Genomic DNA, 70277 nt, shown 5'->3' with positions numbered 1-70277 from the left:
ACATGGAATACAAGCGTAAAGCAAAAAACCATGTTCACGCCGTATAATCTGTTTCCCCGCGCCTCCATGCCCCGTATTTTGCCCTCTTCTGTCTTTTGTACAGAAGAAGGAACGAAACATTATCATGTAGGATGCATTAAGTAGGAGAGAAAAAAGGCAATTCCATTCCCGTGAACCCCACCCGAAAAGTCTTGCAAAAATATCCGTTCCTCGCTCGCTATGCAGAAAAATCTTTAATGGTCTGTGACAAAGAACGCCGTTTGTGCTTGATAGGATATGTAACAATTAGAAACTGGGCTCTCAAGACGTTGAGGTGGTGATGTTTGTGATTTGGGTGTAATCGGAAGTAATTCGTATTTGGTGCTTATGCTGGTCACCTCTGGCTATGAGTGTCAGACTGGCCCTGTCTACACAATAGGTGGAAGAGGACGTGATGCGAGGGCAGCAAAACGCTCAGCGATCTGATAGTATTGTTAGAATCCTAATATCAAGTAGATGCAAAGGGAACTTACATCCGGAATCGACTTAACGAATGGTAATTCATAAAACATATACTTCTCGTTCTTGACGAGCTCCTGAATAATGAGAATCACTCCCCACGGTTGTGGCCATTGCCCCATCAACCTCTCCAAGAGAATGCGAATGATCTGCTCCCGGATATCAGATTCTTCTTGGTCGTTGAGATCGGTTCCAAATATTTCCAACAAGGCTTGAGTGAAGTAGTGGGTGTGGTTGTTGGGATATCGGAGCTGGTCGACGATACTGCTGAGGAAGTAGTACCGCGCCTCAGGATTAAGCTCATGAACTAGCATAGAAAGTAACGCTGCATCAGGGGATGCTTGGATGTACGCTGGGCCGTTCGTCTGTTCTGCCCTGGTAATGGCATGCATGCCTGTGTACACTACAAGTGAGTCTAAGAGTTTAGGGTCCACATTGATAGGCACAAAACCAGGTCCAGTCTGTCGGCCATTCCTGCGTTGCGCTGCATGTGCAATATGTGCAACAGCATCCTCCGAAGGACCGGTCTGCAATGCCTGTTCAAGAATCTCGAACAACTCGCTCTGCCGCAGAGGAGCCTCGACATCGTTCTCATTGTCTGGAAACTCGCGGATCTCGTTGATACGGTCGATCTTCAACCCCGGCTGCAATGGATCTGGAGCCTTGAGATAAGGGCTGGGCTTCGCATCTAGAATCAGATTGTGGAGCTGGACACAGTGACTGGGAATGTTGGCACAGAGCTTGGAGTGATTGGCGGCCACAAATTCGGGAAAGTCGTGTTGCAAGACAACAATAAACTTCAGAACCCCTTGGTATATTTCTTTCGTCACTGTACTTAGGTGCAATGGCTTGAGGAGCTCGCCAACAAAGAGCATCAGGTTTTCCACAATTTTGGCGAAACGATTCCATCCAGCATGATCTGGGAGTCTCAATAGTTGAGGCATAAAGTTTCGGTGGGATACCAAGGGAAGCCAACCGAAAATAAAGCCAGGGAAGTGTGACGGACGCACTTTCAGAAAGACTTCAGCGAAGACGAAAAGTATATCTCGCTGCTCCACGTCTGTCAATCCACCGTCGAAATTGTTCATCTCGCAAAGAAGAGTAGAGAACAGCCGCAGAAACACCTTCTGATTGAAGTTATCTCCACGCACGACATGATGGTGGTTCAGGACCAAAACCGTGAGAGACAAGACAAATTTGAGATATTCAGCCTTGGTCGGTTGAACTGCACCTTGGCCTTCAATCTCTCGCTCACGTCCATTGACGATCAGAGAGATCAGCTTCGCTAGCGAGTCAATTGTGCTGTAAGCCTCGTCGAGACTACCACTTGTCTGTATGTGTTGTTCGAAAGATTTTACGGATGCATCGATACTGATCCGCAAGAACAAACACATTCCATCACGCTCGTTAATTAGTTGCCCCTTGTACATCTGCAGGATGAATTGTGGTGCCGCCTTCTCACTTGCATTGGGGTTCCGGCACAGATGAACCCACTCATCGAAGACATAGTCCATTTGATCTTGGCGATGGACAAGCTTTTCATCGGCTCGGTAGTCTTCGATACTGCGGCCAATTGATCGGGGTAGATTGTGGTCTAACAACTTTTGCTTCAGCTGTTGCCCAACCTCAATAGACGGATCTTCTTCGATCCATTGCCATGCAACCTCTAAACTCTTGGCAAAATCGGCATACAGGGCAGGGGGGCGATCGACAAGAAGTACGTAATCAAGTAAGGAGGACAGGAAGTCAAGTGAGCCTTCTTTCCTGCCCAATATCGCCTTGGAGGCAGCTGAGTCAATGCGTCGTAATTGGACCAGGTTGTGTTCGATCAAGATTGTGACCAGGGGAATATTAAGCAGGGTTTCATCTTCGACGTCGCCGATAAATAGAGCGAGTTGGCCTGCAACCCGACCGCTAATTCTACGAATGTTTTGCAACGCAGACACCAAGGTTTCTATAAGAAGTTGGTCCTGGGTTCCACTGAAAAGTAAACGGCAGATCTGATCAACAATGAAAAGATCAAGCGGTTCAGTGCTTGGCCCATGCTGGCTTTTGATTACAAAATCACAAAGCTCATCATGAGATTTCAGGACTGGCTGAGACTCTTCGTGAACTCTCTTGGTTAGATCCTCGAAATGCTGCTCAGGAGCTTCTGCTGTCGCGCGTTGTAGTTCAAGAAGGGTTTTTTGTACTCTTTCCATCATGCTTCTCGTATCCATCGGAATAGGAAGTCTTCCGTTAGCCATGCTGGTATTTGGCTGAGCATAGGCAAGTTGCTGATTGCTGAGGTGAGGCATCACAGGAGGCTCCGCTGCCGGCGTTGCAAGATTTGGGATTGCGTATTGATCCTGTAGAACCTCATTCGCCACTGACCGTGTTGTATCTGAGGAAGTGGCGACGTGGGTAGTACCCGAAAGAGAAAGAGCCAGCGGGGCACGTGGTTGTCGAGCAAATTCCTCATATATGGCCATTTGCTGCATATTTAAGCCGTCTACATTGGGCTGCAGTTTGTACGGATTTGGGATTGTCCAGGACCAGCGGCTCAGATCCCGATCAATGAAAGGGTCGGTTGGATTTGTCAGCTTATGTTGACGGCGTAGTTCCAGCTCTGGTTCGATCAACTCTTTGATTTCAGGAACAGCGCGATCCTCAGCTTTCTTCTCCACTTGGTTGCAGGCAACCTCCAGGTTTTGGTTGACACACATGATGATGGTCCCCTCTGGAAGTCCTTGACCATGGTCTGCAGATAGGGTCCTCATGTGGTTGGTTATGCTTGCTCGTAAAGGTTCTTTTGAGGTGACTAGAGCAAGACTACCGGCCGTCTTCCTGACCATATTGATGGCTGCTGCCTCCAATCTATCTGCGTCCGGTTCGGTCGCAAAGTCCTTGTGGATCATCTGGGCAGTCGATATGGCCGCAATTGTGACTGAGCGTTCAACGACAGGGGCGATGATTTCCTGTACCGAGCGGTTCATGGCAGTCTTCAGGATTTCACGTAAACGAGTTTGGTTGACCATGTCGTTCACAGGAGGGTATGTAAGTAGTGGACCGAGGTCAGGGATTGAAGATGCAATCTCTTGAGGAGAGAACCTGCCACTTCCAACGCCAGCAACGAGGCCATTCATGGACATGTTATCGAATCTGTCCAGGATCTCTGGGGCCATGACTTCTGTCGCTTCTTCGACTAGAGGCATACGATTCATGATGTCTGAAGAAGGTTCGATACTTCTGTGGTCCAGTTCTAGTTCCGTACAAAGAACCTCAATCTCAAAACGTTGATTAAGCTTCAGCTCTGCGTGATGATAAAGCTCAATCAGAAGGTGGATGATGTCCATGACCCAAGGATTCGGCGGCTTAAAGATTGTAGAGAATTTACCCTGAGCAAGTACCTTGCAGACGAATGGGATCACGACTATTAGTCGTTGCGTGTCATATGCTTCTATCAAAAGTTGCTTGAAGGCGATATTCTTGTGCTTGATAGCTTTATCTCGAGCGAGAGTCAAGGAGCCTAACCAAACACCCAGGTTCTTCAGGTGTGCTCGTTCAGTTTGAGACTGCATGGTGGCCTCAGAATTAAGCATGCGAATGGTGCTGACGTAGGTTTCCCGCAGAACTTCTGCCCAGAGAGACTTTCTGCCGAACAGCTTGACAAGATCGAGGTATAATTGGTGGTAGTTTGGCTGCATCTTTGCGCGTTCTTCAACCAAATGGCCTGCAAACCATGTTTGAGTGTAATCATCCATCGAATCCTTAAGCTCACTGAACTTTGACTCTAAATTGTCCGCCGTGACGTTGTTTAAGACGAACTGTATCTTCTCTTGAATGTCCGAGGATGGGTCATCGTATTCGGGTAAAGAACTTGGCTCTACATGCAGTGCACTAAATTCGGGTGCACTAGGCTCAGCTGCAAGTATTTCATCGATATTGCCGTTAGTGATGCCCCCGCCGTTCATCAACTGATGAGCATCGCCGTTACGAGAAGCTTCTTCCTGGTCAGCGTCGCGAACAATTTGTTCCGCCTTAATCCAAGCCTCGGTTCCCTGCAGACCCGGAACTTGAAGAAGTTGTCTGCAGAACCCTGGCCATTCGGATAACCGAGGGTAGAGCTGAATCAGGGCTTGCAATCCAAATTTGTACATCGATTGGTCGATGGGGTGATCTCGAACAGCCTCGAGAATCATGTAGAGGCCAATCTCAAGTGGAAGATCGGATATGAGCTTGTGCTGAATGATTCCGCCAAATAGAACAGCCGTGGTAGCTAATGCCTCTAATGGGTATGTGCCATAAAGTGCGTACTCGTCAAACAAGCCATGTATCATGCAAGCAAATACATCCTGATCGGTGGGGGAGCGCGAGTGCTTGTATATATTGAGAGCTTCCACAACTTGTTTGGGCTGTAGGTCTTGGTTGTACATGCGTTTGTAATGCTCCTCCATCTTCTCATTTGCTGCAATCGGCAAAGAATTCGACTCCAGACCATTGTTATCAATGATATCGTCGTAACCTTCTCCATAGTTGATGAGTCTGGGGTATGCGGTGATGCATTGCCGTTGCACGGTGATGAGGTCTGGCACCGGCGATTTTGGCAATATGTCTTCTAGAATATGGAGAAGAGCAGATATGGTCCTAACAGGAAGCATAACACTGACTAACACCCTCTGCCCATCTTCAGAGCGCTGGGCGTCTAACTCATGTTGAGACTTAATGTTCAAGAAGGTCATGAGAGCACGTGCAAGCTCCTCGGGGTGCGTCGAGTGAGATTCGGCCCACTTGTCGAGGGAATAAGCATCTTCTGCATGAGCAAACGCTGCAAGGTCCAGTCCAAAGCCACTGAGGATTGGTATCAAGTCGTCTAGCCATTTATGTCTCTTGGCATGCAAGAGGATTGTTGGCAGCTCCAAGGGAGCTCTCGCATGGAGATCTGATAGGCGGGACGCAACCCAGGCCTTGTCTTTGCGCCACAGCGCCATAAGAACGAAATCGTAGTTGGGGTCAGCTTTGTATAGAAATCGGTCGAACAAGGTGTTGATGGTATCGTGTGCAAGTTCCGACCATGGCTTTGGTACCCCAAAAGCAGAGACCAGGAATATATCTAAATTAGGGACAATAACGCTTTGGAAAAGTCGCCTAGCTTCATAAGTATCAGATGCTGGTTGTGTATCCAAAGCTACGTCCATTATAGCTGTCAAGGCAACCAGAGAAACAAGAGGGTGGCTGACGGCATAGGAGGCCCGCGATGCGAGCCCGGGCTCCAGAACCCCGAAGTCACTCTCATCGAAGGAAGTTTCAAGAGCCGGAATTGTTTTCGCGTCGAGTTGGTCTGGAGTAAGGGATAGAATAGCACAAAGGAAGGACAATTGGGTCTCGGAATTTACCCATTTTCCACCAAAAAGTAGCTGAATATCAAGATTTTCGTTCACTGCCAATGGCCGTAGAGCTTTGTAGAGGTTGAGAAACTGGTCCGATGTTATCCTTAACTGTGGCTGGTCAAAATACGAAAGCACTTTTCCCCAGTTGAAGTCTCTGGGAACCTCCTTTTGAAGACTGCTAACCAAGGTAGAGGTGGAGAAAGGCGGCGTCTGACTGATGGTGGTATATATCAGCGCAGCAGCAACCTGCTCTTCATCGCGCTGTATGTTTCCAGCGACGCGGAGATGATTTCTACAGGTTTCTTCGTCTGCTGTCATGGTGGAGCCTCTCTCTTTTATATATAACACTAGCGGGTTGCGGTCGCTCAGACTCGTCCACAAATAAAGGGCGGCAAGGAGATCTGTAGGTATATGACTATGATCCTCAGGATACCTGCGGTGGATAGCTGCCGCAAGCTCTCGGTGCGCGTTGTCGTCGAAGCTTGGCGGACGCTCCTGGATGTATTGGCCGATAGTTTTGGTCAGGAGATGAATAGGGAGCTGCGCATGGCCATAAGTAATTGGATCAGCCAATATTTCGACGAGGTTCGTGAAGTTAGTGGAGAGTATGGCATTTGCTAGAACTTGTCAGTCTTTGATCGCAATGCCAAAACGTGGCCAACGGACCTTTTGTTTTGAGATCTGGTCTCGGGCCAGTCTTGAATGCCAAAGCTAGAATTGTCTTTTCGAGCGCGTCTAGTTTGAAGTGCTCCATGAACGTTGAGAGGTCGAAATCACGGAATATATCCTCGTTCGCCGTTTCGATGGCATTCGCAATCTTCCCTGCCTGCTCGGCATTGGTGCATATCGCGTCCATTTGTTCGACAAGCAATTGGTAGTTCCCATTGTTCGCGCTCGATACTTGTCTATTTAGGCTTGGAAAGATCTGCGGAGCGCTGCCGGCCACGATACGACAGAAGAACTTTTGAAATACTTCCATGCCGCTCTCATCGATCAGCTATGAGGCTCGAGTCAGTGGCTATTCCAATCCTATCAAATGCAAAGGCGACAGAGCCTACCTTTCTGAGCTGCTCAGCTTGTTGTTCCCACTTCGGATTGCGATCCTTATCTTCTTTTAGGGAGCCAAGGAGGAGCGAGACCTGGGCAACGACGATTTTGGTGACTTGGTTTGCTCCAGTGGGGCTGTTGATGCCGGGACTTGCGCCAGCACTCAAGGGGCCGTGATGGGACCCGTGAGGCGAATGCGTGACGCCGGCGGTCACAATAGACTGCGGTTGCTGCTGGTGCTGCTGCTGTTGTGCTAGCGAAGGTGTAAAAGAGCCCCCTCTGGAGGTGACCATCGAAGTTGCTGTTATACTGGCGCAGACCCACTCCGGCAAGCTAGCTCTCGTTCTCTAGAGCCGAAAGAAAGGTCTACCGGCGAGATGTGGGCATTGATGAGGCAAGTAGGGTCGCTCGTCGATGGAGGAAGGAGGGGAGGAAGGTGTTTGCATGGGATTTGGTCGAGGGTGTTGAAATCGCAGTCGTTGACGAAGGTGAGAAGTCGCGACCGCACCGGCCAAGAGTGCGGCTGCGTCCAAATGGGGTTAGCGTTGCCAGCTCAAGCTAGGTAAACTGGAAGCCCAGGACCATGGATTGCATGGCCATAATGGATCTGAGAGTTTCTTCATGATAGAATGTACAGCAGGATTGATATTACGATATTCCCATCCTTTCTATGGCAATGAATATGCTATGATTCCTCGAGAAGAGTCTTTATATCTGGATTTACCGAGTACAAGTGTAATTGCGCATTCATTCCAATGCCAGCACTCACAGACGGAGTACTGCTGCAGAGTATAGTATAGTACAATACAGTACTGTAAGTACAAGGGGAAAGGGGAGCTTAATTTTCGTTTGCACATGCAGGGAGGGGAAGGGAGGTGAGGGAAACGCTTGAAACAATGTCCCTTTTGGTGTAAGTGGCTTTAAATGCTAAATGGGATGCTTGTTATAGCCAGTCCTCTGATTCAGCTTCATCGCCAGACACTACTAGCATGCCACCAGAATCTTATGAAGCGTCCTTGAACAACCCGATGGCCGATATAGCGATAGGTAACCAATCAACCCATTCTTGGCCATCAACAGCTTAAAGTTCTTATATGCAAGGCATTGTTATATGAGCTGAAGGTCGCTGCTGCTCTAAGAGGTTTAGTCAGAGATCGGATGAGATGTAAATTCAAAATACCGCTTTAAGATCCCATAGTAGTAGATTTGAATAGAAATGTCCCCTCCGAAGAGGCTTCGAGCCAACTTCTCCAAAATACCTCTCTTCTTCACTTCTCCCATAGATTATACCCAGGACATGCAATATAATATGGACGGTTAAGTTATGGAAGGTAGTGCGGAGTACATAAGCCTTGTCACGTATCGTCTGAAGATGACGAAGTATCACGTGCGAAATCCCGAAAATCTTGCCATCGTGGCAACACGCCCAGAGTAAACAGTTCAAAGCTCTTCACACCATTCCACTAAGCTTGTCCCCTGCGCTTAACACTCAGTCATTGCATTCCAATTCTTCATTGAACATCCCTCGTTATTCGAGTCCGAGTTACACATCCATAGATTGTTTCAGCCGAGGATTCTGAACGTGGGCTTTCGATTCCGTCTGCCCAGTGGAGCTTGATATCAACAAAACAGTTGGGCATCATGCCCGGCACAATATCAGATGGTCCCTCGGTGGCCTTGAGCTTTGCTAACAACTTTTGGGGAAAAGATGATTCTGGGGTTGATCCTCTTCTAACACGCATGCACAATGCAAAACAGACTTGCGATGAGTTGAAAGCTTTTTACACAGGTTTGTTTACTCGCCGTCCTCTGTTTGCTCTCGCTGACAACACTCTACAGCTCGCTCTTCAATCGAAGAAGATTATTCCCGCAAGCTTTTACAGCTGTCACGAAAGCCATTAGGATCCGTTGAGAGCGGCACCCTTCGATCTTCTTTAGATGTTCTGCGAGGAGAGGTCGAGCAGATGGGGAAGTCGCATCAAATAAATGCTGGTCAAATGAAGACGGAACTCGAGGAGCCGCTGGCGGCCTTTGCAGGTGCCATGAAGGAGAGACGAAAGATTGTGCAGGGTGGTATTGAGAAGCTATTGAAGGTCAAGGTGCAACAGACAAATCAAGTTAATAAGGTTAGCTCTTTGCCTTGAGTCAATCAATATTACTGCTCACACTCCACTAGACTCGAGACAGATACGAGCAAGAATGTCTAAAGATTAAAGGATACTTAGCACAAGGCCATATGGTTATGGGGCAAGAGGAGCGAAAGAACAAGGCGAAGTTAGAGAAGACCCAGGTTACTGTTGCGACATCAAACACCGACTACGAACACGCGGTTAAGGCTCTCGAGGAAACAACTGGCCGATGGAACAGAGATTGGAAGGCAGCGGCGGACAAGTTTCAGGATCTGGAAGAGGAGAGGTTGGATTTTATGAAGAGCAGCCTCTGGAACTTTGCGAACATTGCCTCTACTGTCTGTGTCAGTGACGATGCATCATGCGAAAAGGTCCGACTCTCGCTTGAAAACTGCGAAGTTGAGAAGGATATTGCTGCCTTCATCCGTGACCATGGGACTGGGCAGGAGATCCCTGATCCGCCAAAGTACATCAATTTCCGTCGTGGGGATGTTAGTGACAGTCAGTCAGAAGCTTCCGAGGATGAGAACTATTCTGTTGCCCAATTTCAGCGAACCATCAACCCAGCTTATAGAAGCTCATCTCCTCAACCATCAACCTACGAATCTCATCATGATCCACAGTCAGCTCTATCCCAAGACCTCAGACATGATCTTGGAACTCCTCCCAGCCGGGAGGCTACCTTGACACCCCAGAAGGCGATTCCAGACCGGTCCCGACAACCACAGCTTGATTATCAAACACAACCAAGTAAATTGCAGTTTGAACAGTCTCAGCATGGCCCGCTGGCCGCTGTCCCCCATGACCCCTATCCTATGGATGGGATGACCATGTTATGCCGAACGGGTCCTCCTTCTGAGAGAAGCTCGGCACATAGTCCCGCGAGGCCTTCAAGCCGCGACTCAAACAGCGAGTATTCCAACCCGACGTCATTTTCAAGCCAAGAACCCCCAAGTGGAAAGACGTCCCCAATCAAGCAAGCGGGACCCCCAGTAGAAAAGACGGTACTGAAAAAGAAAAGTGGTTTCTTCCAAAGCCCGTTCAGAAGAAAGAGCAACAGAGAGAAAGATGACGCTGCAATGACACCATCAAGCCGAAATACCTGGTCTGCAAGTCGAACAACAGCCGCCCAAAGCACACCATCTAGACGACCTCAGGTTTATGGCCAAGATTCTCAGAACATGATCAGTGACAGGCCGAGTGGAAGTCCGGAACCCATCGATCCTCGAGCCAATTTCCAACTGAACGTCGGGAACAACGTCTTTGATGTACAAACGCCAGACAGGAAGGGAAAGATCGCCCGAAACAATTCGTCACAAGAGGAAGATTTGGATCCGATTGCTCAAGCACTTGCAGAATTGAAGGGTGTTACGAAAGCTTCATCCAGTCGGGTATCGGCAGATAATTACCATGGTATTGCCACTCCTGCTCCAGGAGCAAGCCCAGCTTCTCGACCTGGCGGTGCTCAAATGGCAAACGGGGCCTTGATGGGAGGTATGCGAGGCACTCCACCCCCGTCCTACGATCAGCCTCCAATGCAACGACTGGGAGCTCCTCAACCAGCACATACCTCCAAAGCGATGCAGCAGACCCGGCAAAAGTATGAAGACCAGACTAGAAATATGTTCACTGCCCAAAAACAACCTGAGGCTCGTGGAGGATACCCATCGGGATCACAATCCCGACCAGGCACCCGAGGAAATGATATTCCGCGGGCTACCTCTCCAGCTCCTCCCCGCAGTGCATCTCCTCGTCCAGGTATGCATGTAGATACAAGGCAAGGCTATCGTTCTGCATCTCCAAACCCTTACGGCAGTCAACGTGCTGGTACTCAGTCTACTGGACCACAGAAACGTAGCTCAGATCAATACTACCGCCATGCTTCGCCGAATGAAGTCGCCCGCGCCGTGTCCCCAGCCCCTTTTAGGGAGCAAGAGAGGCCTGGCAGTAGCCACATGGGCGGCGAAATGTCAATACAACTCGCTCCAGGTCAAAATGAAGGATACGGATCTCAAGGACGGGGTGGTGGTCGATCGGGAGGTTCTGGATCCGCTAGGCCCCTGAGCTACTATGGGGGAGGTGGTTCACAGGTAGGATCAGCCTCTAGACAGAGAAGCAAGAGCGTTGCAGATGTCAGGCAGTTTAATAGAGAGGGTCGACCTATCCTTCATTTCGGTGAGTCTCTTTCATCCAATTTGTCTCAAATGCTAACTATTTTTGAAGCTCGAGCAATGTATATGTACCAAGCAGCGATTCCTGAGGAGCTGAGCTTTGCAAAAGGAGATATCCTGGCAGTCTTGAGACTTCAAGATGACGGATGGTGGGAGGCAGAGGTGGCTGGAAAGAATGGTAGACCTGGTCTGGTGCCGAGTAATTATCTTCAGAACTGCTAATTAATCTAACGATGATGTGGCGTGATGATTGATTGTTCATATTGGCGTAGTTTTTATCTTGCATATATGCGGATTTGCAAGCTGGGAGATTGATATTTGGGTTCTTGTGAGAGTTTTTAGCATTGGATTGTTCATGATGAATGGAGTTTGAGTTAAAACCAAAGAAATACTTTGCCCCATAAGTGAAACATACTTTAGAATATACAGACGGATGTCAAATATGTACAAAAGCTACCTAGAATTCTTCCTACTACATGAATCTCATCCCTTCAATATTGCATTGCAGAGCCAACATGAGCTATTACATGTGATTAGGTGGCTCGACGTCACCGCATAGCTTCCCCAGCCCAGCTTCCAAGCTCACGCAAACATCAATGTCAAGATTTGAAGCGTAGCAAAACAATTCTACTTGCCCGCGGCACAAAGAGCGGCTGCAATTATGGTAAGGTAATCAATATTTTATACGGTAACATCAAAGCTCAAGGACCTTAATTAACAAACAATCAGGATCTCGCCCTGAAGCCATATCGCGTCGCAACATCCAAGCCCGCGCAGAAGACATACCTGAACACCATCCTCTTCCTCATAAGCTCGGCCATCCTCCTCGGACTAGCGATAGTCGCATACGTGCTATTCTACTTCAACTATGTTCCGCAGGTTGGAATTGAGAGGGTCGTTCACCTTCAATATGGGTACTGCCCCTCTCTCCCCTCCAAGTACAAGTAGTCCCGTACAAACAAACTAACAATACCCAGCGACGGCCCACACCCCTACGGCATAACCTCTCTCGACTCCTCCCTGATCTCCCAACAAGCCTACGATATCTCTCTGACCCTCCATGTCCCGCGCTCCCCCTGCAACCTCGAAACGGGCAATTTCATGCTGGCCCTCACGCTCCTGTCCCCAAACCACAACCCCACAACTCAAGAAACCACCTCACCACTCCCACTCCAACCAGACACCATCCTCTATACCTCCCGTCGACCCACCTTGTTGCCATACACTTCTCCCCTTGTCTCCCTCGCAACTCGCCTCCTCTCCCTGCCCCTCTACATCCTGTCCCTAAAAACCGAATCAGAACATCTCTCCATTCCCATGGGCGAACTCATTACTTTTCCCAAAGGTTGGAAGAACCTCCCTGCTTACGCATTGCTGGAAGTACAAGCTGGGCAAGGGATACAGGTGTACGATGTGAGGGTTGTATTTACGGCACGGTTTGAGGGCATGAGGTGGCTTATGTATAAGCATTGGATTTTAGCTTTTATAGGCTTTACGGGGGCTTTTTGGGGTGTCGAGGTACTTTTGGCTGGGGCGGCTTGGCTTGTGCTTCAGAGCTGGTTTGGGAAGGAAGAGGAGAAAAGGGGTTCAGGGGGGAAAGCAGGGGAATGGGGATGAACGGATTAAAGAAGAGGAAGAGACGGATGAGGAACCCGATTTATCGGACACGCCTAGGACATTCCCTACGGTATCTAGACAGAAACCGCTGAGGTATGAGCCGAAGGTTAAGGATGAAGAGGAGTATGTATTAGATGACACCGAGATTCAGCCTGTTGGTGCGCAAGCGGATGATGAGGACGAGTATGAGGAGGAATACGAAGAGGAAGAGGACGATGGGGGTGCTAGAGGGCGGGATATAGATTCGGGGATTGGGACGAGCTTTAGTGAGGGCGTAGAAAGAGACGGCGTTACGAGGCGAAGGTCAGGGGGCAAGCCAGCCATTTGAACTGCAATTAATTCAGGGAATGTATGGATAAAGGCGAGGATTTTATGATAACAACGTGAGAACAGGCGTTTGGATTACCCACTACTATTTACTACCTACTATTGGTGAGGCTTTACCAAGCAGTGCAGAGAATATTAAGCCTAGGTAGTGTCCTGGAAAACCAAACCTACGATATATTACAAAGTCTTCATCTACCACCATATTATTAAGCGCATTTATACGCTCCTCTCACCCTCCCATCACATCACATCATGCCCTACTTCCTAACCTCATGCTTTCTAACAAACCCCCTCTCCACCCCCGACTACAAGCGGCGTATCCTTCAGCGCAGCACGCACGCGTCGCTCAGACGCAGCGTGTGAGTTTTGCCGAGCGCGATCATCATGGAGCGCATTGACACGGCGCGTTCGCGGGGGGAAATATCCTGCTAGATGTCGTCGAGGCGGATTCTCTCTCGAACAAATTCTTCGACTGCGTATTCAGATTCAGATTCATATTCCTTACGCGAATGTGAGTCCGAGCCGGGACCTCTAGCGGGAAGGGTGAAGGTGCCCACGGCCAACGTACGCGGGACGAGCTCTAGGATGACGGAGTGCACCAGGTCTTGGATAGCGCGTGCGACGGGCATGTGGTGGAAGTTCTTCTGTACTTCCACGACGAGGTTTACGGGTAGAGCGATGGCTGTCGAGGTGAAAATGGGAGGGAGGGTGAAGATAGAGGCCGGGGCGGGGAGGATGTGAACGTGGAAGATGCAGGACACGCATGTTTGGGAAATGATGGCTTCATTTCAATGTGTCGGCCACGGGGGTCGGGGGGAATATGTGGGAGATTATTAAGGGGGTTGGGTAGAGGGTCGAGTACGACATCATTGATATCAATCAAATAATCAAATAAACCGTTAAATAGAACGAGTAAAGAGTATGACAGGACGGCCAACGTCGGGAAACGAGAGATGTGTGAGAGTATAATAGGTAAACAAAGGAGTTAGTTTCTCTTGGTATTGCCTGAGCAAGAAAGAGTGGTATTTCTTTGCTCGTCATTCCAAGAGTATAGTTCTCAGAATTGCTGGTAGCAGTACACAACCGCTACAAATGAGAAAACCCTCGAAAAAAGCTTAGTGATGAAGCTGCGCTTGCAGAACATCCCAAGACGACTCTATACCACTAGGTAAAGCCTCACCTCATCGAGTAAATGATAGACCTACTATAAGTCTATCTATGTATGACCGGAATCTCTTCGTCAACTTGCACACCGCACAAGCGAATAGACACATCAAAGACTTCAAAGGGAAAATCGAATCTTTTCTTTCTCCTTTGTTGGTCCTAGCTAGGATGCGATCCAATATCAATACTGTCTTTGCATGCAAGCAAGTAGTAAGTAAGGTGGCCAATTAAGATCAGTTCCTCCATGCACATCCAAGGATCCTCCCAGAAAAGAATCCAAATCCTACATATTCGTTGCCCATCCCATACCATTTCATTCCGCCGAAAACAAAGGGAACTAACTTGTCGCGTTACTTGCACCAAATTACTTTGCTTGCTGTGATTGATGATAAAATATAATGCTCGCCCTCGCTCGCTCAACGCTGATATGCTTCGCGCCCAGGACATTCAAGGAAATTCGTGCCATTACTCCCCCGCCCCGCCCCGCCCATACCATCAGAGTTTGAGTTCTCTCAGGATCTGATCTGCCATATTTTTGTACTGCCATGTTCCTCCTTGCAAACGCTTAAATTGGATACCATGTAGCGAGAGAAGAGGGACCTTGACGATGAAGATCTCGAATTCTAATATCATGCTCCCGCCCAGTTCGCTTTGCACGTGGGTGCTTGTTTCCCCAACGGCACGCGCGGATGAGCCTCTGTTCTGTCGTGGGACACTTTCATCGGACGCATCCGAATTAGTGTAGCTCGTGTCTCCCCGAGGCCGACCCGGAGTCCGAGGAGTGTGAGGTGATCTTTCTGCATCTCTGAAGTCTTCGCGGTCTCTATCATTGTTGTTACCACCCATGAAGCCTCCAAAGCTGATTCGTCTTTTGTGACCCGGGGTTTGGTTGCCGTGACTGCTTGGTTGGAGGTCAATGACCTTTTTAAGATCGATCGATGGTGTGTGTCGACAGCTGAATCCACCTCTGATCTCACTGAAATCAATTCCTAGCTGTCTCAGTACTCTGATAATATCTGCTCGGATTGCCGGGACAGGCTTCGTAGATGTTGTAGAGACGCTGAATAAGCCCTTGAGGAAAACTGGCTTCACATGCTCCGCATTGTCAACACGGTCTGTGGACAAGCCACTTGCATCCCCGTCCATATCAGTTTCCTCTGGGACGTTCGCTTCTCGCGCCTCTTCTCTCCGTGCTCGTCGAGCTTGAATACTCTCTCTTCGTGCATGACCAAGAGACTTTGCTCTCATCGTAGCCGCTCTTGGGTTCAAGTGAGCCTTTTGCTCTGGGTCGCGTGATCCTTTCTCATTGAGAGTCGAATGCTCTGAACCATTCGTTGGGGATGGATCCTTATATGTGACCTTTGGAGGTACTGCGTCTGAACCACCTCTTCTACCATCCTTTCTTCTGAAGTCGGCCGAGTTGACACTCGTTGATCTTCCCAGCCCATTGACATTGCGGGAGTTATCAGCGGATCCTGGTGGGGTTAGGAGGTCACTGTGCTGAGGCTGGCTGCTCCCTGATCGAAGCATCGATGATGGACCTTCACTTTCTCGGTCACGAGTTCTTCGGACACTGAAGCTCTTCCTCATACTTCCGTGCTCATGTGGTGATTGAATAGTGACCTGGGGTGGGTGTGATTTATCAAAATTGTCTTTGCGTTTCCTGGTACTGAATCGTCTTAGAATACCAGCTGCGGTGCTTTCTTTTCGATGTGGTTGTTCAGATGAAGGCTCCATGACAGCCGGTGAAGTTGGACCACTCGCACTACCCACTTTCAAGTGTTTCATAGCCTCAGCAGCGTCATCTTCGCCATGCGTTCTAGCACGTGGTCTTGAGCGTCCTCCGGTAGCCTTCTCACCCGGCATCTCATAAGTGGCAGCGTTGGTATGTGCTGCCTTTGGTGCTAGGATCTCTGGGAGTTGAAGAGGAGCTTCTCCTGGAGAACGTGGCATAGTCGTAGCTCCAGGATTTGCCGCAAGCCTGTCTCGTTCTTGTTTTTCTCTAACAAGATAATAGACCGAAACCAAGGGGTGGAAAGCGTTGACAGGATCGTTTCCAAGAGCCAACCCTTCGACGCTAGGAGTTGTGAGGGTATCACGACTACTGGAGTTTCTCCTCTTGTAAAAGTCAAATCCGAACCCTCTTTTCTTTTCGGGATCTCTTGGAGGTCCCTGATTTTCACGCTCGTGCACCGCTAATCGAACAGCTCGTTGGTAGTCTTGAGAATCAATGACTTCTGTCAATTGGCTCTGAATCAGCTCTGATGGACCGAAGTCAAAGCCCGTCATAGCTTGAATAACTGCTGGGTCAAGGGGCAGTGTAAGTGGTTCGCGTATTGGTAGGTAGTTTTCGGGTGCAGATCCGAATCCTTTCACCATCCAAGGATGGTTCATAATTTCTTGAAGGCTAGCGCGTTGTCTGGGGTCAGTGACAAGCATTCGAGCAATGAGATTCTTGCATTCTGTGGCTAGTCAGTACTAATTCAGGTAGAGTTCATGATTAACTCACCAGGGGAAAGCCAACTAGGGTAGTCTACGATGCCCTTCTTGATTTTGGCATGTAATGCGGGCATGCTCTGGTCGTCAAAAGGCACCTTACCGCATACCAGGACGTAAAGAACAATCCCAAAACTCCAAATGTCGACTTCTGGTCCGGTATACGCCTTGGCTTGCAATAACTCTGGCGCGGCAAAGTATAGACTGCCGCAAAATGTCTTCAGATGACTCCGTGGAGCAAAGAGATTGCTCAGGCCAAAATCGATGATCTTGATGTCTCCCGTCTTGCTGATCAAGATGTTCTCAATCTTCAGATCACGGTGGACAATACTGTTTCTGTGGCAGTAGTCCAAAGCGCTTGCGATCTGTCTGCTGAATTTTCTCGCTTGCTTTTCCTTCAGCCTTCCGTGAGAAATAATGTAGTCTAGCATCTGTCCTCCATTGACGTATTCGAAAAGCATGTACCAGTGATAAGTCGTGCGCACAACATCTCGCATGCCACATATGTATGGGTGGTCTAACAGAGTGACGATAGCAGCTTCTCGCGCAGTCCGGACTTCCTTCGAATGCTCGGCGCGCTCCCTATCTGCGCGGCTTTGATTGTGTCCTTCGTCGGTGATACCGCGAGGTACGATCTTGACAGCGACCTGTAAATGTTAGTTACTGTTGAGAACGAAAGATCTAAGGCAAAACTTGGACTTACCTGTTCACCCCCTTCTGGTCTACGAGCTAACTTAACCTTCCCCATACTGCCTGCACCGATTGTCTTTCCCAACACCCAATTTCCCGTCTGCGCTGGTATGATAGTCCTCGACTTTCCGGACCTCCCACCATGCTTGGAATCCTGGGCGGTCACTACGGGAGCGGGCCCTCCGCTATTTGCGACGGCTGTGGACATGTCTGCTGAATATCGGCTGGATCGATGGTGATGGCCGGACGCACTTCTGCTTGATTCGTTCCGCGATGGACGGTCTTTGCTGGAGCTTCGAGTGTGTGTTTGTGCGACGTTGGAAGCCTCATGGTTTGCATGCGGCAATGTTTCCTCAACGGCGGCGTGGCGCGAAGATGTGCGGCGGTGGGTGGAATTGGTGCGGTGAGGGCTGGGGGGAACTGCAGTGCTCCTGGTTCTTGTAGACTGAGACCTGCTTGGGGTGGAGTGGGATTGACCTCGCCTGGAACCGTTGCGCTCAACGGTCGTCGGCGATACTGAGGTTGTTGTTGCCATCTCGATCCGACGTTCGCCAGGTCAGGTAGCAATCAGCCGAAGGAACAGTAGGGCAGCAGGGTAGGGTGCGAACTGCAGACCTAGTCCAGACTCACTCAAGCGACGTCAGTCCTCACTTCTGAAACGCTGAGATGAACAAGACAAGATCGATTTACTGTAGAGTGCGATTGTTGTGTAATCGAATCCGGAGAGCAGAACAAAAGAGAGAAGAGTGGTACGTAGGTCGTTCGTAAGCAGGTGGAGGAGGAGGAGGAGGAGGTGGTGGTGGTGGTGAAAGGGGCGGGTAGAGTACCTAGGTAGGTAGCAAGCAAAAAGTTAGGTGGGCAGTTGGGCAGGTACGAGTACAGTGCAGTGTCGCCAATACCGCCCAGTCTAGTATTACGAACTCCCCAAGCCTACTCGTAAGGTCACATTCGCAACGGGTAATAGGGGAAATTTAGTCTACAGTTGGGATTACTTTTTGTATAAGAGAATCATAAACATTGAGCGCATACAGTACAGGGACAGGGCAATTGATTATCGATACTCCGTAGGCCCATTATTGTTCTTTCCTCCGCAGTTGCTCGAACTACTAAAATACTGGTACAATATCAGTCCAGGTAATTTACGTGCTCTTGACTTCTAGATGGACGCAATATTAAATCCCATACAGTCTGACTTCTTTACTCCGGCTGATATGCGACGATAAATATCAATTGGGTGCACATACCTATCTATGGAGGTACACGGATGTGATGCATGGCTGACCGAATGGCTGGGCCCGACAGTAGCTACCTATCTAGGGAACCCAAGCAATCAATCAATAATTACCCGTAAATTCCCGTAAGCAAACAAATACTTTACTGGTAATATTGATATAACACCGTAAAGTGACTTCTCACATCTGCCACGATTTTCCGGAAAAGGAGCTCCCTCCTACCTCCGTAAAGCCTTACCTATACTGTATGTAGCATGGTCTCCGTCAAGAAGGCTGTCCCCGCAAATGGCAAGGGCAAAGCGGCACCATTTACAGGTTGTGCAACATGCAAATCAACCATATAAGTCATGCCGCTTTATTCTATATCCACACTGTCCCCGGAGTGAGTCCAGCCTTGATTCCTAAAATGGAAGGAAGGCGTTAAAGCTTGGCGCCTAGGTACTCGGTACTTTACTCGTTCGTAGTGGAAACCTTGATGTCGCGCTTAGGCCACCAATGACACGTCCTTCTCCCATTTCACCTACCTCTGCACAACAAGGCTGAACCTTCATCGCAGCCTTTCCACTCGACTTCCCCCTTGGTCGAAATCGCCTCATATGACACCATCATGTCAGTTAAACGGTCCCGTGCAACTTTCGAGGCCGACCTTCAAGCACAACAATCACCTTTCGTAGCCTTCGGAACTCCCCTTCCACCTCTGGATCCGGATGTGCGAGACGATGGATCATATGTCCCCGTCTGGAAGCAGGAGGTGAGGGATGAAAGGGGACAAAAGCGTCTTCACGGAGCTTTCACTGGGGGATTCAGTGCAGGGTAAGACAATTGATTTTGCATAAGCCTGTCCATATGCTGATTATTGCTAGATATTTCAATACCGTAGGGTCCAAAGAAGGATGGACACCATCGACGTTTGTCTCGTCTCGATCCAATCGAAAGAAGGATGCGCCAAAAGCCCCCCAGCAACGGCCCGAGGACTTTATGGATGAGGAGGATATTGCAGATGCCGCCGAAGCACAACGAGTAGAAACGGCAAATGGGTTTGCAGGGCTCGGCACAACCCAAGATGATGCCGCACGGCGTGGCGCACTTATCGACTTATTTAGGACCGAGGGAGAAACTATCGGGATTAAGCTTCTCAAGAAGATGGGTTGGAAAGAGGGACAAGGTGTCGGCCCAAAGATACGGCGTAAAGCACGTCTGGATGGCGTGGAAAAAGCAGGAGAGGACAACAACACCACACATCTTTTTGCGCCGGAAAATACGCACATGATTAGCTTCGTCAAGAAGAACGATCACAAGGGTTTAGGATTTGAAGGGGAGACGAAATTGGAGCCAAGTAATGGACCTGGATCAGATACCGTCAAATCGGACGATGAGGACGATGTCTCAACAAACCTACTTGGCCCAAAGGCCGCTAATTCCAAGTTGAAGAAAAAGCAAGCTGTAAGAGGTGGGATAGGTATTGGCATTTTGAATGATACCGGGTCAGATGATGAAGATCCTTACGAAATTGGACCCCGAATATCATACAACCGAGTAATTGGAGGCGACAGGAAAAAGAAGAAGCCCGCGAATGGATCCGTAAATCCACTTCTCAAATCAAAACCTGTTTTTATATCTAAAAAGGCAGCAATGGCTAAGGCTGCCATTGGATTTCGCAAATGTCACGACGGTCGACTGCCTTTGGACGGATTTACACTGAGTAGCAGCGACGAATTCTCTTCAATAATCCAGTCTGCGGGGAAATATGCACCTCCAGAGATTCCCCAGGGCTGGAAATCTTCGAAAGAACCAAAACCTGGATCAGCCGGTGCATATCTATCAACGGCAGATGCTGCTAAAGCATCCAAGCTTGATCCGAAATCCAGAGCCGCGATACTCGGCGAAGCAGCTCTCCCAGGGAAGTCGGTGTTTGATTTTCTAAGTCCAGCAGCACGAGATAAACTTGCTTCTGCATCTGGCAAATCAAATCTTCCAGCGGCTCTGGGTGAAATACCCGCGGGTTATGCCATGACTGAAGAAGAACGACGGAAGGAATTCCTAGCCCAAATACCTAAAGTCGACAAATATACCGCAGATGCTGCTCTTAGTCGAGGCGCAAGCGGCTTTATGCCCTATAGCGAAGACGAATCGAAACGAGATCGATATCGAGCATATCTTGAGAATCAAGCTGGTATAAATCCGAATTTACCAGAAAAGGCCCCCGGTATATCGAAGAATGATTGGTTGAAGGAGCTCAACGAATTCGCCAACTGCGCGCAAATCTTCAAGCCAATGTCAGGAATGATGGCTACACGTTTCACTACATCAAATACGGCTCCAAAACTTGCATCAGATGCCCCTGATTCCACTACCTCATTGCTGAGCAAACCTGAACCCAAACCAGAAGATCCAGCACAACAAGCAGCGAAATTAGGTATGTATGGACCGATGACTAGAAGCTCTACAGACTGGTACCCTACAAGACTTCTCTGCAAGCGGTTCAATGTTAAGCCTCCTGCTCACGTGCAACCGGGTTCTACTGAACATGCCGACGAGGGAGCTGCACCTCGGAACACCGCTCCGGATCTTGTTTCTCGTAACGCAATTGATGAGATGATGAGGAATCAGAATTGGGATACTGGTACGAGGAGCAGCCAACCTACGGAAACAGAACCAGTGATCAATGAAGTACCAAAAGAAGTGGCCATCGATGTGGAAAGAAATGAAGCCTTAGAAGGACAAAAGGCGGGAGAGGCAGTATTCAAAGCCATTTTTGGAGATGATAGCGATGATGATGAATAGTAACACGAGTTTTCACTCAGATATTCGAGCACCAGCATTAGTCACGTGTGCGAGTTCTCCCACTTTTGAGTCGAACATTGATAAGCCATCCCAACTTGGCCGACGCCTCTTCACCATTACCACGGCTCGCACGGGTAGCTATTACCCAATAGCTGTCAAGGTGCTAGGTGGGTAGAGACCCATCTACGGCAAGCTCATCCCGCTCGATTAACATGTATAGCGGAACCACCACAGGGACTTCCGACAGTTGGGTGGGGAAGACGACTGATTACATCTTATCGCTAGTGATGTTCGCCATACATGCATATGCGATATAAAACTTTCTTTATCCCAGAGTTGGGTCACCATGCACTTCTTTTTGTCTTGTATTCCTTAACTCTCAGGCAATGTCTTTCTCAAGCATATTCCGGTGTCTACTTTGCAACATCCCAAAGAAAGAATCCAGGAGGGAGAAAGTACTAGTCTCTCCCGGACAATATGAAATTGAAGGAAAGAATCCGGGAGATTCCACAGATTCGCAAGAGTCAATAGACTGGACATCACAGTTCACAAGTCCAGATGAAAGCAATATCACAACAGGGGAAAACATCGCGGAGATACCTATTCAGAAGTCAAACCGAGCATTAATAGTAGCAGCAAAAGGCGCATACGGCTTCGCAGACCTTCCCTTCCCAACCTTATCCCACGAAAACGAAATCGTCATCTCAAACCGCGCAACAGGTCTCAATCCAATCGACTACAAATCAGTAGACTACAATTTCTGCCTCCCAGAGTTCCCATGGATAACTGGGCGAGAAATGGCTGGCGTAGTGGAAATGGTTGGGGCTGGCGTGAGGGATGTTAAAGTCGGGGATTATGTTTGGACTAGTATGTACCCTCCTCCCTTTCTTTACCCTTTATAAGAGTTTTGAAATAGAAACGTTGACATGAAACAGGCACATATTACCGCGACCGCCGCGCCGGCTGTTTTCAACAATATATCACCGTACCCGCGCACACAGTCCTCCCCCTCCCGCCATCTACCAGCTTCACATCAGCCGCGTCCCTCGGCGTCGCTGGTCTCACGGCTGCAATGACGCTTTGGCATTGGCTCGATGTGCCTTTCCCTCCTCCCTCCGCAAATCCACCTCCACCCGCAGACTCTGAGAACCAAGAGCTAGAACAAGAATTCCTCCTCATCTGGGGCGGCGGCACAGTAACAGGCCAATACGCCCTCCAACTCGCCGCCCTCTCCCACCTACGCGTCATAGCCATAACATCCTCTCACACCGCGCCCCTCGCCCGTTCCCTCGGCGCCACCGTCATCGAGCGCGACAACAAGTCCAACACGCAAATCATCTCAGAAATCAAAAGTATAGCAGGCGACAACATCACCCGCGCTATCGACCTCGTCGGCCCGAAAACCGCGACTGCCTGTTTACAAGTCCTCAGTAAGAAACGGGCGTCTAAGTTTGCACCGCTTGCGATGATGGGATCCGAGGAAGAGGTACCGGGGAACGTGCACGTGGTTACGGTGGAGATGAAGCGTTTTGTACTGGACGAGACGAATAGGGCGTATGCGCTGGAGTTGAACAGACTTGTGGGAGAGGGTAGGGTGCAGGTACCTGGTATTGAAGCTGTACATGGGGGTTTGGAAAATGTGGTGCTGGGTCTGGATCGTTTGAAGAAAGGGGAGATGGGTGGGAGGAAGATGGTTGTTGTTTTTTGAGATGATTGGTTTGCTGCATTGCGGATTACTTGGGGTGAGGTTTAGCATGGCATTTTTGAGGCGTTTGGGATGGAGGCATATAATAGATCGGAGGGAGCATTTTTAGGGAAGGGGGCAGGAACGGATAAAATGAGCATATGAACTTTTAGGGGATGGATCTGGATATCTCAATAATATAATATGCCTTATCCTACATAAACCTTCGCATTGACGTATTCTGCAAGTACAGCATCTCTCGTTTACGACGCCATCTCGTCTTTGATGTTCATTCGGCCCCTTACTGTAGTTCTACCGAGATCTAGACTGCAGCCCCATCGGATCTCCGAAACCCCTACTATACACTAGCATTCATGTCTCACCAAACCCAACCCAACCCCAATATTCAACAAGTGGCAATACGCACCCACCTGTGGAATTTCCGCATTGTTTCTGATGGTACCGATTTCCTTTTCCAGAGAATGGGAGTCCAACCGGCTAAGCTAGTGTTTCTTCTCCTCGCACTCGCGTATCTCCTGCATGCGCCAAAGGGGCTAAAAATATATACGTGGTACTAGGTGGAGTCAACTACATCCTAGCATAAAATCTTGCTTGCTATTTGACCCCTCAACACCTTCTTATTTTTTCCTGGTGAGGGAAACTGGAACTCTTGGAAGCCAGACAAACTTATGGGCTGTGCTGATGATAGTGTACTGTTAATTCTATATCCCTGTTTGAAGACGGGCAGTCAGCTCCCTTAGTGCTTTGCGATACCTTTCATCTTGGTTATTATCTCGAGACTAGATATAGTGGTGGATTTGAAAATAGAGTGAATTATGAGTTGACTGCAATGAGAACTTGACAGCAGATTGTTTCGAAACGCATATTGTAAGTGTTGTAACATGGAGTATATCGCATCCCCAAGACATAGCGGTGTGTCGTATGGTTCACGTAGGCATTATCGTATTAAGTGTGGTCAAACAAGGCTGTTTAAAGGAAAGGCGTCTATTCTTGTTATCTGTTGGATGCCTTCGATGGAAGGACTTATATAGAGGCAGAAGCCTCCTTCTATGCTGACTGATCTTCCCTATTTCATATGAAATACGTCTTAAGATGAAGAGAATTCGAGATGTTATGAAGTACTACAAGTGCGTTATGGAATTCAGATTTTAAATACCATATGCAATTCGATGTTTGAACCTCCCACCAGCTCGGCAGTTGGTATATTTCCGTCACCTTCCGTTCTCAATCATGCAAGACCTACTAATCTAACCATCGATTATATAAATACTCGGAGAGAGTTCGCCAATTTGGAAATGAATAAAGAAGGACAGCTTGATTCACTGACTATGGCTTTGGTTATAGATGAGGTTATGGGCTAGAGGGGTGTATAAAAGGACATCTTTCACTAGAGGGTGAGAGAGTGCTAGGACTAGAGCCGCATATCATTCGTCGATATGTCGGAAAATAAGTAGATTGTCTTTAAAATCGTCTACAAGAATACAAACAAACATCCAAGTCATAACATCGCAAGTCATAGAAATATACATAGCTGAGTTTTTAGTAGTGAAACCACCCAAGGTATGAAAGAAATGACAGCACTTCTATACCTGACAGCAGAATGAACGTCTTAGCTGTGCAGGTATTAATTGCAAGCGTTATAGCTAGATTCTTGGAGGACGCGTGCCAAAGAGGAACAAATTAAGTGAATGGATAGATATAGGAGCGCAGATCCACAATAAGCAGTTGCAGCAGCATTGATATCTCCAACTAGCGAGCGTCTTGCTATATTGGCCTATTTCGTCTGTGATTGCACTTGCGGTTTTACACACACTTGATTGCGTTTAGAGATCGATCGATCGATCGATGAAAACAAACAAGGTCTCGAGACTCTTTATCCCAAGCCCGCATTCCTCAAAAAGAAACCAAGTAAAAAAATTGCAAAACCTTGAGATCAACCATGGTTGACCACAGGAGAACCCCTAGCAAGCCTGCATTAAAGGGGTTTTACAATTCCTACTTGCCCAACACAATTTGTTCTAACCCACTTGGCCAAGTGGGCGCCTTTTGTGTTTGACGACAGATTTTGTCTTAAATTGCTATTTGACTGATTCACTTGTTGCAGTTGGGTTTGTTGGCTTCGAGAAGTGGAACATTTTTGTGCTTTTAGTATGAATTTCCCATTCTCTAGAGTATTGCTAGTCGGAATTACCTTTAAAAACTTCCTTGAGCAGTTTATCTTCCTTGACCTCCATCCGGTCGCCGGGCTATTGGTACAATGACATATATAAGGCTGCTTGTTTCTTGTTTTGATGTCGAGTTTTCAGGCATTCCTTTCTAAGACCAATTCATCAGACTGTTCTGCTTAAGCGATTGGATTTTCTTGATAACTGAAACTCCTTGTTGATAGTGATATGTTTATCTCTATATTCAATTGAGCAATCTCATTATGACCTTTGCAGCTTTGCTTTGTAAGTATAGGGAAATAGCAATGCCCTGCTCTTTATTATATTCACGTGTCAAGTCCGGATCCGGCGATAAGAGAGGAACTGGTTAGTAAGACCAATATACTAATGCATTCTGCTTCTTGCAAAGAAATTTATACCCTATCCTATGTGGACATAGGCAAGGATTCAGTTAAGCGAGAAGCATGACTAGAGAAAGGGGGTCTCTGATTACTTGACAACAACTCTTCAAGTCCAAATAACACCAGATTCGCAACATGCAACCAATCGCCAGTCACTTGAGAATGATAACCTTTTTGTGGACTGGCGAATCCAACCCCTTAAAGACGAACGATACGTCACTCACTCAACGCAATACACCCTGGGCTTTCCTTTGTTTGAACATTGCCTCTATGCTCTAGTATATGAGAAACTTTTTATACCAGAAACAAACAGTGCACAACAAAAGTTCGAAACCGAGCAGCCCTCGCATATATTAAACCACGTATATTAGAACCTCGTTATCATCTTAGAGACTTCCATGACATCGCAAACAATATTTCAAAACTCAGCGGTGGACTCTAGCATTCAAGCACATAGCGCTGGGCTTCTGGATATTTCAAGGGACAACAAGCTTTGTGTCCATATCTTTGATCAGTTATTTTTGGACCGAAAGTGGAAGGACTTGAAGGTGGCAATGTGACAGTAAGACGTCCAACTGAGAATCTGAGATGCAAAGCCAATGTTGTGGTGTTGTGGGAAAATTGAAGACACATGACTGGACCTCACCTGATTTTATATCTCGAACACAACTCGGGATGTAGGATCTTTTTAACTTGATTCATAGTGACGTGTGCTAGATGATACCGTCCAGAGTAGCCGTATGCATAACTAGCGTTAAAACTTAAAGTTTCAAGACGTTGAAAACTTTGAAAATCGAAATATCAATTCCATCAAATAGGACTAGCCAGGAAACTCTCAAATGGTTTTAGACCGGTCGGCCATTCTTCTATTTACGCCTTCAAAGCTACTGTGTGTTTCGGTTACTTGGCAATATTGCCGAGATTTATGTTAACTCGGGCCGGACGACAAAACGAGGTTTAGATAGATATCCAATTTGAAAAGTTGATGGAAGACAGCTTAGAGGAACGAATGAGATGAATCCTATTTTATAAATAATTTCCATCTCCTGTATTTTTTGATGCCGTGGAAGACATTTCCGCTTGAAGTTGTTAATCGAGACAAGTGTGGAGCTCCACCCCCATTCTTCAACGTCGAGCTAATTCCAGCACAGTTATCCCGGATCAAGTCATAATGTCCCGTGCTCTTAGCTTAAAATATCCGATCTATAAGAAAACCTCTGTTGTAGAATTTTGCCCAACAGAATAATAAATCATTTTTAATCAATACAATGGCAGAAATTCAAGTCGGCTGGATCGGACTCGGTTCCATGGGTGTTGGCATGGCCAAGAACCTTCAAAAATATCTTACTTCCATCTCAGCACCTGCTCTGATATACACGAACCGAACGCTGTCACGAGGAGAGCCTGTGAAAGAGTTGGGAGGCATCCCCGTTGAGACTGTGACTGAAGTTGCCAAGAAGAGTAGCATAATCTTCTCTTGTGTAAGTGAAACCCTTTTCTAGGAATAGGAAATCTACTGATCCGGAAATCAGGTGAGCAATGATGCCGTTCTAGAAGCAACAGCAAAGGAAATTATTGCCTCGGGGGATATCAAAGGAAAGATCTACGTAGACTGCTCGACCGTGCATCCAGACACCTCTGTCAAGATTGCGAAGCTCATCTCAGACGCAGGAGGAGAATTTGTAGCTGGTAAGTTACCTTTCTCTTTCATCACTCACCTGCTAACATTCCCAAAGCACCCGTCTTTGGAGCCTCGCCTATGGCTGAAGCAGGAAAGCTCATTTTCGTCACGGCCGGTCCCGCATCAGCTCAGGAGAAGATTGCTCCATACCTGAAGGATGTCATGGGTCGCTCCGTGATAGCTATGGGCACCGACGTCTCCAAATCTAGTATGCTTAAGATCGCAGGCAACATCTGCGTCGTCTCCTTCATGGAGGTGATCTCGGAGGCTCACGTGTTTGCCGAGAAGACTGGTCTGGGATCCGAAATTATGGAAAGCATGATTGGCAATATGTTTGGACCGGTCCTAGAGAGCTATAGCAAGAGACTGACGACGGGAGCATATGCGCCGGCTCCGGATGGAAAGGCTGGCTTTGACGTTGAGCTTTCGATGAAGGATGCTAGACACGCGTTGAATTGCGCGAAAACTGCAGGAATGAGGTTGCAGGTTTCGGAGGTGGCGTTGGAGAATATGGGGAAAGCGGCTGAGTTTGGGAAGAAGCTGGGAGGGAGGCCGTTGGATAGCAGTTCGATGTATGGGACTATTAGACAAGATGCTGGACTGGATTTCTACACTGATCTGTGCAAAGAAAGGGATAGTAAGAAATAGATAAATAGAATTGTATACCCTTTGTAAAGAAGAAAGTGCGACGATGTCTGACAGTGAAAAGTGTGATGTGATGTGTCTGCAGTTGAGCCGCTTGACTTGTCCTCTCACTCATCGATTGGGCTGTGCGATTTGAATTGAAGTGATACAGGTATGGGTGAAGGAATATAGCAGACGTTAATGCGATGTTTTTTCGATTCGGAAGAGTAAAAACCGCATAATCTTCTGGAAATAATCGGCGGTTCCCCCCTAGCTTCTCGCACATCCCACCTCCAGCTAGGGGGCGTTTTTAGTCGGGCACGGCCACGGCCTTCTTTTGTACTGCGACTAATTAAATGTGCCCCCTAGCTGGGGCTTGAGGGTGAGGACCGCGTCGCCCACTCTTCTTCTACATGACAATGACCGCGCCGGTCGTCGTATTGATACCTACCGATAGATTTACGAGTAGAGCTCCAGCATTTGGACTGGACCCGCACATGAATCGTAACGTTCCAACGATACCTTGGACGATTTCAACCCCGCTGGAACCCTGACGTGTCGAAAGGATAGACATACCTGCAGCAAAGGCGGGGAATTATATCGTGTTACAATATGTTTAACGAGGACGGTCCACCCGTATCTTTGCGAACAACGTAGCATTAGATTCTAATAAGTATCAGGATATCATGGCTATCAAATTCCAAAATATTGGAGATTTTCCTTCAGACCAGTCGTCAACTAGGCCTCTCAGATAATCCCACAAGCATTCCTAGATCTCCTCTTTCTTACCGTTAGACCAAGTTCTAACGCCTAGCTATCATGGTCGCTCAATTCTTGAAGTATTTGTCGGTATTGGCGGTGGCAGTAACACCTTCATTCTCCGTGCTTCAGCCAACCCCACCTATGGGCAAGAAACCCTCCCCATATTTGGAGATCATACTAACAGTTTGATAGGGTTCAACAACTGGTCTGCTTTCATGTGCGGCCTGAATGAATCAATCTTCATCGACACTGCCCATTCAATGGTTGAGAATGGATTACTTGCTGCTGGGTACAATCATATCAATATCGATGACTGCTGGAGTAACTTCGATCGAGCTGCCAACGGGTCAATGGTTTGGAATTCAGAGAAATTCCCGAATGGCCTTCCTTGGCTGACAAGCTATTTGAAGAGCCTCGGTTTCACATCTGGAATATACACAGATGCGGGAAACAAAAGTTGTGGTGGCTATCCCGGGGCTTATGGCTACGAGGAATTGGATGCGAGTACTTTTGCTTCTTGGGGGTTTGAATACCTCAAACTGGATGGGTGTAATATGCCAACCGGGACGGAAGCAGAATACAAAGAGGTTTACGGTCGTTGGCACAGTATTTTGAGCAAAATGACCAAGCCCATGGTGTTTTCCGAATCCGCACCAGCATACTTTGCTGAAGCCAGCAATTTGACAGATTGGTACAGTGTCATGGGATGGGTTCCCGAATATGGGCAGTTAGCAAGACATTCGCGAGATACATTGGTCTTCAATTCTACATTGTACTGGCCCAATATAACTGGATGGGACAGCATAATGTTCAATTATGGTCAAGAAGTCCGCTTGGCCAGATATCAGAAGCCTGGATACTACAACGATCCAGTAAGTACTAAGGTTTCTATAAGATTATGGCCCCTCTAGGTGTACTCTGAAGTTGGGAATCCGCCTTTTCTTTCTCAGAAAAAATGCCCAAAACCGCAATTTTCTACAATATTATATTCTGGCTCTGATTCTTCTTGCTAGGACTTTCTTGATGTTGACCATTTCGACCTCACTTTGGACGAAAAACGGTCTCATTTTGCGATTTGGTCGAGTCTTTCTGCACCACTTATTATCAGTGCATGGATCCCGGGATTCAGCGCTGAAGAGATCGAATATCTCACAAATAAGGACCTGATTGCAGCTAATCAGGACCCTCTTGCATTACAGAGCACTCTGGTGAGCCAGGACGGGACATGGGACATGTTGACGAAGGATCTTGCCAATGGAGATCGACTGCTCACGGTCATTAATCGAGGCGAAACTACTGCCAGCCAAAGCTTTTCTTTCGACAAGATTGGAATTCCCACCATTTCGGCCGCTTTTGTCAAAGATCTCTGGACGGGAGTATCGGCTTTTGAAAGGAAGCATGTCACTGCAAATAATGTACCTTCTCATGGCACCGCAGTTTTCAGGATTTCTGCAGAGCGTGGATCTTGTGACAGCATTCCAACAGGGATGATTTTCAATACTTATTCCCTGACCACGCTTACAGCTTCCAAAGGGGGTCTTAGCTGGGCAAATGCTACGGCCGACGACGGGCAAACGTGGCAAACTGGACCGGACAATACCCTCAAACCCCTCTCCGACACAAACAAGTGCCTTGAAGATTCGGGCCACGGAAGAGTAGATCTAGCGTCATGCAATGGGAGAAGAAGCCAGAAATGGGATTACCTGTATTCTGGCAATGTAAAGAGTCGAAGCTCGAATGACTGTCTCACTGAGACAGATGATGAGGAGGTGGTGACGTCCCAGTGTCTTTACGAAGCAAATAGTCAGGTGTTGGGTCTGCCAAGTGGTATTACAATCAATGGGAACTAAGCACAAGTTATAGGGGTACACCTTTTACATGAAATAAACTACCTACAAAAGCTTTACCATTCTTGCTTACCCCAACAGTGACATTGTGATAGAAGCAAGTGTATTGACCTTTCAAGGAGCACGTGATAGGTGATTCGGAACAAAGATCGCCCCTCCCTTCCCCACTTCTGAGATGCAATATTAGAACCCACATGGCACCACTTGCTAGCCAGCCATAGTGGCGCCTTGGCAATACTGACTGGTATTCAATACCGCGTATGCCTGCTACGTTACATTACTACCGTACCATCTTAACAAATTCACCCTAAAGCTCTTCTTTGGCAACATTGCTTTGACATCCGGTCACCTGACTTCTTACAATATACCCCTCAAAGAGGCTGAGAAGAACTGGACAGGTCATATATAAGTGAGACCGCTAACATTCACATATATATATTCACATAACAATAAAGATGACCACACAAGTTATATTTGTCCTTCCCCTTTAATCGGCCTCTCTAGCTTTGGTGTTCTTGTAAACATAGCAATCCTCATAACCTGCTTTGATAACGAATTGTACAATCTGCAAAACGATTCATATCTACAGAAATCAAGACAGAATGTCCAAGTCATCTCATCTGGAGGACCTCGAACGGGATGGATTCGTCCTCGTTCCCTCCCTGCTCACCCCCGAACAAATAACCACCCTGTAAGTCATACACGATACCTGACTTAAACCAGCACACGTACTACGAACTTATAAATTCCTGCGATACCTCACTTCGCTTTTACTTGTAATATAAGCTAATCTATTCATGCCTTCCCCACAGCCGTGCAGCGGCCTCCCAAACCATCACCCTCGCCCGTGCCGGCAACTGGCCCTACGTCCGTACTCTGCCTAAGCAATTCCCACCCTGGCCCATCGCGCCCGGTACGAACCCTGCAGCAAGCGGTATCTGGGGAGTGCAATTCCTAATGCACCCCTCGCTCCCCACCTCGGCCACATTCACCAAAGCCTATTTCTCGTCAGCCGTCATCGACATTGTGAAAGAGTTGCTACAGTGTCAAGATGAGGATTTGGTGCTGGAGCTGTTTAATCTGCTGGTGAGGCCGGATAGGGACTTTGAGTTGGTGTGGCACCGGGATGATATACCGGCGAGCGCGACAGCGGAGGAGGAGATGGCTAGGCTGGGGAAGGAGGCGTGGCATGCGCAGTGGAATCTGGCGTTGTGGGATGATGAGAGTTTGGTTGTTGTACCGGGGTCTCATGCGAGAGCTCGTACGCAGGTTGAAAGGGACGCGGGGCCGTGGGAAAAGGGACTGCCGGGTGAGATTAGGGTCAAGATGAAGGCGGGCGATGTGGTGTTTTATAATAATAATATTCTGCATCGCGGGGTGTATGAGAGTGGGACGGAGAGGATGACGTTGCATGGCAGTATGGGACATGTGGGGGGGAGTACGCTGAGGGCGAGGAATGTACTGCAGCATGGCATTGGGGAGTGGGTGCAGGAGGTTGATTTGAGTGGACTTGAGGGGGAGGAGAGGGTGAGGGCGGAGGGGATGAGGGAGCGGTTAATGAAGATGGGGACTCATACGGGGGGTTATTCGTTGGAGGGCTGAGATGATGAAGCAACAGTATGAATGATAGGACTTGATGAACGCTTTCTTTTCAATAGCTTCCAGTGCTAAAACTGCCAACTTGCCGGTAATTTATCTACAAGCTCATGGCAATGAACGCCTCTGCAAGGTCTACAAAGAAATTTGCGTTCTGGACATTAATCGAATCTCTTCGGCTCCTAGCCTAGAGTCTGATTCTCCCCAAGCTTCTATTAAAGGTAGTATTTATAGTCTCTCCGAAAATTTCATCCCCGGACCTAGCTAACTCAACCTTTACTTTGAAACCGATTTAAATCGCTGCAGATCCCAGGATGTAGAGCCTACTCTTCTGAGCCGTCATTATATAAAAGAAGGGGTTTGCGCCGGATTCTGAGACCATGAGAGGCTTTTCAATTGCCGCGGAGGATATATTATCAACCTGAATGGCTCCTGGTCGTAGAAAATTAACGTCAAAAATCGCTTAAACATCGCTATTAATGGCATCCGCTGGGAGTGACCAAAGTGCTAGAACGCGCTGAACGTATATCCACAACATTGAGAACACGAGACAAAGCAAGAACTTGGCGCTCAAGATTGGAACGCCACGAAGTTAGCTGAGCAGGAGTAGCAGTAGGAGAACTCGACATATCTACGGGAGTCACACAGATGAGTGGTTCATTAGTGCTCCCATGAATCTAATGGTCAGAACACTGAATGAAATCGAGCTTTAGGACCAGCACACTACCGCTCTTTGAAGTTTCGAGACGACTAGGACTGACTTGACTGAATATAAACATCGATAGGCTCTGCCCTCTCAATGCTGCCAAGAGTATCCTTTGCAAGGATGTTATATGTATGCTGAATGCAAGATCCAAAGATTTTTGTTCTAAAAATAAGTGAAGATGAAGGACAATCAAGAAATCTATACTGACAGATAATTTAGCTCAAAGCTATTTAAGCTGTTTCTCCGAAAATTGTTCCCAGGATATGAATAGTTCAACGCATATCGCCATTAAAAATTAAAGTCTGGGGCTATTACTCCCAAAATACTAATGGCATAAGAAGTGCATCGGCGATCATATATACCAAAGGGGGTTTTCGTTTCATAGAAACATTTCTCATGGCCAATCAGAGCTTACTAAGCTTGTGTCAGCCTTTGAAAGTGCCTTAGAGTTTAATCAGCTAAGTCTTGCGGCATAGCTCAAGGAACACCATGTGAAACCAGGCCAGGGGAAACATGCATGTATGCACATATGGCTTTTGAATAATGCAGCTTTACGGCGTTTGTGCACACTCGGCGAGAGCGCAGACTTCTGTCTCTTGACGATATCTTCTTGCGAGTACTGCACGGTAGGTAGCAGGTTGGAAGAGCTTGGAGGGATTTTATAGGAAACTATCACGTGTTTGAGACGAGGCTGGGCTGAGCTACAGTCCTGTAGGGCTACATAGGATACCTAAGATAGGCGGAAAGTATGTATGCATGCATCCACGCATCCACGACACTTCATTCGTGACACATCCATCTACCTTTTCCTCCAGTCTATAGTAAGTTAGGTCTTACTATCGGCTACGGTATGAAAGTACTTACTGCGGTTCATTTGGACCAATGGGAAAGCTTGCCTGCAGATAATTCGGTACGGGTCGTTATCAGAGCAACAGGCGCGGGGTGGGCTATATATCCCCAAAGCTACTGCACTGTACTTGATCGATCAGATCGATCGTTCAAGGACCCCGAGAAAGCTCTGTTTGCCGCATCCCCACGAGGATTTTGCCATTTTGGGCATTCGCATTTGAATTTGCATCATATTGCATCACCCGACGCTCTCTTTTACCTGCCACCCACCTGGCCATGCAAACAAAGTAGAAGAGAACCTTCCTCCCTCCATCGTCTGTCTGTTTGACCGACGAATATGACCTGAGATGTCCGTTCCAGATGTCCAAGACTCCAGACCTCCTGTGGTCTTCCTACCCGCCAGCGAATTCACCATTGAGCGTGTCTTTCCCATCCGCAATCTGGTTAACAAGACGGTAGAAGGGACCTGGAACAATGGAGACGATGCTCTTAGATCTGGCGCTGATGCCCAGCCTGGAACATCTGTGAGTTGGAACGAGGCGGGACTTTTTTGCAAGGTGGACAAATAGCTGATTTGAGGACTCGGTCAAAGCGGCGAGACGACAACGTAAACCCCGTCTATGTCTCAGCTCCAGCTCCAGCTCCAGCTCCTCCACCAAGCCTCCCGACCCCTCCTCCCAGCACTATACGAAGCGTGGCAACCCCGCCGCCTCCAGATAATGGGCCTTTCATAACAGATGACGGCAATGCGCGGCTGGTCACTGAGAGGAAGCTTGTCCCATCACAGTCAGGTCCGCCGGGCGTGTTGCCAGGTGTTACCGGGGAAGAGACAAAGTCTACGTTCCATCGATGCGAAGATGAACCAATCCGCATACCAGGAGCTATACAATCTTTCGGAGCGCTGGTAGCTTTCAAGTCCAATGCGGACGAAGTTTTCGAATGCCGTATCTGCAGTGAGAATTGTCGCAGTATCTTGGGCTACGGGCCTGAAGAGCTTTTCGCCTTGAGGTCCTTCCTTGATATAATAGAGCCAGGCGATCGGGAGGAAATGGTCATTCATGTCACGCATGCCCTGGAGCACCCCGCCAAGCCGAATGAGGATACCCAGCTCGATATCTTCAACATTTCAATCATATCATCAGATGGGTCTCGAATTCGTCTCTGGGGTGCTATACATGCACTCGCCCTAGGAGGTCTGGTGATATGTGAATTTGAAGAACATGCAGATGGTTTCTATCTCAAGGATCCGGAAGGTGTAACCAATCTGCCCAGGACGCCTTTTGCATCTCTTGGTATGGATGTTTCTCCCGAGGACAGGCTCAAAAGCACCACGAGTGGGAGCACACCCTTAAAGGCCCTCGAAATGGCCCGATGGAAAGGACAAACGGCATCCTTTTCCATGGACATTTTCAATGCCATGACACAGGCGCAACAGCAATTAGCTGCGTCGAATACTGTACAGCAAGTCCTTGATGTTGTAGTAGGAATCATCTCAGAGCTTACAAGTTTCCATCGGGTGATGATGTATCGCTTTGACGAACAAATGAACGGAAGTATAGATGCTGAACTTGTCCACCCGGAAGCGAGCAACGACTTGTTTAGAGGCAAGCAACCTCGTACCATTCATTTGCAGGTATTTCTGCCCTAATACTTTATTAGGCCTTCACTTTCCAGCGTCAGATATTCCAAAGCAGGCTAGAGATTTGTATAAAATCAATCGAATTCGTGTTTTACACGACCGTGATGCAGAAACAGCCAGATTGGTGAGTCCTAAAGCCAAACATTTTGGACTAAGAGCATACATTCTAACTTTTTCAACAGGTTTGCCGCGATGCAACTGACTTCGCGGTCCCGCTTGATCTCAGTCATTCATATTTACGTGCCATGTCACCCATCCATTTGAAGGTAACCTCTTTTTAATACAAACTTGCTGAAATAATATATAAGGGGGGCTAGGAGCTGTTACGAGAGCTCATATACCGGCTCCCTAGCCCGTTCCCAATCTTCTCGCAAGCCGTCTCCTCAGCCCTCTCTTAATATTTGGCTTTGTACTCTACTAATCCGTTGTGCTCAAAGTACCTCGGCAATATGGGTGTCCGATCTTCTATGTCGGTATCAATCGTCATTAATTCCGAGCTTTGGGGCTTGATTGCCTGTCATCAGTATGGAGAGCATGGACTTCGAATGCCACTGCCAACTCGAGAACTTTGTCGAAACATTGGCGAATGCGCGGCAACGAACATTGAGCGCCTGCTTATGATTCAACGCATAAAAGCTCGAAAACCACCTGCTACGACTCCACCGACGCAGTCTCCTGCAGGGTTTATTGCTGCCTCGTCTGCTGACCTACTTCGTGTCTTTGACGCCGAATTCGGCCTCCTAAGCATTCAAGACGAAGCGCAAGCAATTGGAAGGCTAGATCCGTACCCTGAAGCTCTAGCAATACTTACTTACTTACAATCTCGACGTTTCACCACAATAATTTCATCACAGAACATCAATGTCGACTTTCCTGATATCAAGTTTGCCGCTGGAATTCATATGATATCAGGACTGCTTATCATCCCATTGAGTATTGAGGGAAACGATTTTCTAGTCTTCTTCCGGAAGGGTCAGCTGAAAGAAATACGATGGGCAGGCAATCCGTACGAGAAGATTGTCCGCGCCGGTAGTGAGTATCTCGAACCCAGGGCTAGCTTTAAGCGCTGGACCGAAACTGTCCTCGGCAGAGGTAAGCAGTGGACTGATGACCAGTTAGAGACTGCCAGAGTGTTGAGCCTTCTCTATGGTAGGTTCATTGAGATCTGGAGGCAAAAGGAATCCGCAAGCCAAAATAGTCGGATGACGCGTCTGTTGATAAGCAATGCATCCCACGAAGTCCGGACGCCACTCAATGCAATTGTCAATTATCTGGAAATGGCCCTAGAGGACAAAATGGAAGATCCGACTCGCGAACTTCTAGAGAAAGCACACAAAGCATCACGATCCTTGATCTATGTCATTGATGATCTATTGAATCTTACAAAGGCCGAAGATAGTCCTGTCAATTCAAAGGGTGAAACCTTTGATCTCGGAGCCACCGTATCATATGCTATCACTGCTTTTCGCAAAGAAGCAATGCGCAGGGGGCTCGATTTGACGGTCTCCACACATCAAGGTTTACCAAAGAGGGTCAAAGGTGATGCGGCTCGTCTACGTCAAGTGCTATCAAATTTGACCACAAATGCTTTTCAACACTCTGTAGCAGGTGGAATCAAGGTGGACATCCGCCCCATCCTGACTAAGGAAACCATCTCGGTGATAGACATCACCGTCCAAGACGTTGGGGCTGGAATGTCGGAAACCCAGCTCGATGACCTATTCCAGGAATTTGAGCAAATTATTGACGAGGATGGTCGCTCTGTAACTGCATCTAAACTACCACCGATCATGGGAGAGGATATGAAAACTCTGGGTCTTGGCCTCGCTGTCGTTGCTCGATATGTGCGCAATATGAATGGACAGATCAGGGTTCGTAGTGAGCTCGGAAAGGGCACAATCTTCGGGATCGAATTGCCCTTCGAGCACGCTCCCCTCGATAATATACGACTGTCACCAGGTGAACCTCCTGCGCTTGGAGTATTGTCAGTCAGCACTCATACCCAGGCTGAACCTCTATTGGTATCACTTCCAGACCTCAAAAGCAAACAGATTGCCAGCAAAAACGATAACACGACCCCACACCAGGAGACTATCATTCCACTCCCAAAGCCGCCTCACCCTACTGCCATGACGCCTGGGACGTTAAGTTCTGGTTTCAGCAGTCTCTCGGGTGCGAGTGGGAGCCCGAACTTTCCTTTCCCCAGAATGGGCCGAGATGATTCTGATCCTAAAGAGCTTCTGTCGGTGCTCATTGCGGAGGACAATCCCATCAACGCTAAGCTGCTCACTCGCCGTTTGGTCAGATTGGGTCACGAAGTGGTCGTTGCGCGTGATGGCCAAGAATGCCACGACCACTTTGCTTCGAAACTTCAAAAAGTCGATGTCATACTCATGGACCTACAGGTACGAGTCCTAGTATTTTCGCTTCGTTACGTTTCTAACTATTTCCAGATGCCACTTATAGATGGAGTACAGTGCACAAAAATGATTCGGGCCTTGGAAAAGGTGTCTGGGCAGACCCTGAAGGAACGCCCCAGGGTACCGATTATTGCAGTTTCTGCCACTCTTACAGAAGACAACAGATTTGACTACTTGCAGAACGGGTACGTGACCCCCCCCCCAATAGAACCCGGGTTTGGGATTGCAATACTGATGTGCCATCCAGTTTCGATGGATGGATTCTGAAACCAATCGATTTCAAAAGACTCGACTTCCTACTTCAAGGCATCAATACTCGACATCTCAGATGCAATGCCCTATACATGCCGGGTGCGTGGGAGCAGGGAGGTTGGTTCCTAGCATGAATGAATTTTCGCCATGCATGTCATCATCAAATTTCTCTTTCATTTTCATGAAGATTGAACAGGTGTTCCGGAGTCCTGATTGGGGTCTAAAAGTGGCGCAAAATGATTCGATGAGAATATACTGAGATACCCACATAGTTGGAATTAGGATAGAAAGGAAGTATTGTAAATAGCTTCTTGTAACGTAAGGCGATTTGAGATAGCTTTTTCGGCCGTTTTTTTTTTTTCAAAAAGATTCAAATATGCTTTGGTCACTAGTCTCGCATGTGGGGGTTGGAGGTGGAGTGAGGAAGAGAGCTGAGATGAGATAACGGGGTTTTATAGCAAGGCTCATCCTCCCTGGGATAGACACGAAAGTGAAGCCCTAATTAGCAGGTGCGACTGACCTAGGTAGAGCTTCCAAGGCGTACGTACTAGAATCCTCACTATAAAAAAGGGGGGCTCTAATTACTTTTACACGGCACGGAGTGCGGAGTATAGCTCCGCAAGCCTTGGCTTAGCGCCAAGCTGACTATATTTAAGGAAGTTATAGGCAGTCAAGGTGAGGTACTCGAGTAACTCTTAGCGATGGATAATAGGGGTTGGGGGGTTGGCTAGTAAGCGAGTGCGAAGCGTTGTTACTTATATTCCAAATTGGGTTGCTGTAATTTGCTAGCGTTTCGCTATGAGGATAGATGGTGGAGGTCTGTGCTATGACTCGACCTTAAGAAAATGATAAGTATGATACAATAAACAATCAGCACTTGATTGAGTTTCCCTTCAATATAAGCCCTAGCGTTCATATATCCTTGAATCAAAAGATCACTGCGTAAGCAGCTGAAAGGAGACTCGTTAGGATGATTCCTTATGATGAGTGTTTCCATAAAATGGGGGCCGTAGTGAATCAGATCAGCACGCCCAGTGACAATCCATTTGCCGATTCTATTCTCAAGTCAGCATACTATACCCCAGACGGAAAAGTTAGATAATAAAGGGGCTTACCGGTGAGCCCCCATCCATTCCTAACGATATTACTTCATCCAACCAATCCCAGAAATTGCCATTATCCCAACCTCCCACCGAACACCACGGCATCTGCGTGTTGTCCGTATCCGTATCATCCCACTTGGTGTCGCCCGCAGCTATCGTCAACTTCCAATCTTCCCAGCGCACGATCGGTTGTGAAGGCGGTATGGCTATTCTCCCCTTGATCATTCCCGGGCCGCTGGATCTAGGAACTTTGGTTGATTTCAGAAAGTCGACGTTGATATCGTACGGCAGCTTGGATTCATCCGCCATGACGGAAATGCTGTCGCCCCAACTACCTTGAGTATTATGACTAGCGAGCAGGTTGTTGCCGCCGTCCGTGACGTTGAGCTGGACATACAAGGGCGCGTTATAATTCTCGGATGCTTCGAAGATATGGAGGTTGCACGTGCCTGTCTGATAGGCGGGTGGAGGCGGTGCCGTCGTCTTGGCTGGTGCTGTTGTTTCGGGAGGCGCGGTGCTGACAGCGATGATCGTTGAGACCACGTCACAGGTATAGGTTATTGAATTGTCAGCGCCAACGGACGTCTTGACGTCGGTTATCCAGCCATCGTTGCACGCGCATTCTATCGTGGAGGGGTAGTCAATGGTATAGTACGAATAGTCTGAGCTGAAAGCAGTCACGCTTGATAGTGTACATGAGGTTATTGGGGGGGATGAGGTTATTGGGGGGGATGAGGTTATTGGGGGGGCCGATGTTATCTTCCGAGTGGTAGTCGGGGAGGAGGTTGAAGTGGCGTTAGCTGATGCGCTGCTAGTGATAGTCAGGCTTGATGTCTTGGAAATGGTGCCCTTGGAACTGGTGGAAAGTGATGCTGGTATCGAAGAGGTCGAGTTTGCGGAAGCTGTTGGCTGGCCCGAGGGTGAGGCTTTTTGTGAAGTGGTTATCGATCCGGAGATTGAGCCCGTCGTAGTTGCTTCGTCGGATGACCAGGTGATGTAACTGTGATCAAGATTTCAGAGTCAGCATTGCCTCATAAAATAGGATTTGGGAATTGGAAAAAGTCTCGTAAGAGTATTTGACTCTTTTGGGACGTTCAAAATAGGAGATATTCCCCCAGAAAAGTCACTTACTCATCGGTGTCGTCAGCCATAGCCTCCGCGAGGACAGACTGCTGGAGGTTGTACCAGTCTGTAGTATAAGTGTCGTAGGCATTTGCATAATCACCCTCTGTGATCGTGACCGTGATCTGCGCCGCACTGTTTGTCGTCGTGGATCCAGTCAGCGAGGCCGAGCAAGCGGTGACGGTCGAGCAAGAGAGTGTGATAGTGGAAGTCGACTGTGTCGTTGCACCAGAGGGTGTGAAGACGGACAATGAAGTGTCGCAGGCGCTTTTGGTTTGTGTCGAACAAGAGCTGCTAGATTTGGATGCCGTACTCGTAGGGGCAGTACTCGTAGGTGGCGAGGAAGACTGCTGCTTGTCCTCGTTCTGCAGATCTTCAGCAATCTCTGCTAAAGTGTCTGTCAAGTTCTCGACTAAATCGACGTTTGGAGTAGATCTGTTCACTTCATCGGCTAAGTTCTTGACTACATTCGTAGCACAGCTAACAAGCTTGGAAACATCGTTAAGCGCACCAGTAATTGCCCCAGTCATACTGCCTATTATACTCCTGTCTTGAAGTAAGCTTCTCAACTGCCTTTCTGACATTGAGTTTCTCTTTTTCTTGGTGTTGGAGCAGTCTGGCATGTCGGGCTTGTTTGTCAAGTCATTGAACAAAGACTCCGCCTCGTCTCGTGTACGCTTAACGTCGTCAAGATACTGTGATTTTAGCTTAGAATCCGTGAGCCATTGTCTATTGGTTTTGAGACCAAAGAATAGGCCTCCAAGCAATACCGCCTCGGACGTTGCTGATTGGTCTGATATTGTGGTCGATGGAACATCGAGCCAAGCAAAAGAGGCTGGTGTTGCCGTTGTGGTATCAGTCCACGAACCACTCCATGTGATAGATCCTGCCGAACTGGTGGAAGACTGCGAGGAAGACAAAGACGAGCTTGACAATGAGCCGGATGCCGAGGATTTGGACTGCGAGCTAGATAACGAGGATTTCGACGATAAGCTAGCAACTGTAGTTGTCGTATTCTTTGATATGCTTTGGCTTGAGGAACTTGTAGAAGAGATTGAAAGTACCGGAGCTTGTCCTGAGGAGCTTTTGGTTGCAGATTGGCTACTGACAGATGTCTTGCTCAAGGAGTTTGTACTGGTAAAGCTTCGGATTGTTGAGCTGTTGCTGGTAGAAAGACTACTGATAGGCGACTTGCCCGAGGAAGTCGTGCCGGAAGAGCTCGAATGGGAGGAGACTGATGATGATGAGCCGCTGCTCGAGAGTGAGGATGTAGATGTAGATGAATTTTGGCTACGAGCCGAAGTGCTTAATGTAGTAAAGCCCTGGGAAGTTCTGCTGGAAATGATGCTGGAACTGCTTGTATGGCCCGTAGTAGCTGATGCCGGGACGAAGAATACTGTAGATTTGTCTTCGATGATAGCAGAGCCGTCCAAGGAGAGTACATCCGTGCCAATCGTATATTCCCGGCCTTTCGAGATAGTGACAGGTGCTGAACCTGGTTCAGAAAACACAAAACCCGTTGCATTAGCATTATCTAATGTAACGTTTGCATGATCTATAGTTAAAGTGATTTTTGCATTGACCGCTCGAGCGGGAAGGTTTCGTTTCGAGCCTGAAGCTTCGCCAGGAAGGACTTGAATTGATCCGTCTTCCATGGGTCGCTGAGGTGTTGCATCATTATTCGGAGCAATCATCCGGCTACCAATTCCAAACAAAGCGTATGAATCCGCGTTGGTTATGCCTCCGTTGCCACTCAATTTGCGGCAATTCTTCCAGCCATACGAATCGGTTTTCCCAACTTCACCTGGACCTGCATCTACAGTGCCAGCATTGGGAATCGCGTGTGTCATTTCGTGAAGCATAGTACCTTCGAACAGGTACGCTGCATCAATAGCAGTCCTGAAGGGGTCATCCAACAAGGCTTTTAGCTTTGACGCGCCTCTTGCTAGAATAGCCTTCTTTCCCTGATCTTTCAAGCTTTTGATTTTAAGCTTCTGTTGATCTTTTAAGAACGAGGGGCACATCTGGATCTGGGAAGCACGGTTGGCCTTTAGGGAAGCATACTCCAATGTCCAGGCCTAGAGAGAGGTTAGGATCTGATCGTAATAACCATTTCTGGTTCGTTACATACCGAAATTTCAGTTGTGCTGAAAAAGCCTGAGCTCTTGCAATCATCATATATGGGACCCATCGGCATGGATATACCAATGCTAGTATCACAGGTATAACCATCTTTCTTCACCCCGTCGCAGTTTTGACCTTCCTTGAAGCGGGAATAATCGCAATACACAATAAGAGAGTCCGTGCCTAGATTTCGAAGGCTGGCAGGAGTTGCGTCGGGTTGCCCATTATTGGTATTGTACTTCAGGACTGAAGCAAATGTGCTCTCGCCAAGTTGCCAATTCTTATTACCAGTATCAATGTTGCCATTTGTCAAAGCTTCGCTAAACATGTATGATATGAGGTCTTTCTGTGCCTGCCATTTAGGTCCGCTTCCCAGAAGTGTGATAGCAAATGTATCGGACCCCGCTTGAGCGAGATCGAACGCATTGTTCATGCCATCATTTATCAGTTGGCTATACGCTGAACAGGAGCTGTCCAATATCCAGCCATGACTAGTTGTGAAATAGCCTAAAAGAACGGCGAAGGTACTTGTAAGCTTCATGGTGAAATGAGAAGAGTGAGAAGAGGTTGTAGTTGTGGCGCGTGGTGAAGCTCGGGTTTCTGGGGGTGTTGAAAGAGTGGCAGAGCCTCACGGCTGCAAGAAACAGGCAAAGAAGGCAGTTACTATGAGGGGCAAGGACAACAGACGATATGGAGAGAGAAAGATGAAAGAAATGACAATGCAAAGCATATATATGAACCTATAAATCAGGAGCTCATTTCTAATAATACATCAAAAGTGACAACATGAAAATAACACATGAGATGCCTACAGCTAATCCTTTTGATCCTTCAAACTTATCTCTCATCACAAATAATCCGAGCCCTACTAGGGGATTACTCACATTGCTTAAGGCTGACTGTGGGCACAATACCGACGTATACCGTGCCACTTACACGTGAAAGCTCAGAATGAACGAAATACAAGCTATTTCACTTTAACATAGTTATTTTGGGTAAAAAGCCACTCTGAGGGATTCTGTCTTCCCACGCTAAACAGTACTGACACTGTCAGGATTGCGGTAAGAGAAAAGGGTACACTTCCTGGGCAAAACAGTTCCGCCAAGCCAAGGGCGGGCTGGGGGACCTTGCTTTGGTGCTTTTACGGTCATTATCTACCCCTGGCCTGGTCTGGTCTTTTGGCGGAACAGTTCTGCCTGTTACGAAGGAAGATAGTTAGTTGGCGCGCTTGGGCGGATATGAAGACAGTAGATCCTTGAGCGCGCTTACCTTCTTCTTACTTCGTATTATGGCATTTCATTTCATAATGGTTTTAGGGGCAGTGCGGAAGGCTGAAAGCACTACAATGGGGATGTGAATTTGAAACTTGATGGTGTGTACCAATACGGCGTGTAGTACAGTACCGTGGTAGAAGGTGGAGGGTCCGTAGCGGCGAGATGGCCCAATGGGTAACAAACAGCAGCATACACACAATAGTGGATATGATTGGGCATGTCACATTTGGTGCTAATTTTACAAGTCGCCGCCTCATTAATGCCCTCACCAATTTTGGCACCTGGTCACTTTCATAACTCCTAAAAAGCTCACTTAATCAATAGTAGAAATTGGAGTAACATAACATGTATTTCTATAATGCTATGCGTTTATAGACGTCTTGATACTACTCTGTACGGTGGTATAGGAAAGTGAATTTGAGAGATGTAAGATTACCTTGATGCGAGGTATACAGTAGAAATTACTACTCGAGTAAGGAGCTGTCAGCTCAGCTAGTGTAGCGGAACCTGACCAAGAAGCGCTAGTGGTATTCTAGGCTCCTGGACCCCTTTAGGCGCTTTGAACAGTGCGTAGACAGTTTAGCTCATCGAGTGGCTAGGAATAGTACAGTACTTGGATTAGCGGCTTAATTGATTATAACCTTAAATACTTGCCAAACGAGCGGGGCTCGAACAATTACGCTTCTACCTAGCGCCGGACGTACTTTTAAACTTTAGTAGTCCGCGTCGCCTTAGCGGCCTTAGCAGCCTTACTCGTACCGGAAGATACGTTTGAGCCTTACAGTAGCTTACTTACTTACGATCGAAAGGATTGGAAAGATAACCTTAAGATCTGTAGGAGGAGCCACAAGTAGCATCCGTAAATATACATAATATAAAAGACAATGCTTCTTCAAGCCACGAACACGATCCTCTACGGAGGTACAGCGGATAAGTATTGTGCAAATTCTGAAATTAGTGCTTACTCTGTCTATTCCTATTTCTATTTCGGCAGTCTTCTAAGTAAACAAAGCCCTAATAGGCTTAACGGACACACTAAAACCCCATGTTTATTTATATTTGTACAATACTTATCCGGTACCTATACATATTAGAGGGATACCCCATGATATACGATTACTCCGTATCCGAGTAGGATTAAACGAGTGTTTAGTAGGACTGCGCCTTGCAAAGCTTGGTATTCGTTCTCGTTATCTTTAAGGTGGGCCCTGATCCTTCCTACTATACTCTGTTGGACTATACGGTTTGGCTTAGTCACAGGTGGCGAGTCTTAGTGGTAGTGGTCTACTCGTACAGTGTCATTCAACCAGAGAGAGCACAGCACGAACCATTACAGCTTCAACTCAACGCAACTCAGCTCAAATCAACGCCGACAAGATGAGGTGTGGAAATGCTGAAGACCTCAAGCAGACGCAGAAGGGGCGTAAAATAAACGCGCCCCAACGGCTCCCATCGCGTCGTCCACGGGCATTGACTTTTCCCCCCACCCCCACGCCCGATAAGTCGACTCGATCCTGGAATCCATTCAAGAAATTCGTCCCACAGCAGAACTCAGATCAAGCCCAATCTGTTCTTTTTGCCCGGCTACCAGCTGAAGTCCGTCAACTTATCTGGACCGAAGTTCTAGGCGGTCATTTGCTACATATTGTCCGCGCTCGAAAGCGGCTGCTAGCGATCAGCTGTACAGAGAACGTTGGCCTGGACCTCGAAACACGTCGACATGGCTGCTGGGGCCTTACAAGCGGGCATATATCGCTGGGCACGACGCCTGGATATTACCTCCATCCTCGAAGTAACCACCCTGCCAAGCCAGCGAACCTACTGCCTCTGGTGCAGACATGTCGGAGCATCTATAGAGAGACCGTTTCAATGCTGTACGCAGATAATATATTTGATATCAATCACCTCGATACCATCATGTACCTCCAGCAGACTGTCCTGCCCCAGCGCCTAGACCAGATATGTGCCTTGAACCTTACCTGGAACTTCAAATATTCCACGGCCCTTACCCTGGCTCCTTATGACTTCGATACCTGGCAGGAGACCTGCAATATACTTGCGAATCTCACGGGGTTACAGGAGCTCACAATACACCTGACTGGGCACGAGTTAATCCCAGGCCTATATCGAAAAGATCGATGGGGACGGCTGCTCCAGGCATTAACGCAGATAAAGGCAGCGAAAAGATTCGATGTCTTTTTGCCTTGGTCGGAGGAACAGTGCATGGAGGCTGCGAAAGAATGCTCTTACTCATTCAGGTTGGTATCGAGGATAGAGGTGCCATTGGCACCTGATGAGCTTTGTAACGATGATACCATCGAGTTGTAGATATACTTGAACGATGTATAGTTGAAAATAGAAATGGATGGGATCAAAACTGCATGGAACGTCTGATATACACGCATATAATAAGTAGCTCTCCAGCCTATGTAGCGAGATGAGCAGAGAGCTGAAATTAAACATCCTTTGCTAAAATGTAAAACCTAGGTCACTACGGTTGCAAATGCTCCGTCATAACACGAAAAATCGTGTCAATTCCTCTATCAGAACCCTGGGGTGTTGACATGATTTTTCCTGTTATGATAGAGCAATTGACATAGAGATCCATATATAAAATTGTACACTTTTTCCATGTCGAAAACCCTATCATAACGGGGTTTCTAACGGGGCATTTTCAGTAGAAAACTGTCTAATTCTTACTATAAAATCTACTCTAGAATGCCCCCTTCTGCTTTATCACTAAATCCGCCCCTACCTCCTAAATCTGCCATAGATTCCCAAATAGGCAAAAATGCTACTATTCCTAGATTCGCCCCTTATTAATATATGTTTTCGTAGGAAACTAGGATAATTAGAGATTATTAGAGGCTAGCAGAAGAGAGGGGGTGACGACTTACCTGTGGGCGCATAGAAGTAGAAGGGAGGTAGAAGGAGAGTAAAGAAAGAGAAGGTAGAGGGAGAGTGAGAGCACTTAATTTTATATAGCTCCACTATCCACAAAAAGGTACCTTTCATGCCACATATGCCGAAAATTAAAGAAATAACACTAATTTTCATGTTAAGTGAGATGAAATGAGGCATTTTCACTCTCTCTAACATAGAAATGATATGGGTTTTTATGTTATGCTATTATAACAGGCAATAACAGAGAGATTTAGAGCAGAACTAGAAGGTAGTGATATGAAAATTGCTATTATAACAGGGGAATAACCTGGGTTTTCCCGTCATGACACGAAAAATCGTATTATGACGGAGCATTTGCAACCGTAGGGGTATCGGACTTGGAACTGTACAAATAGCTGCCCACTCACAAATGAAAGAGGCAAATAACTGGAAACATCGGGCTAGAAGAAGAATCCACGATCTAAGGCGGGCGGCTCTTATAGACTTTGCAAAAATGTCGGCAGACATGCATCTTACTGTATTTACGGTAGCAGCCCCAAACATCGATTCAACACCTCGAACAAGATTCTGAAAACCATTCTTTATTTTTCCAGTTTGCATTTTCCATTTTGCAGCTGCAGTCAAGATCTCGTTTTTGCTCCAGTTATAATCATGATTACTATATATATTTTTTCCACACCTATTTCCATGGTAATAAATAAGCTTTAAACCAGTAACTTGGAGTAAGTTTTCATTATAGTATACTCGGGCTATTTCTCAGCGAAGCTCATGAGTTCAAGGCCCTTGTGACTAAATCATAAGGCCTACATTGAAGCTATCCAGAAGGGCCGACTACTACGAATGAGGCAGTCGGTAAAAACAAAGAGTTGGAAATCCAGCCTCGTCGACCAATACCAATAGCAGAGTTGCAAAGCTCGTGCCGCATGTGGGGTAATAGCGGGGTATTTTACAGGGATTCACTGGCTTCAAAGGCGGGGTAGCTGTGGTACCTGACCGGAGACTTTACTATAAACAAATAGCCTTTGGATTTTAACACTTGACGGCGGAGACTCGGATTCAACATCGAGAAACATACACATCTTGTCCAAAAGTAGCAACTATTGGCACTGTACGATGAAGGACATTATTCTTAGTCTCGTCGCCGCAGCTCTTGTCATTGCTCCTTCTGCGAGAGCACAATGTCCCGACTACTTGGACTACTCACAGCAAAAGCACCAGCCATATAGCTCAGGCAAATACCAACTGTCTTACATGAGACCCGAGCCAGCATGTCGGACCTTCAACTCGTCAATTGTGGAGGACACAATCAAGGATATGGAGTCCGTGATCAAGGATCCCGACTTGTACCGCCTCTTCCAAAACTCCTTCCCGAACTCTCTCGATACCGCAGTCAAGTGGAAAGGAGTGGCCGCAAACAACTCAAATGAGGAATTGACATTTCTCATTACGGGGGATATCAATGCAATGTGGCTGCGAGACTCTGCGAACCAGATGCAAAGCTACCTGCCACTTGTTACCGCAAACTCGAGCCTGAGCTCGCTCGCCAGCTTGTACCGAGGCGTGATCAATCTCCAGGCTCGATATATCCTCGAAGCACCTTTCTGCAATTCCTTCCAGCCACCAGTCGAGTCAGGTATTGGGCCTTCCAAGAATCAAGACACCCCCGACGACTTTACACCAGCGGTATCCACCAACATTGCTTTTGAGTGCAAGTACGAGTTGGACTCTTTGGCAGCCTTCCTAGAGCTCTCAACCGACTACTACGAAGCTACTAATGATATTGACTTCTTCCGCAACTTTCAATGGGTCGATGCTATCAATACCATCATTGCAACCACCGAATCCCTGCTCGGCGGCACGTACTCGTCGAATGGATCGGTCAACACACTTCCATATACTTGGCAACGTACAACTACATCGGCAACAGAAACTCTTGACAACTCAGGGCGTGGAAATCCAGTTCAAGCTAACACGGGTTTAATACGTTCAGCATTCCGGCCAAGTGATGATTCGTGAGTGTCCACACAAGCTCTAAATCTGCAAATAAGCTAACCAATTCAACAGGACTATATACCAGCTCTACATCCCAGCCAACATGATGTTTTCGCGCTACCTAGACTCAGCCTCTAAAATCATGGCCAATATAGGCAACCAGCGCAATCTAGCCAACCACATGCACAACTTCTCAGGCAGAATCCGAGATGCCATCACCAAGCACGCTATTGTGAACCATCCAACTTACGGTTCGATTTACGCTTTTGAAGTCGACGGATACGGATCACGTAAGTATATCCTTTTCATCCCTGGAGGTACGGTATAGCTAATCTGAGCAAGAAAACATCATGGACGACGCCAACATCCCCTCGTTACTCAGCGCCCCTTTCCTCGGCTACCTCGACCAAAACGACAAGGTCTATCAAAACACACGCAAGATGATCCTCAGTAAAGACAACTCGTATTTCATGCGCGGTCCCGTTATCAACGCGTAAGGCCCCCTCTTTCCAATCCCTCAACTCTCCATCCATTCATCCATCCATTCCTCCATCCCCCCACCCTCACCAACTAACATACCCCCCTCACAGCGTCGGCGGTCCCCACGCCGGCTACGGCCAAGCGTGGCCCATGGCGAGCATCATCCGAATCTTCACAACGAACGACGACCAGGAGATCAGAAACGCGCTGCAGGAAATCGTAAGCAGTACAGATGGATTGGGACTTATTCACGAGAGTATCAATAGTTTCGATGCGCACAAGTGGACGAGACAGTGGTTTAGTTGGGCGAATGGCCTGTTTGGACAGTGTTTGCTGGATCTGAAGGCTAGGAAGCCCGGGGTTTTGGGGGCGAGCTTTCAGTGAGAGCCTAGCCCGTCATGCCCAATCATACCTGCCACGAAGCCCTCGAGGACCAAAATGCTTCCGGCGAGTCTCCTCTATTTCCAACTCTCTTGGATAAGTGTCCAGAAACTTCCCAACCTCAGCCTTCCAGAAACCATCTTGACTATTAACGTTCATAGCACAAGTATATTCCCAATACTCAGGATAGTAGCCAGATAACTCAAAGTCTATCATGGCAACTATCTTGCCGTTCTTGACTATGATATTTGAGCTACTGGCATCTCCATGAGTGAAGCATATTCTGTGACTTTTCTGCAGATGATCCTGCATGTCGATTATCTTTCGAAGTTCGGACCATTCTTCGTCTGTGAGGCATGAGTTGTCTCCAGTCGCCTCAAAGAAGCCATCCTCTTTCTGGATGCCAAAGCGCAGGAACTGGTTAAATTCAGCCTCTTTGGCGAATTGCCCGAACCCCTCTCTGCCCTTATAACTCCGTGTTTTGTAGAGCTTCTGCATAGCGACAGCAGCGATGATTCCCGGTCGTGGATGTGCAATGTTGCGAAGTTGGTCATAATATCCCTTCAGCTGCCGTAGTAGGCTCGCCCGCTCTGCCTCCGGCCTCTCGCTCCAGTCCATCCCTATTTTTTCCCTGTCGATTCTATCCATGACAATGTATTTGACGTGCTTGTGCTCAAAAGTGCAATGGACTTTGGGTACCGGGATCGTAATATTCCTTGCAACAAAACGAAGTGCTGCTGCCCCCGCGAGCTGGACGTCTCTTCCGTACTTCACAACCCGGTTATATGGTATATTCAGAATCATACCTTCGGGGCGCGACCGTGGTTCATAGAGCCTGATAGCCGCCAAAGCACTTTTCCGCGAAAGACAGTTGCTGTTATATTCTCGAGATATCTTGGGTGTTTCGACTATTGGCGCTGAGAAAGGCTGGGTAGTTTCTGGTCATGGACGTAGATTTGTGTTGGCTCATTTTGTGTTGTTGGGTGAGCTTTTCGAAAGCCGAAGAGTCCCATCTTGGGCAGAATATCTTGACTCGTATATCTAGCTCTCTTGGGGTTAGTAGTGTTGTAAATTCTTTCTCTCCTGGGTGTTTTCCAAGGTGAAAAAGAAGGTTAAGCAGTGACTACTTAGAAATATGGCAATCCACTTCCATGTGATTCTCTCGTGATTTGCCTTGCGTGTGTGAATGTGTATTGTGTGAATCATTGGCAGAATCATGACTGAGTGTAGCTCAACAAAACCTCGTTGCTTCGGTCTCATCTCGATATATTAATCACATGAGACGTAAAGTTAGTGGAATGGCCAGAGACCAATTTGAATCCGGCCCGGCATGGAAAAATGGACACCAAAAGGAGAAACAAGAACTTTACATCATGATATCAGAGTTCGATGTACCTGAGTTCAATGAAGGCAATTTTGAGAAACTGAGCACCAGCCGGCCAACACTTCGCGGGAGACCAAGCAGACCCAACGCTACTGAAGTAAGGGCAAGAGCACGACAAGCAAGTCTGACCCAGCCGATCCTTCCATCCCGTCCAAGATATCCTGCCCTTCCAGCCGTCATCCCACGTCAAGCAGCTCCAAAGCAACCTGCCTCAAGCCCGCCCAGCTACCCGAGTACCTCAGAGTGAAGGATCAAGTCGACCCATTCCTCAAGACGACTATGATGAGCAGCTTGACGACACAAAATTCCCAGGGTACTATTGGTCCCTCGTAGTTGGCTGCCCTCATCGAGAATGAGAAACCTTGATACAGCATCGACTGATTCAAGAGGGAGGGGAAAACGCAAGATACGAGAGGCGGGATATAAGCACAGTTTGGCGCGAAAAAGATATGCTGGTTCTCATAAATCTGAATAAATTCCTCCACATTAGCGACGAAGTAGGGTCGGATCTGGACCATTACATGAAACACGGATCTTGAGTCAACCATGCACGCGGGATCTTGAACTCGCAACTGACAAGAGATTGGATCCAGAAAGCGATAAGGTAGCTCTGCAAGTACCGAGCCTTACTAAAGGCAGGAGAGTAATATACCGTGGATCTCATTTGTGGGATGGCTGAGGTGCACGCGGAGTGGTTTCATTCTCTCATGGACCGAGACGACAGACGTGCTTTCGGAGCGAACCTTCAAGCGAGAAGCGCATACATAACAAGAACGAAAGAACTCTCACCAGCCTTTGTTATGGGCCAGGAGGGAGAAAGAATACCGCCTATTCCCGTGAAATGGGAGGGCTGGTCTTTCGAGAACGACGACATGCTTATGTGCAAACCTAAAGAGTCTACTATGTCGTTACTCGGCAGAGTTCTGGAGAAAATGGATATGCACCCGCAGACAAATTGAGAGAGAAACTTGGATCGACATGGTGGGTGGTGTAGGTTAGATGATTACTCTTAGATGTTCCGCTGGACCTGTCGTTGGATTTTAGAAATCATACAGCGTCGTTAATGAAAGCTCCATTGTATACAAATCGATCTTTTTAAAACTTACTGCAAAATGTGATTCGTGCGCTCCCTGAAAGTTTATAATGTCATTTTCATAAACCAGCTAGTACTAAAATGTGTGTATCGACCAAACTTTGGGACACGATACTCACAGAGGTCTGGCTTTGTATCGGAGGCATTACAATCAAAGGTTAATGATTTATTTAGCCTTGTGTCTGGCTTACACTTTCTTGTATGCTTCTTGAAGTAACTTTAATCGAACTCCATATTTACCAAAGATCTCCTGACGAAGAATATCTCCCTCGAGTTCCCTCGGATATCCCTTCAAAAACTTCCTAACTCCCAAAAAGAATCGTCATAGTTCCCACAATCTTGGCCGTTGTCATGGCTGATGTGTACTCTCAGTGCTCAGGAAAGAAGCCCGACATTTCAAAATCAAGGTGAGCGACTACCTTGCCGTCTCTGACGAGGAAATTCCCGCTGTGGGCGTCTCCGTGGGTGAAGCAGATCTTGTTGGCTTTCTGGTTCTGAATGGCGACCAATTCTTTGATCTTGGGCTTCACATCTTCTCTCCCCTCGAAGTAGGATTCTGCAAATGTGCCGGACCTGATGAACTTAACACTTGATCTGTTTTGACTGCTGCCGCCGTGGAGGCTACCGGCTGTGAAGACTTTCCCATTCCCTTCGCCCTCTCTTTGCTCTTGAATCTTGCTTTCAGGTAATCTATAGTGAGACTATATGTTGCACACGAATAGTGCGCTCGTGAGAGGAAGATTAGACAGAGTTGTAGATACCAATGCCGCCGGTCGGGATGGTGAGAGAGTGCACGAAAGACAATGCCAAGAACGTCGAGCGAAGGTCAGTGTTGATTCACATGTAAAGCTCAATTTGAAGTGAAAATGACTCAAAGCGGAAGAGATGACCTGGTCAGCTTATTTTCAGAATCCATACTTGCAAACATTCCTAGGCCAAGGACGCCAGAAAAGCAGCCGACAAAAGCACTTTGACAGAACATTCAGACCTAGCAGTATGAACATCAGAAACTGCTTTCTGATTCTGACAGCGGATAAATGAGATATTACAGAAGAGAATAAACAATACGTCCTCATAGCCAAGGAGGACGCAACATATGACTCGGAACCTAAGACGCAACCAAGTCCGTAAAACCAGCAGACAGTGAGGTATAACTCGGCGCATAAGGAGCTTTTAACCTCAAGCTCCCAGAAAGAGAGGAAGGAAATGAAATCCAAGCAGATTCTCTTCTTTCCAACAAGCCAAAAGCACTCCGTTCAACATTCCCCCTCGACCCGGCACTCGGCGTCACCCCAACGATAACAACCCGTACACAGCATGAAACTTATATCCCTACAGCTCCATCCCATCACCTCCTCACATCACAACATCAGGATACAGCACAACACTCCACAGCATGACACCCCTCCCCATGCCACCGGGAAGCACAAATGACTCGGTACGCGGTGCAACGCACCCTACAACGTTGCAGATCTCGGGACGGGAGAGCGAACAAAGAAAGAAATTTGAGACGAAGAACACCCGGCTGTGGTATGGTAGCAGAAATGCGTTAGTTATGTATGTGACGGTGCGAGAGTTGACTTGACTATTGATGCTGGTGATTGGGTTCCATTCTGTCTGCACGTTATGATGACTTTCGTTTGCAGCGTGAGTTCTGACGGATGAGGCTGAAATGACAGTGGCAATCCAATTGAGAGGCGCCTCGCCTTGCCTTTCTCACCGGAAACTCACCCACCTACGGATGACCTTGTGATGATTGAGAGGTAAAGAGGGGGACGGCAAGAGTTGAAATTCCATTCCGCAACGCACTTTCGTAGCCCGACATCATGGTACGGCAGCAAGAAACCGTCTCAGCTTCTCCTGCCTCCATGCCAGGAATTATCATTGAAAACAAAAACACATGACAATACAGAAGACCAACAGGAACGAAACAGCAATTGTAGAAAACCATCCATCACGTGTATATCTAGAGTGTGACTAGCCACGTGATATATTTCCTCAGCACCTCGGCAAGAACCAAGCTCACACAGTAGCTTCAAAGGATATCAAGTTACTCGGTGATGCGCAAAAGACAGCTAATTCATGCATACTCTTTCAAACTTTGGAGCCCGAAACCAGATGCTCTGGCACCGATACCCCTGAACGACATGATCCAGGTATCATCCGAGTTGCTTTCCATGATCTGTACAAAACAGGACCGTAATGAATAAACGCCACGCTACTACTCCCTTGCGTCGTATTGCCTATTGATTGGTGCGAGGTTTTTGTGAGATGACGATAGACGGGTTGGATATGGAGACGAGTTCAGCCGTACATGTTCTCCATATAAAGTAGGGACGTATTGCCGAGCCGTGTTGTATGTATACTCAGTAAGGGATAACCGTGTATTATATATATATATGAGGCGGGGTACTGTATGGGTTGAACTGCCTGCAGAGGAAAAGGGGTTGGACTGGATTGTCAATTAAGAACTGGGAGGGCGGAATATTACGGCAGTTGTATGTACGGAGGTATGTCTCTCCAAATTTCCAGTTCCTTTTCCTCGACTTTTCATGACAGGAATAGGTTTCGTATCTACCTAAGCTATCTATTATAGATAGAATATACAAGTTCAAAGTTTAATTCAAGATCTCTCCCCGCGTCTCATTTCACTCCAACACAAGCTTAATAATACGCGTCGACGTCGCGTCCCACACCTTCCCCATTGGACACGACGCGCCCACTGCACTGCTACATACGTATCGCATCGTAACTCTCCCGGAAACTCTCACACACTCACGCGTATCCATGTAGCATACTATTAATGAAAACAAGATCTGTGGTGATCGGGTTATTCAACGCAACCTGCAGCGTAAATCCCAAGCCATGCAAGCTAGATCCTAGCATCCGATCATCTTTTGTTTTCTGATCTTTCTGTTTTTGACTGAATCGCGAAACGAATCTATTGTTTCGAGATGCCAGAATGAGGAAATTACTTTGCTTGTTTTTTTGTTTTTGTTTTGTTTTGCGAGATTGTGGTTCCAGATGGATGGGTATTGGTGTTGGTGTTATTGTTGGGTCGCTGGCCTGGTTGATCCTTGGGTGAAGGATTCTGGTTCGGCACGCCGACTCCGAATACTGTAGTAATAAGATATAGACCGGACCCTGAACCATGGAGATAGAAAAAGAGGTTTTGGAAGAGAGGGGGACGTTAACGCCTAGAAGTTTAGGGACTTACGTCACATATGACAGAAGTTTGGACTTTTCCATACTTCGATACTGACTTAGCGGACGGAGACTTTATTTCCTCATCTTTTCATTCACAGTCAAAGCGTCTCCGCCCAGCCGTTGAGATTAGGTGGATCGATCATTACGGGAGTAGATCCAGAACATTGGTCAGAAGAACGTCACAAGTTCGAAATAATAATAAAAACTTTACAAATTTCACCCGGACCTCAAAACCCGAGAGCTGAAAGACAAACGGACATCTTCATGTTGTTATTGTTATCTCCAATTTCCGTTCCGGTAAAAGAAGGAGCCTTGTTTTGTTTATGCATTGTCATGGACAGGGTTGAGGGCCACTGCAGACGGCTGTCAACCTCATTGATTGGATTTGAGGGCTTGGAGACACGCGACTCGGTCTGGTCTTAACAAGTCAACAATGGCCGACGGGAACTAGCTTTTGGAATCATGATAAACAAAAGATGTGTCAATTACCAAGTTGGCTGTTGTTTGTTTGTTGCTTTGCTTTCATGGCAGCACTTCCTTCCCCGGGCCAGGCCAGTTTTGACTGTTTATATCGCGAAAACTTCCTCTTTCACAGCATGAACTATGTTAGTTTCGAAAGTACGTGACTGGTTTGAAGAAGAGGGGTATTCGTATGCTGAAAGACCGGACTGCTTGCTATGTCCGTCAGAAGTGGAGTATGCTTTTAGGGCGAATGTGGCGTAGAACAAGCAGGCTGGATACCTGCATCTTTCTGGAAGGATGAAGCCTGGCTATGCGATGACTTCGGCACGCACTAGAAGAAAGTTAAAGTTAAAGTAGGAAAGAGTGGGAGGTTACGTGGCGTGCCTCGTGAACAGGTAGTCGTCTTGATCTGGACGAGAATTATCTACCCCTCTTGTTGACATTGGAGTTACTTCCCGAATCATGATGGAAGGGCAACCTTGCGAATGTAAGTCCAACGAACTATCATTTCTGCTTGCAGCTGGCTGGAGCTGGTTCGCATGTTGGCTTAGCGAATGTGCTGACATCTGAAACAGCATACAGCAAGCAATCAATCCTGCAGCCTCTCTGTACGATCAATCACGTCCGGCTTCCAACCAATACCATACCGAAATGCATCCCTTAGGCAAGGCATTCTGCTTCGGATTATGCATATATGATTAAAATGCTGACCGAGCACTACGGACCCATAGAGTGCCAGAATGTCTCATGACCTGCCCTGCCAATAGTTTGACCACTATGGCGGATACTGGGTTGTTTTCTTTCGGTACTGTATCTGTGACACAACAAACATATTTTGATATCCAGCTACGGAGTAAGCATGGAAAATATGCTGCTAGCTTGCTGTGCCAGTAGCAGCTGTTGCCCACTCCTGATTGTCACAAGTCCGGATGAAATTTGTAATTAATACCAGAAATCCCCGATCTTCCACATCACGTTTCCAGCTCCACGGAGTAGATGTTGAGGCACTGATTCCGAGAATCAAGACAAGAGATGTTCCCTCCTAGTGGTGTTTCACGGCGTTGGTAGCTGGTGAGAGTACAGCGTCCCTCTCATGCGGCGGATCCGGATTAGATTTCTTCCTCACCAATGCCATGGCTGTTGCCGTACCGTAACAGAACCTTGACTCCGTGCCAAACCATCAGCCCGTAGGTAGGCACTGTACGAGCTTGTACACAACATACATGAAGCTTTAGAGCCCCTCCTTGGTCTCACCTAATTTTTTCCAGGGCACAGGCTAATGGGAGTACGGAAGTAGCTAAGCCAAGGTCCCAAGGAGGAGTTGAACATAATGTAGCGTGCTTCGGCGGGGCTGTGGCTGCGTAGATACCTGATAGCAGCTATGAAGCGGGCGGGCTTGCCCCATGGTTGATTATAGCTGGCATTGCGTTCTTCATGTTGATCAGACTGGCGGCAGGGTCATCCCTTTATAACAATGTTCACCGTATATACGGACTTAAGTGGTCGTCTGGGCGGAAATCTAAAAGCGGACGAGGTGCCGGGCTGCTGGTGGTTGTTTCGTTGGTCAAGGCAGCCGCTAAAGATGGCAGTCCAGGGTAGGGGAGCAGAGGGGAGTCCACTCACGTACACTGTAACCTTAGCTCTGTAGAAATCTTGCAGGCGATACGGCCGCCGTCTACTGTACCAAGACCAAGACCAAGACTAAACTACGGCACGCTTGCTTGCATGCTTATGCTCAAGCTCAAGCTCCAAAGCCCAATAATATCATTGTCTAATCTCCAATTCCACGCGCCTCCTGCCATTACCGGTATTATTGTTCACTCACTCACTCACTCTCAGCTCAGCTCTCGTAGACACGCCTGCCCACTTCACTCTCACTCATCTCCCACTACCTCCTTCACCGCGAGCTCCACATTCTTTTACTAGACCCGGCTGCCGGTAAACACTACACTACACTACCATCCTATTGTCCCTACCTCCCTCGAAAGCAGATTGAACGGGGACACGAAAAAAGTTGTTCTGGTGTTTACCCTCCGCCGAGCGACAAACAAGCGACAGACATTGGCCAATCCTCCTTCTACTCCTTCCTCGACACCCCGAATAACAGTTGGCATGGATATATTTCTACAATGTTCATGAGATTGTTCACGTCCACGACATTTCTCTTGGTCTTTCCCTTGCCAATTGGTCCTCCTGCCAGGGGACACTCCTCGCGATGAAGACCATTCCCAGCGTGAGTACAACCCAATTTAAATTAAGGGACTTGCATTTTGCATTGCCTTGCCTTGGAACATTACTCTGCCACCGAACGACCATCACCAATTCCTATTCACACTGCTTTGTTCCAGGTCCAAGCTAACATTCTGGTTTTTATAGCTTGTTGCCTCGAGTACGGTTGGGATTGCCGCTGCCGGTTTGGCCTTGGGGAAGCCTGAGCGAATCACACCTGTGCGGCCCTCCTCGAAGAAACGAAAAGCTGGAGAGCTCGCAGACTTCAATGAACATCGTGATGGCTATTCTTCCCCGGCTTCGCGTCCAGGCACAAGCTCGACCATGAGCACCCCCTCAGAACACAAGATTCGGCAGCGAACTCTATCCTCCTCGAATCCTCCTCTGACCCACCGCACACGACCCTCGACTGCAAGACTCGAAGCCGCAAACAGTGGCGGGAAGAGAAATTCAATTGTCAGACACGGGGAGGTACTATCATCGCCTGTTGAACATGCTGAAGGGGTGGTTAGGAGAGATTCTGTTTCGTCGAGAGGCTCATGGATTAGAAGATTGTCGACGATACCCACCTCATATAACAACAGTCCTAGGTCAAGCGTTGGTCCGGATTCTCCATCAATAACAGTCTCACATGGCTCTGCTGCTCCAATTTTGTCCGATCCTGCCAGCAGCCCAGCTCAATTACCTCCGAACAAACTGGTGAAAAGAGCTCCATCTCGAGGAGAAGACAATGGATTCTTATCAAGGAGTGGATCCAAGTCGCAAGTACCAACCCTACGTAGACCGGCAACAAGTCACCAACGTTCCGTCAATCTCCAGGAACAGTTCAGAAACGATTCCAAGAAGGAAGATTCCGTCCTGCAAAACCCTCCAAGTCAGACACGAATGACCCCTTCGAGTAAATTTAGTACGCCAGAACGCATAACATGGCGCCCTTTTTTCGAAGCACGACCAACAAGGCTCACGAAAGAAAGGTTGTCAGGAAAATCTAGCGACGGAAATGTACAAGGTATACAGTCGACATCAAAGAGGGTACTTCCGGGCGAGACTACAAGGCCTACCTTGATGAAGCCGGCTGAGATAGATGCGGCCAAGTCTACTGGTAAAGTGTTCTTTGATGAGGACGGTCTGCCATTTGATGACAGTGCTGTCGAGGACCTTGTAAACGGGGATTCGAATATACTGCCTTCTACAGAGTTGCCTCGAGAGTCTCAGAAGATTGCACGTCGTGCTCTCTCGATGAACTTTGGTTCGCCAACCTCGTGGATATCAAGATCTGGGAGTCTGAGGGGGAACAAACGAAACGCAGATGGGAAAAGTGGCGGTGTGCGTTATTCATCAGCCCCAGTCTCAACCATGCCTGGACGGAGTATTGTATCAGCACATGGAACTAGCAGCAACCGGCAGCGGTTGATCATGGATCCAAAAGTTTTTCAAAAGCAGCCGTTGTCGCCGACAGAGGTTTCATCCCCGAATGATCCATTTGCTTCGAGTTTTCAAGCACGCACCCGAAACACTTCTTCGCCGTTGCCACCTCTGTCTCGGCTGTCAAGTTTTAATGTTGATTTAGCTCGCCTTGGATTATCCTCGTCTTCGTCTTCAGCCCATCGACATAGTCCCACTTCGCCGAATTTACAACCTAATGCTACCGACACGTCAGTCCCCTCGGCTGGTCCCGTATCTCCGAATCTCTCTAATTTCGCCTCTCATACGTCCAAGCCATCTCGTACATCACAAATCACAGATCAGACCTTTGTTGGCTCTGATAATGATACCAAAGGATTCACTTCCGGTGACGACGAAGATCTGGATTTTCAAAGCGAGACGGTCTTCGATTCTTTAAGGTCGGGAGCTACAGGCAGCATACGGTCCCGGCACACCCCGCTGGATTCAATGTTTGACGAATCTCCGCCTAGCGTCAATGGCAGCGCAAAGACTAAGAGGCTTTCCATTCACGAGATGCTAGGGAATGGAGGATTTTCAGAAGGACATAACAGGATTATTGAAGAAGACGAAGGAATGTCTACACCGGTCAAAGGTCCTCGTTACTCACAAGAAGAAGGGTTTGAAACACCAGTGCGCCATGCTTCTTTGAATTCCACTGGAATCCCATCTTCTCCACCCAGTTTCTCTCTCGCTACAAAAGAATTCACTCGCATGTCTTTGGATGATGCAGAAGATGACGAGGACTGGACGAGAGATGATGAAAACATGGCTATGAGCAGTCAGCTTTCCCCTCCGTCTAACTCTCTAAATTCTCGAAGAGTAAGTCCAAGCTTTCGCGCTGCACTTGCAGATTTGACCCACAGCGCTTCAACCAATGGAAGCCCCGCTCCAAATACAGTACGCCCAGAACGGCCGAAGAGTAACTTGTTCGACTGGGCAGAACCACCTTCTGCAGAGAAATTAGATTATATGGGTAACACCGCAAGACCTAAAACAGCGCATGTAAAACAGCTGGCGGATGGTAGAGGTGGACGTGCGATTGGACGACGAGGTCCGACTCCTTTACACGTTCGAAGCCAGAGTGTGCCTGTGGTTCCTGATAACGTGGGGCAGCGAGAGCATGCGAAGTTGACGCCCAAATTTGGAACATGGGGCCTGGGAGCAAAAGGGTCCAGCGAAGACTGGGACAACGATTTCGAATTTGAAGGCACCAGTTTCGACAATGCAGATGATGGAGACGGAGATCTCAACATAGAGAGCAGTGGCATGTTGGTGCCTCCAGCTATTCAAGCAAGCCAAGCGAGTGTTGTTGGACATGTTGGCCAAATAAGGGAGGTTTGTCTGCTGGTTGAGGATTTAAAGAGGTTACGATTATTGGCGAAAGAAAAGGGCTTATTGACGGGAGCTTCAGCACCACTATGGAAGGAGGCTGAGGGCATTATTGCTCTTGCAGTTCCAGACGAAGAGGACCTTACACTTTCTCCACCTCACTCACCATCATCTATCATATTTGATAGAGAGTCAGCGGATGATGACGATGGAGATCGTGGGTTTGATGTGGAGCATTTGATGAGACCTGAGGCGCCATTCGAGCTTTTAAACCGGAACGGCCGTCCGACTGGGCTTGTTTACAATGGTGGGACAGTTCGGCGGCGATCAGTCTTCTCGGTCGACGACGATATATTTGGAGCTGTAATTAACAGCTCTCCCACTAGGGATCACTTGCGACCTCCAACACTAACACGTCCCTCCAGCATCAGGAGCGCATCAGACGTCGCCCGTTCAGTAATGGAAACCATGCACCAACATCGGGCAACGTCAGATCCCTTGCTCAAAGAGATGGCTGCTCAGTCTTCGGAAAAAATGCCATTCGACACTACTAGTCTCCGGGATCTTGTGCATCGCGCGAGTGTTCTCAGTCGTACTCTAGCAGATCTTATTCGGAAATCTGATGGCAGATCGCCCAGTCCTGATGCAGCTCCTCAGCGTGAATCCAGTCCAGCGTTCACACGAGTCTTCACTGACCCGATGGCGAGCCCGCCTAAAAACCTACCTCGAAGCCAAAGCAACGGTTCTATCCTCAATGGTTCGATCGACTCTTCCCCGACTAGAAGTCTGGGCCAGAGAATGCATATGATGACCGTCATCTGAACGGTCCTATAATTACGTGCGAAACTCATCAGTTCTTGTACATTTGCGACGAGTTGCCTCATCGGCATCGCGTATTCTTCCTTTCCTGCATAGCGACGGTTTTTCGACAGCATGAAGCATTTCCCGAATCCTTTGTTTAACCATGCATTTCCTATAATAGAACTTGGGAGTGGTTCAATCTCATCGGTCGGGCTCTTGCATGTACATCAGCGCTCAAAATAATGGCGCTCTGCTTTGGGAGTTTTTGTCGCACCCGCCCAAGGATGGGCGGAAAATTCGTGCGAGAGAATGGGGCATCCACCAAAAGCGATAAAATACGCATATAATGTTTGCACGATGCTTCCCTTCTACGCCTTTTGTCTTCAGTCCCGCTGTGGTTGCGATACACGATGGATGCTTTGTTTTGTTTTGTCTAGTATAGAAAGAAAGAAAGAAAGAGGAGACGGGAGGCTTTTTTGAGTGAAGTTTAATTTTGTGGTGTGTGGGAGAAATCGCGCTATCTCGACGTTGTCCTGTCGCCACAAAATGGGCTCTGCTCTGAATGAGCTAGCCCCATGGGAACTTGAGCTCTGTTGTGTGGACATGACAGATGGGATTGAGAGAAGTGGCTGGTACGGTTTTGCATGGCGTTTGGCGGACGGGCTGGGCTGGATGGATGCGCATGACATTATGGGATCGATCACCAGAGAGGCAAGAAGAAAGAAAGGAAAATAAACGCATGAGATATGTGGCATGGAAGATATGAAGTTATGGCTTCACGTTATTTTTACCCTGTGCTTATGATTGTGAGATCCTCTACACTTTGTGACGGGGTTGTAAGGAAGGGAGTTCTGATGTTCGTTGCGGTAATAATAAGATGCTCTTTAAATTCCGGTTCCGAGTCAACAGGAAGTGTGTGAATAGCCCAGCACGTTTTAGACAAGGTGTATAATCGAATGCCATGCCTCCCTCGCCCTCCTTCCGCCTGCATCTTTATACGTGAAAAAGCATACCCAGTCAGACCATTGACATGGATACTCATTACGATTATTACCTTGCTCCATCCAATATTATCCAATTCCCCCACCGTACAAATAGTTTCGTATTTATTCTCCTAGTTTCTTCCTCTTAAAGATAAGCTAGCACAAGCACTAAACAGAATAATAGATATGTATTAGCGTATCGTTGTCCTCGTCCTGCGAATGAGTGACAAAAGCGAAAGAAGCCTCATATGAACTACCGCCTGCAGTACAAAAATATCTAGCGTTTCATCTATCTCGAGACAAGACGTGGCATGGCATGGTTAAAAGCGGGGAGGGGTGAAGTGGTAGGAAAAGCAGATTGGGGTACTGGATTGAGGGGTTGCGAAGATGGACTTTTGGGGTTTGGGGTTCGGAGGAGCTGGGGTGATGGCTTGGGATTAGGGGAAGGAGGCAAGGTTTTGGGGGTCGGTTGCAGTAGGCAGGGGGGAGGGGTACGAGAAATTGTTTAGTGAAAGATAATACTGGTGATGAGGGCTCAGTCAAGATATCGATCGATGTGCTTTATATGATTTATATCTTCAATTTGTTTGCTTTCAAATGCTGTAAACGTAGTGATGAGGTTTGTTTCTGTTCTTTGATAAGTGCCACCTCCGACAACACATTCAGCTGTCAAATTACATACTTTGAGAACTACGGAACAGTAAATGTGATTGAACAAACCCCTTGTAAGATTACTTCAGTTGACTGTCCATAGAGCAAACGCTATAATCAGAAGGTTATTCTTCAAGTGACCCTTTGTGATTGCAAGCCTCTTCCGTGTCTTTTCCCTACTATATACGCACCTTACTCCATGTCTTTACAGAACATATTTGCATCCATTCAAGACATCACAACTCAACAAATATAATCTCCATCGAACAACAGAAAGCAAATTCGTCGAAATGGGAACCCGAAAGAAACAAGCACCCGTTGGCCCTCGCTACCACCTCTTCAGTTCCTCTGTATTCAACCAACGGGATCGAGGACACCAAGAGGCTCCATTAGAATTATCCTAACGGTTAGAGAAAGACATCATCGCCAAGTTCCGAGCGGCGGAATGGGCGAGAAAGAAGCATAAAAGAGAGCCAAATGCGCAATGCGGAATTGGATCTCCAAGTCAAGGATGCAATCGAGGCTTTGGATCGCTACGTCAAGCGAATCGAACAGGATAAAATAGATGAGAGGTTATTCGGTAGTCTGGTTGAATTCTTTGAGAAGAATGGCTATGACTGAGAATTGGCACAGGATGAAGCGGAGATAAGGATGGCATGGCTGTCTAATGAACTTGGAGAAAACAGCAGCGATTCCTATGAGTTCCGGAACTGGCAGGGTGGGTATCTGTAGCGGCAAGTAAAGGGCAAGAGGTATCCATACATAGATAATAGAATGAAAAAACGATGAGCAATTTCCAATCTTTTTGTTTGTTTGGTTGCGATGATAGTGCCCACATCTTCTTGAGAACTTCAAGAGAAAACATCTAATAAGCTATAGATTCTCAACAATAGATGACTGGTGTGAAGCCTGAAAGAATATTCACGTCACCTTATGAAAGCTATTGTATTTCGCTAATTGCAGCTCGCAGAGTCAGTATTCACGACTGTCTTTTGGATTCCCAATCCAATTTTGCCTTGATGATTCACACACAGCTTCCTTTCCGCCTACCCCTTCACTCTCTCCAGCGTTCTCATAGCTGAGCTTGATTAACTCTGAGACTCGGTTATTGAAGGTACGTAAATTGGGTGCTGGAGCTCAGCCTACTTTCGTGGATATACAAAGACCTTGAATGGGATTTACGTTTCTTTACTATACGGTTCCTCAATATCCTTTCTGTAGTTAAGCTTGCCAATCGGAGATCCGAATTCATCAGCGGGGGCAACTTCTTCCTATGGCATCCCGTGATTAAGACTGTGAGAATGATGTAACACTTACTCATCTTGTAAAGCTGTGACACCTAATCACGTCCCCAGCTCCCTTGCTCCTTGATTCTATTCTTCACCTTGGGTCCCTCAGGAAAGCCCAAAATATAACTCTGTCAGCTTCACCACACAACAACAAACGCCATCAAACATCTTGCTATCTTCACAACTCAACTAAATAGCTTAAACACATTCAAACAAACACCACAAACAACATGACTGGTTCCCAATTAAGCGATCATGAAGAAAGAGATGACCCTGAAGTCCATCTTCCATCTTCCAAATTTTCCTCCTACGGAGATGAGCCTGGCTCCCCAGAACTACCTGTAGCGCCGGCTGAGGACCCCAACGCAATCCAACCAACACCTTCCTCGCTTTCTGTTGATCCAACACTTGCGCGTGCCCCGGTATCAGGATATCCATACCAAAGATTTGATGGTGGACTTGATAGCCGACCGGATTTAGGACTTGGAGACAAGGAACGATTTAGCAGAAAATATATGCCCCCTTTCACGCCTGAGCGCCGCTCAACTACAAGCCACGGCCCATCAGAGCATCAACGCTACCCAATCTCGCTTCCTCACAGTACTCAAGAAGCCCAAGAAGCTACGAACACTGACGCCAAGGACCGCCCTTCAACCAGCCATGACCCTCTCCCCCACGCACACTTACATACTGAGACTGAGGGAGCTACAAAGACCACCACCAAGAACCAACCCCCAACCTACACACCGACTGGTAGTCCCGAAAAGGTCGCAGAAGAGCTTGAGCGTAGGAATGCAAGCGCCGTCGCTCGATTCCGGAGGTTTGTTAATAGTGAGAGACGAGAACAGGATTTGAAGCATGTGTTCATGAGCAAAGGCTATAATCGCAAGGCTGCGTCTCTGTTGGCGAGTTATGAGATAATGCGGCTGAAGGAGTTGGTTGGTTAGGTAGGCGGAGGCAGGTGGGAAAAAATGTGGAGTGGTATGGTCGTTGAGCTTAGGTAGATAATTAGTATACTTCTACTTTCATAACCGTAGTTTGTAACTCCATTGCTGTGATCAAATGTCGTAGAAGAATATTCAAAGCGCCAGGGTATTCATGCGAGTTTCACTGGCCTGCTAGGATCTTTTCCATAGCTGCTAAAGCTGCGGTATGACTCGGAGGAAATGTACAAGGAGAAAGGACATAACCGAGAAGCAGCGCAGGTTATGGTGAGACGTGATCTGAAGAGACTTGAGGAGGTTGACTAGCGCAACGAGAGCGGAGTGACAATGGACACTGCTATGCTATAAGTACTTTAAACCTTATTTCACTTGATGAAGGCTCAAAATAATCAACCCTTGATTATACAGAGTCATAATAAATGGCTCGTGAATCATTTAATACACCCAGCATCTTGCTTAACGTGTCATGCATATATATCTTGAATATTGGCAGCTACACAGAACAACTTCTAAACACTACTACACTACCAGTCTCTGTGGAGTCCAAGAAATTTCTCAGCCTCCCGGTCACAGAAATCGAAATCAGACCAAATGCCAGGTCATGAATCCTCCACCGCAAAAGATCGCCCTGCTCTACCAGTCCAGAGCCAGAAGCCAGAAACAGCGCCAGTACAGAAACCAGCGCCAAAAAATCATCACCAAGTTCCTACCACCCACGATGCAAAAGCCAAACAAGTACGAATGCTCGTACCCGACCAGAGATCCCCAGCCAAAAAGCCCCATTGCCGCCACTCCCGGCATCACCACAGCAAGGGAGAAAGTAAGCACGACGCGAAGTCAGTAGACGACCTATACCAACAATTGAAAAAAAGTGCATGTGGAGAAGGGCTATAGCAAAGATGCATCTCAGGAAATTGCATACGCGGAGTCGAAGAAGGTGATGGATGAGATGGAGAGGACTTTCAGGCACGAGATGAAGAAATATGAGAAGTGAGGGGTTACTTTGTAGATTTCGAAGCAGTGAGCTTTCACACCGATGAACAAAACACACAGAGAATTAAAAGATAGAGCAACTATATATCAGTGTGGGATAGTAAAGGAAGTCCCAGATAGACACAACCGAAACGAGATGCTATATCCTCGCTTACTCAGGGGGAAAAGGGGCGGCTCAAAACAGTTTAGCCTCCTTTCGCCAGTCTTGACTTCAAGCGCAACTCTCTGCATTTCACTTTCATCATTCATGCACCCCTCAAACAGTAACACCTCGAAAAGAGCCACGCAATACCAAACCCCCAGATCAAAGCTTCATTAGATGCTCTCTCATCAGTGAATGCGATCTGATGATGTCTGTGGCGTCTTCAAAACGCGGGGTTCAAGGTAGGTCTCTTGCTTGGCATTGTCTCAGTTCATCACATCTACGCCTGAGTTATTCACAACCATGAGGCGTAGTCATTTACAACCGTGAGGCGTGTGAATATACTTCTTCAAGCTATATTAATTGCAGCGTTCTTTTCTTTTCAACCTGCCAAATAACACAGAAAATCAAATCCTCAAGATGCAGATTCCGACTAGAACTCAGACCCCCCTCCTCTTCTTGGCTGTACTGCTCCCGGCGGTTACAGCCTCCAATGAATACTGCAGCTTGAAGTCATCATATCCAGCACCAGTCCTCTCGAATGGATGGAGTGCTCAGTTGATCGCCCAAAATTTGACGAAGCCACGGGGAATCATACTCGACTCTGCGGGCGACCTCCTCGTCGTCGAGCAAGGGGTCGGCATAGTCCACCTGGGGTTGATTGATGGCGGCTCAACTTGTTTAGAGGTAGCAAAGAAGACGACCTTAATAGACTCTCCTTTAGTAGGCGTTCTTTTCCTGGGTGTGGTATGATCCTAACATCTGCAGTTAACCCACGGCATTGCGCTCTCGACTGACCAACGCACCCTTTATGCCTCATCCTCAGACGCAGTTTATGCATGGCAGTACGACGCAAAGGGGCCTTTAGTGAGTGGAGACAACCAAACTTTGATTGATGGAATGAGCGGCGATGATCATGTAACACGAACGCTTTTGATATCCCAGATGGTTTCGCAGACGCTGGTGGTTTCCAGGGGCAGCGTTTCCAATCTCGACCTGGAGGCTGAAGATATTAGGACCGGACACTCGCAGATCAGGGCATTCGATTTAGAGGACAAGGCGATGACCTCAAATTCCACGCCTTACGATTTTGCAACACAAGGTCGTATACTTGGATGGGGCCTAAGAAACTCAGTTGGCGTGGCCGAGGAACCGCTTACTGGGGGCATTTACAGCGTCGAGAATTCCGCAGATATGATAGAGAGGGACAATGTCGATATCCATCAGAACAATCCTGGAGAGGAGCTGAACTACCATGGTTTTCTCAACAGTTCGACGGATAAGAACCAGGGCGGAAATTACGGCTATCCTTACTGCTTTGCACTTTATAATACGAGCATACCGAACCTTGGAAAGCTGAAGGTGGGCAGCCAGTTCTCGCTGGACCAAAACAGTACGGTCAATGACAAGTTTTGTCAAAAAAACCACACTGCTCCTCTACTCACTTTCCAGGCGCATATGGCCCCTCTAGACATCAAATTCGAACCTAATGGAACAGAAGCTTATATTTCTCTGCACGGCAGCTGGTATGTTCTTCTCTCGTGGCTTTGCTCAGCCGATATCGTGTATACTAACTAGGATCCAAGGGATCGCGATAACCCCACAGGCTACAAAGTCTCTTCCATCGCATTCTCAAACGGCTCACCAGTCGCTGCTCCAGACAGCACGAACTCTCTCACAGATATCATGACGAATCCTGATAACTCCAAATGCCCAGACAATTGCTTCCGCCCTGTGGGATTGGCCTTGGATTCCTACGGCCGTCTCTTCATGTCCTCAGATGCTACGGGTGAGATTTATGTCTTGGTGAAGACAAGCACCGCAACGCCAACGTCGACATCTCCCTCTTCAACGAAGTCGAAGAGTGGTGGTCTGCGCGTGCGAAGTAGTCTGGCTGTGTTTTTAGTACCTGGCGTGGTTATTTCGCTTTCACTGTGGTTGCTTTGACCTCATAGGGAAGTCTGGCAGCTTTTTGTCATTATATGGTTATTCTATGGCGTTCGGCATGGATAGGTACACAATGGCGGAGCATGGCTTTTGGATTCTTCGTGGTAGTTTGATTTCCTAAAACGGGAAATTTCGCGGCGAAATCCTCAATGTATATTTAACACAATAGCCCGAGAATTCTCGAATAAAACCTAATGTTACATGTGCTGTACCTACTCCGGGACCTTTAATACATGAAGCTGAAGCTATACCCAACTGGAAGGAAGGCATGGAACACTTTTGCCCAACTCCTGTAGATCGGATGAGATCCCGAAAGGCGGGGGTTAGTCCAACCCCGCCTTCGAGCGCCAAAACTTGCTATCTAAAGAACTGAGGGGCTGTGCTGTCACTATGAATACTGTAAAGTATTTATTGCATTGATCACGTTTTTTATAGATTCGCCTTTGTTTTATTCTAGATAATTCGTAATTAAACGACTTCCAGAACTCTATATACAGTAACGCTGAAGTATTTTACGGGGTCTCCACTCGCTAGAGCATTTAGCCTCCAAGCTTTTAACGGGCCGGGCACTACTGTACCAAGATTTTCACCCAACGTCATTGAAAATGAAGGTGAAAAAACCTCTAAAAGCTATAAATTCTAAAACCAGCAGCAATACAAGTAATTATAATATGAGACTATCCACCCACAGAATCTCCCAATACCGAAGTTTTTGTTTCGCCTCTCATGGCCAACCTCCACAGCAGTCCAAACGTACCGCCTGTACCGGCCAACAGGTTCACAGCTCCCTACCGAACTTTCTTCAGCTACCCGGATCTCTACGGCTCGTTATTCCCACGGGACTACGGCGCGCAATCGGACGATGAGGATTCAGACGATGAGGATTCTGTTATAGACGAGGAGGTTGGACGAGAACCGGAAACCCGACCATTGCTGGGAAGACGGAAATCGACTGCGCAGAAACAAGGGGATGCCTCGAGTGCCAAGACGTTCTTCCTGCTCATCAAGTCCTTCATCGGCACTGGGGTGCTCTTCCTACCCAAGGCTTTCAAGAATGGGGGACTGGCGTTCTCGGTGGTCGCTTTGGTGGTCGTGGCGTTGGTTTCCTGTCTGGCGATGCATCTGCTGCTGCAATGTCGACAGAAGTACGGTGGGGGGTATGGTGAGATCGGGGAGGCAATTGGAGGGAAGAGAGTACGGTCTATTATATTGGCTTCTATCACCATTTCTCAAATCGGATTCGTGTGTGCCAGCCTTATCTTCACGGCGCAGAACATGAATTCGTTCCTGGAAGCCGTGCTCCACGAGTCATGGCCGCTTTCCACTAAGGCTCTCATCGGGCTCCAACTGGTATTCCTGGTTCCGTTGGCCTTTGTCCGCAATATGTCTAAGCTGGGTGGAATTGCTATCTTCTCCAGTGTTTGTATTATTTTTGGCCTGGTGTATATCTTGCAAGCCGACATAACTGCGCTCGCAACGCAGGGTGTTAGCAAGACCGTTCAACAGTTCAACCCGCGGGACTTCACTTTAACCATCGGCTCAATTATCTTTTCCTTCGAGGGCATTGGTTTGATCATACCTGTGCAATCAGCCATGCGTGAGCCCCAGAAATTCGAGAGGCTGCTGGTAATAGTAATGATCCTCATCACCATCATCTTCACCTCCGTCGGAGCACTCAGCTACGCCACATTCGGAGACAAAACACGAGTCGAAATCATCAGCAACTTCCCACAAGACAATAAACTCGTCAACATCGTCCAATTCCTCTATTCCTTAGCTATCTTGGTAGGGGCTCCAGTGCAGCTATTTCCAGCCATCCGAAACGT

At 47.6% G+C, this 70277-nt stretch overlaps 14 protein-coding genes across 14 annotated transcripts in view; 11 read left to right on the top strand and 3 right to left on the bottom strand.

Annotated features, from left to right (window-relative positions):
- Positions 1-473: 473 nt before the first annotated feature.
- not1 (General negative regulator of transcription subunit) lies at positions 474-7207 on the bottom strand (the record flags this gene model as incomplete). The annotated part of the gene is made up of 3 exons (XM_031148293.1): positions 474-6484; positions 6534-6864; positions 6926-7207. 3 exons carry the CDS (start codon positions 7205-7207, stop codon positions 474-476), a joined length of 6624 nt encoding a protein of 2207 aa, XP_031006974.1.
- Positions 7208-8555: 1348 nt separating this feature from the next.
- Positions 8556-11436, top strand: imp2 (Septation protein imp2; the record flags this gene model as incomplete). Its single annotated transcript, XM_031148292.1, has 3 exons — positions 8556-8703; positions 8754-9040; positions 9091-11436. 3 exons carry the CDS (start codon positions 8556-8558, stop codon positions 11434-11436), a joined length of 2781 nt encoding a protein of 926 aa, XP_031006973.1.
- A 3381-nt stretch (positions 11437-14817) lies between these two features.
- Positions 14818-18043, bottom strand: kin1 (Protein kinase; the record flags this gene model as incomplete). Its single annotated transcript, XM_031148291.1, has 3 exons — positions 14818-16784; positions 16832-17465; positions 17522-18043. The coding sequence occupies 3 exons, from the start codon at positions 18041-18043 to the stop codon at positions 14818-14820; spliced, it is 3123 nt and encodes a 1040-aa protein (XP_031006994.1).
- Positions 18044-19347: 1304 nt separating this feature from the next.
- Positions 19348-21524, top strand: GPATCH1 (G patch domain-containing protein; the record flags this gene model as incomplete). The annotated part of the gene is made up of 2 exons (XM_031148290.1): positions 19348-19553; positions 19604-21524. The coding sequence occupies 2 exons, from the start codon at positions 19348-19350 to the stop codon at positions 21522-21524; spliced, it is 2127 nt and encodes a 708-aa protein (XP_031006995.1).
- A 386-nt stretch (positions 21525-21910) lies between these two features.
- Positions 21911-23232, top strand: azaJ_0 (Dehydrogenase; the record flags this gene model as incomplete). Its single annotated transcript, XM_031148289.1, has 2 exons — positions 21911-22391; positions 22460-23232. The coding sequence occupies 2 exons, from the start codon at positions 21911-21913 to the stop codon at positions 23230-23232; spliced, it is 1254 nt and encodes a 417-aa protein (XP_031007002.1).
- Positions 23233-27036: 3804 nt separating this feature from the next.
- Positions 27037-28124, top strand: GLYR1 (Glyoxylate/succinic semialdehyde reductase; the record flags this gene model as incomplete). Its single annotated transcript, XM_031148288.1, has 3 exons — positions 27037-27276; positions 27328-27484; positions 27532-28124. Coding segments are annotated over 3 exons (990 nt in total), but the record flags the coding sequence as incomplete, so codon positions are not given.
- A 588-nt stretch (positions 28125-28712) lies between these two features.
- Positions 28713-30712, top strand: aglA (Alpha-galactosidase A; the record flags this gene model as incomplete). Its single annotated transcript, XM_031148287.1, has 3 exons — positions 28713-28736; positions 28874-29734; positions 29876-30712. The coding sequence occupies 3 exons, from the start codon at positions 28713-28715 to the stop codon at positions 30710-30712; spliced, it is 1722 nt and encodes a 573-aa protein (XP_031007000.1).
- Positions 30713-31311: 599 nt separating this feature from the next.
- Positions 31312-32311, top strand: LHYA1_G003314 (uncharacterized protein; the record flags this gene model as incomplete). The annotated part of the gene is made up of 2 exons (XM_031148286.1): positions 31312-31400; positions 31522-32311. The coding sequence occupies 2 exons, from the start codon at positions 31312-31314 to the stop codon at positions 32309-32311; spliced, it is 879 nt and encodes a 292-aa protein (XP_031007001.1).
- Positions 32312-34207: 1896 nt separating this feature from the next.
- bphB_2 (Cyanobacterial phytochrome B) lies at positions 34208-38305 on the top strand (the record flags this gene model as incomplete). The annotated part of the gene is made up of 7 exons (XM_031148285.1): positions 34208-34384; positions 34453-35476; positions 35520-35623; positions 35682-35765; positions 35937-37904; positions 37953-38104; positions 38167-38305. 7 exons carry the CDS (start codon positions 34208-34210, stop codon positions 38303-38305), a joined length of 3648 nt encoding a protein of 1215 aa, XP_031006998.1.
- Positions 38306-47811: 9506 nt separating this feature from the next.
- On the top strand, positions 47812-49554 carry mug157_1 (Meiotically up-regulated protein; the record flags this gene model as incomplete). The annotated part of the gene is made up of 4 exons (XM_031148284.1): positions 47812-48710; positions 48763-48980; positions 49033-49183; positions 49281-49554. 4 exons carry the CDS (start codon positions 47812-47814, stop codon positions 49552-49554), a joined length of 1542 nt encoding a protein of 513 aa, XP_031006999.1.
- Positions 49555-49566: 12 nt separating this feature from the next.
- Positions 49567-50381, bottom strand: LHYA1_G003311 (uncharacterized protein; the record flags this gene model as incomplete). The annotated part of the gene is made up of 2 exons (XM_031148283.1): positions 49567-50301; positions 50358-50381. 2 exons carry the CDS (start codon positions 50379-50381, stop codon positions 49567-49569), a joined length of 759 nt encoding a protein of 252 aa, XP_031006996.1.
- Positions 50382-57804: 7423 nt separating this feature from the next.
- On the top strand, positions 57805-61523 carry LHYA1_G003310 (uncharacterized protein; the record flags this gene model as incomplete). Its single annotated transcript, XM_031148282.1, has 2 exons — positions 57805-57930; positions 58074-61523. Coding segments are annotated over 2 exons (3576 nt in total), but the record flags the coding sequence as incomplete, so codon positions are not given.
- Positions 61524-66924: 5401 nt separating this feature from the next.
- SNDH (L-sorbosone dehydrogenase) lies at positions 66925-68451 on the top strand (the record flags this gene model as incomplete). Its single annotated transcript, XM_031148281.1, has 3 exons — positions 66925-67227; positions 67273-68030; positions 68091-68451. The coding sequence occupies 3 exons, from the start codon at positions 66925-66927 to the stop codon at positions 68449-68451; spliced, it is 1422 nt and encodes a 473-aa protein (XP_031006972.1).
- Positions 68452-69177: 726 nt separating this feature from the next.
- The window catches only part of avt3_1 (Vacuolar amino acid transporter), a gene marked incomplete at both ends in the record, with an annotated part of 1419 nt that continues 319 nt past the window's right edge, over positions 69178-70277 (top strand). The window contains one exon of the mRNA XM_031148280.1: positions 69178-70277. This exon is cut by the window's right edge and continues 319 nt beyond it. Coding sequence (XP_031006971.1) covers positions 69178-70277 — 1100 coding nt within the window.

This window comes from Lachnellula hyalina (assembly GCF_007821495.1).
Source record: "Lachnellula hyalina strain CBS 185.66 chromosome Unknown contig00035, whole genome shotgun sequence".
Classification (NCBI taxonomy): Eukaryota; Fungi; Ascomycota; class Leotiomycetes; order Helotiales; family Lachnaceae; genus Lachnellula; species Lachnellula hyalina.
This window is presented reverse-complemented; position numbering and strand designations above follow the sequence as displayed.